The 71,865-nt window shown below is 47.4% G+C and overlaps 1 protein-coding gene and 4 non-coding genes across 5 annotated transcripts; all 5 read right to left on the reverse strand.

Moving 5' to 3' along the window:
* Positions 1–21,756: 21,756 nt before the first annotated feature.
* TRNAT-AGU lies at positions 21,757–21,830 on the reverse strand. Its single transcript has one exon. It is a non-coding gene; the product is annotated as a tRNA-Thr (tRNA).
* A 9,352-nt stretch (positions 21,831–31,182) lies between these two features.
* TRNAV-AAC lies at positions 31,183–31,255 on the reverse strand. The gene has a single exon. It is a non-coding gene; the product is annotated as a tRNA-Val (tRNA).
* Positions 31,256–35,442: 4,187 nt separating this feature from the next.
* Positions 35,443–35,515, reverse strand: TRNAE-UUC. Its single transcript has one exon. It is a non-coding gene; the product is annotated as a tRNA-Glu (tRNA).
* A 5,952-nt stretch (positions 35,516–41,467) lies between these two features.
* On the reverse strand, positions 41,468–41,539 carry TRNAE-UUC. The gene has a single exon. It is a non-coding gene; the product is annotated as a tRNA-Glu (tRNA).
* A 12,557-nt stretch (positions 41,540–54,096) lies between these two features.
* On the reverse strand, positions 54,097–54,892 carry LOC123362942 (zinc finger protein 3-like; the record flags this gene model as incomplete). The annotated part of the gene is made up of 1 exon (XM_045003525.1): positions 54,097–54,892. A coding segment is annotated over one exon (477 nt), but the record flags the coding sequence as incomplete, so codon positions are not given.
* Between the last annotated feature and the right edge of the window lie 16,973 nt (positions 54,893–71,865).

Consider the following 71,865-nt stretch of genomic DNA (forward strand, 5'->3'; position numbering starts at 1 on the left):
GAAGACAAGATTCAGGGCTAGATGGACTTATGGTTTAAATTACGCTCGCAGGCATTTGATAATAGAGTTACTGATAGTTTGGGTGTTAAGAGCTGATGGGTCAGTGGTTCACTCCCCTCAATGTGGTTTTACCATTTCCACTTGCTAAACTCCCTCCCAACCTCTATAAAATTACAGTGCAGACATATGGGCTTGAGCCCAACCTCTGAGGCCCCATGAGAGGCGAGGGTTTCTGAACCCAGGCTTCAGCGTGAACACAAATATCTGCACCACAGTTTTTAGCCCCTCAGCTTTACGTCTAGGAGCCCAAGTCAGATGACCCAGGCCAGCCATGCTGCCATCTTTATCCCAGGAGAGATGGACTCTAAGGGTACGTCTCCACTGCAATGTAAGCCCAGGTGTGGCACGCTGTGCTCAAAGCAGCACCTGGAAGCCCCATATTCACAACTCTCATATAATGATAACATGGTTTGTACAAAGTCTGCCTGGTGAGGTATGATTTCAAAAGTCTTGATCTGTTGAACATTAATATCTTGTTGGCTTGTGTGTGCTCGCATTGGTTGGGAAGTTATGAAGTTTTGCTCTGTGTGTGTTACTGAGATATGTTATGAGGTTGGGAAATGCCCCCCACCAGCCTTTCAGATGCGACAAGGGAGGAGCCAGACTTGCTGCTGGCCCATTGAAGGTATCCACACTCCCAAGGACTATCCCAGGAACCGTGTACAATGCAGGCTTCTCCGAGATAGCACAGAGACAATAGACTCTGCTTGACTCATATGGTAACAAAGGAGCTTCCTAGCAAGTTGGAAGAAACTATGAAAGAGAGGTAGAGACATCATGACTTGGCCTTTCTCCCCCACAACTCAGCAGTTGGAAACACACCTGGAAGACAAAGACTGAACTGAACTGACTCAGAAATCAGAAGAGAATAATAACAATAATACTTTCAAACCAAAGTCCCCAACCAGACTAGTATTGGTTTTTCAGCAGAAAATTTTCAGTTTGGGGAATTTTGTTTTCTCAGTCAGACCTTGCCAAGGGAAGCAGGGAGAAAATGTTTGAGTTGCTTCCTTCAGAGCAGCTTGGCCTAGACACTAGCTCTGGTTCACTGCTCTGGCCTTGCTCGGGTTGAGGGTATTTTAATAATTTGGGCAGGTCCCAGGGTGTTTGGGGGAGATGATGAGGATGTTCCCTTTTGAGATAAAAACTGAGAAATACAGCACTAGAGAATTTTTTTTTTTTTTTACAAATCTGGGATTTAGACATTTTATTTAAATCAAGGGCCGGTCTGAGTTTCTGAGAAGGTTTTTGTTTGCAAGAAGCAGCATTATTTGATCTGTCATTGTACCAAAGGGGGAGACAGTTGTTTATAAAGGAGGGGTGAAGACTACACTCATCTAATAATGATGGGCTTTGAACCTATGTATGTACAGCACAATGGATTAGCAGTCCATCACCTTAACCACTAAGCCACCTCATCTGAGCTGTCAAAAAAGAGACAGGAGGAGAAATCTAAGGCCAGCAGAGATAGGGACAATAAGGAGTTTTTAAATACTAAGCGGAAGCAGGGGCTGAATGAGCTCGCCCCTCACATCTAGTGAGGAGCTGGGGGAAAAACTTCAGGAACAGACAGTGTTTGCATAGACACACCTACTCTACCTAGATATGCAGCAGGATGGGGCCACTTTCCCAAAATGACCAGTTTTAGGCTGGTGGCGGGTTACAAATCACTTTAGAATTGAGTGGAATGAAATGTTATTATCCTTCCTGCATGAGTGAAGGGCAGCAGAACAAATCTAATCGGTCCTGATGGAGGGGTAGGTGGGTGAGGAATAGCTTCTATTGGACTTCATAGACGTGATTGAGAACGTCATCCTTAAACAGTGGTCCCCAAACATTTGACATTGTGCCCTCTTATCCAGTTGGGGGAGGGCAAAACCAGAGCTTGAGGGATTCAGCCTGGGTGGTGGGGCTCAGACTTTTGGCTTCAGCCCCAGGCCCCAACAAGTCTAATGCCAGCCCTGGTGACCCCATTAAAACAGGGTTATGACCCACTTTGGGGTCCTGACTCACAGTTTGAGAACCACTGCTCTATGGTAAAGGGAGAGAGTTTTCCTGTGGGTGCAGTTAATCCACTTTCCCACGAGTTGGCAGCTATGTCAGTGGGAGAAGCTATATCGGTGGGTGCGCAAGGTGTGATGTTTACCACATTTAAGAAGTTTAATCAAAACTCATTTTTAAAACCACCTGTGGTCTGGGAATGGCAAAGGACCTCGATGAAGCAGGGTCTGTCCTTCAAAGTCCTGGAGATCATGAGTCCATACTCCTGTGGTCACGGGGGTATAGCTTAGTGGTAGAGTGCTTGATGGTAGATCAAGTGGTCTTTGATTCAAGCCCCAGTGTTCTCTTATAACCTTCTTTCTTTTTTTAAAAAAAGGAAAACATTTTCATTTCCATTCTCCATTATGTTCAGGTTAACGGGCATTAACAACATAGTGGATGAAGCCAAACAATGAAGATGGAGATGGTTGGGGCATGTGTTGAGAATGGGTGCTGATAGACACCCTCATATTGCCCTATCATGGACACCACAAGGAAGAAGGAGGAGAGGTAGACCATTGGGGATGTGGCGAAGGACCATTGAAGAGGAAATGAAAGGAATGGGAATGAAGTGGGATGAAATTTGCTGCCTCGCTCAAGAACGAAATGAATGGAGGAGAATGGTTGATGCCTTATGCTCCACTGGGAGTGAATAAGAGGAAGATTATGTTCAGGAGCTCCACTGTACGGGGGTGCTTGCTATGAATGTAAACACTCAACATTTCACTGTCCAAATGCATAAAAACCTAGCAAAGCTGTCCATCAGCTGAAATCAGTTGCAATCTTCAAAGTGTCAATTTATGTTTTCATCAATTAAACAAAGGTTTCATACAAATGTACATTTGCAGATCCCTCTTCTCCAGGAGCTGTGCTGTGCAGAAGAACAAGAGCCACATCCAGCTGCAGTTCAGGAATCTGATGACCAAAGAGCCAATAAATGTTCTGAGGGCTGAAGAAAAATGCCTTGTAGTGAGCAATTGAACAAGCTCAACTTGTTTAGCTTATCAAAAGAAGATTGAAAGGTGACTTCATTGAAGTGTTGAAGGGCCTTAATGGAGAGAAAAGATTGGGTATGAAAGGGCTCTTGAATCTAGCAGAGAAAGGCATAACAAGACCCAGTGGCTGGAAGGTGAAAAAAGACAAATTCATATTACAAATAAGATGCAAATATTCAACAGCGAGGATGATTCACCACAGGAACAAGCTACCAAGGAAAGTGGAGGATTCTCCATCTCCTGATGTAATTTAATGAAGATGTCTTTCTGGAATGTGTTTGCCCCAAAAGTAGCTCTTGTGTCATACAGGAGGCCTGTGATATGCAGGGGGTCAGATTAGATGCTCTAATGGTCTCTTCTGGCCATAAAGGCGACTAATTTCTGAAAAACTGAGTGTAGCATTGGGAGAATGCTCAACCCCACTGAGAATGTTTTGGGATCACTCCTTGCCTGTATCAACCTAGGGGGTCTCAGAAAATCCTTTTGACTAGGTGCTCCAGTGGCGCAATTGGTTAGCGCACAGTACTTATAGAGCAGTGCTGAGAGGAGCAATGCTGGGGTTGTGAATTCAAGCCTCCCCTGGAGCACTGGGTTTCATTAACCAAGTGGGGTCACCCCCTCATTTGGCCCTGTGGAAGGAAGAATTCCAGCCCTGGGACACTGAGGAGGGGCAGAGTCAAAAATGCCCCCTTCACTTATTACCTCCTCTCCAGAGCACAGGTCAGAATCTACCATCCTTTCTCCCCCACCAGCCCCTGTGCCAGGATCCCTCAAGCAGACCCTGGAGTCCTGCCCCTGGCATCTGTACTATTGACAAAGACTAAGTGACAGGGACAAAACACTCAAATCCCGCCTGGTGCGGGGAGCCATGTTTGCTCTTCAAATTCTGTCATTCGTACATTTCCAGGCCTGGGAATGTCCCACAACAGCATTTAATGGGAAGCTGCCTGCAGAACAGTTACACTGCACAGAGCTCCTGTGGAGGAGGGGTGGGAACTGGTAACATTTTGAGGATCGTTTGGGAAATGAGCCTTTGCTGACAAGGTTTGTCTCTGTCCATATTTCACCTTCAGATGTTATGTTGAGGGATCTTTAGTATATTTTTGGGAGGTTAATAACTATCTCCTCAACTTTATTTACTCAACTTAAAAAATTGGTGTCACTTGATTTTTGCATCAATGTCTAGATGCCAGAGAAAAATAATACACTGATGATAATAAGAAGTATATAGAAAGATTTTGCAGTCACTATGGGCATAACTATGATGATTGTTTCATGTTTCACTCTTAATATCTGGCACCACCACTGCCTTTCCCTTTAGTCTTGTAGTTAACAAAGGGTAAAACTAAACATCACTTCAGATACAAGGGAGTGTTTGTGTTCATTCCTGTTAGCTACTGTTAGGCCTGAATAAAGATGTAGCACAAAACCAGTTATGCCAGCCTGACTGAAGTCAGACTAACAGAGGTTTCTGGGTAATCCCAGCATGGAAAAATACTGAGAAGCCGCATGTTTCACAAAGCCCTGGGAAAAAGTGAGATAAGAGAGGGAGGTGCATTCCTCACGCTACCAGCTGCGTTAACTCCTGTCTTCCAGTTTCTGGTGCTTGGCAACCATGCTGATAAGAAAGTTGCTGGGGCATCACAACTTGCTTACATTATAAAGAAAGACAGATGTGCTTTGTTATTAGGGTTTGTTACTAACCAAAGGGGGGTGGGATATGGGTTGTGTGAAATGAATAATTTGTGATGCGACGGAACTGTCTATATAACCTATACTTAGTTGTAAAAGAGGCGGCTGGTTCTCTTCGGATACGAGCTGTTCTTTACTGACGCGTGCACTTGTCAATAAAGAGCTTTTGATCGGACCTTGCTGGTGTTGCCTGTCTCTCTGCGGTCAGACAACAAACTTCTCTGTTGGGGTTAGAGTCCCTGACATCTTTGGCGACTCCGCCGGGACTTTGTCTGACTCTCCGGCGGGGGATCGGACTCTGAGGCAACGCAGCGCGCATCCTCTGGTTTAGAGGAGCTTTGCCTGGTAATCTGATCTCTGCGTCGGTGATAAGGCGAGTTCTGTGAACCAGCTGAAGCTAGTAGAAATCCAGCAACATCCACCTACCCGTTGAGTAGGGTCAAGGTTGCCTGGGTTTGAGTCCCAGTGCAGATTGTCGGGGTTCGAGTCCCTGACAACTTAGGTCTGGGTTAGAGTCCCAGTCCAGATCTGGGTTAGAGTCCCAGTCCAGGTTTGCACAGGATCCAAGTAGTCTGGGTTAGAGTCCCAGCCTGGGTTAGAGTCCCAGTCCAGGTTTGCATAGGATCCAAGTAGTCTGGGTTAGAGTCCCAGCCTGGGTTTGAGTCCCAGTCCAGATGTTTGAGTCCCCTGGAGAGGTAAGTGAGCGCTCGACGTGGGGTAGAGGGGTTAGAGTCCCCTTATCAAATGGGACAAGTTAGCAGTAAGTGCCCGGGGGACGCCCTGTTGTCTCTGATACTTACAGATTGGAAGGAGATTTCTGGAACCGCTGGTCTGGTTAAATCTAAAATGAGAAATTTATGTCAAATTCAATGGCCTTCTTTTACTGCTCATTTGTCCCCGACTAAAGATTGGCCAGAGTGTGGAACTTTTTCCACAGATAGGATGAATTCCTTAAGGGATATTTTGGTTGATCTTAGGCCAGGACAAATGGATTATTTATTTGTATGGTATAATTATAAACCCACGGAGGGACGAGTGGCTATTGCTGCTGTTTGTATGGAGAATTCCTGTAAAAGTTCCTCACCATATGCCCCAGAGTCACACCGGGAGGAGGATGACTTTGTTTCTGTTCTTCCCCCTGTCCGGCGGAGTTTAAGGATTCAAGAACAGCAGGCTAGGGAGAGTTCAGGGACAGAGGAGAATCAAGGGAGGGCTCAGGGTGATGTTGCCTCATCCTCAGAGGGATCAGGCAACCTCATCCCCTCTGTGCAGCCTCCAGCCAGCCTTTTGCAAACTTGGTCAGGGGCTACTTCTCACACACTCCCAATATTACAGCAGCCCTCATCCTCACCCTTGCGGACCCCCTCCAGGTCGCTTAACCCCGTGGGGGAGGATGTTTCTGAGACACCCCTGATATTACAAGCCCCATTGAGAACTTATCCGGTTCCACTGGTTGCTGGGGGACATGACATGGTTTTTATTCATACTCCGTTTGCTACTTCAGATTTGCTTAATTGGCAGCGCACTATGCCTCGTCTACGAGACAACCCTGAGGCAGTGGAAAGAATGTTCCATACAATCTTTTCCACTCATGTGCCCACTTGGGCAGATGTAAATCAGTTATTAGACACTCTCCTGACAGAGGATGAAAGACAAAAGGTGAAAGAAAAATCTGCAACCCATTTGAATGCACCTTGGCCAATTGCTGACCCTAAGTGGGATCCCAACAATCCAACTCACAAGACAAGTTTGGATAATTTTTTGAAAGCTGTTTTGAAAGTCATTAGGGACGCAGGGGAAGCTACTCCAAATTGGAGCAAGGTGACTGCTTGTGTTCAGCGTCCAGACGAACACCCTTCTGATTTTCGTGCTCGATTAATTTGTGAAATTAGAAAGCATGGGAACTTGAATCCTGAAACTGATCATGGAAAGGAGATGGTTAAAGTGGTTTTCATGTCACAAAGTGCAGAGGATATTGCTAGGAGATTTAGAGAGCATCCAGACGGTATGCAAGGAAAAAGTTTGCCTGAGGTGGTTAGCATTGCTACTAGAGTGTTTAATGGACGAGAAGAGCTAAAAGAAAAGGAAAGGAGGAAGGAAAAACAAAAGGATCTGAAGGATCAAGTATCACTGTTGGCAGTGGCTATGTCGAGAGGTAGAGGAAGGGGCCGAGGCTGGAATCGTGGCTTCAGGGGAGGACGAGGGGGTAAATTCTATAGGGGATGCAGACGGGGTGAAAGCATGAGTCCCAGTAATACTGGATGCCACTATTGTGGTGAGGAAGGACACTGGCGGAGAGAATGCCCCCTCAAACTGAAAGCTGACTGCAAATCTGAGGGAGTGGGCCAGTTCTCCGTGGATCATGAATGAAGGGAGGCGCCGCTCCCCTGGGGTCCTGAGGTTTATGAGGCTGGCATGGTACAGTTTAAGTGTGATGCACGATTTCCAGTGGTTCCCCTGAAGTTAGGACAAAAGACTTTTGAATTATTAGTGGATACGGGGGCCACTCATTCGGCTATACCTGAGGGAGCTGCACCAAAAAGCAGAACTGAGAAATGCGTAATAGGAGTTACTGGAAAGTCTGAACGACATTTCATGACAAATGACTGTATGGCTACTCTGGGTCCTATTTCAATTCAGCATTCCTTTCTGCTAATGAATGGTCCAGTGAATTTGCTGGGAAGGGATTTGTTGTGTAAACTGCATGCTCAAATTTTTTGTACTCCTGAAAGCATCTCCCTCCGATTCCCAGCAGAGAAAGCTTATCTGCTAACGCAGTTGACTGACAGCAGCTGTGAAATGCTTCCCCTCCGAGTTCAGAACAAAGTTAACCCTATAGTGTGGGGAGGAAAGTATGATGTGGGGTTGGTATAATCTGCCTCACCTCTAAACCCAGTGATAAAGGCTGACATGCCTCCCCCAGCACAAAGGCAATATCCCCTTAAAATTTAGGCTATACATGGACTTGAGCCCCTTGTGCAGAATTTTAAGAACAAAGGGATTTTAGTGCCATGTATCTCCCCATGTAATACTCCCATTCTGGCTGTAAAGAAGCCACAGCCTGACCCTGATGGAAAACCTGTATATAGAATGGTACAGGATTTAAGACTTATTAATCAGTATGTGATTCCAGAATACCCTGTGGTGCCAAACCCAAGTACTATTTTGGCAATGGTGCCACCTGAAGCAGAATGGTTTACGTGTACAGACTTGACAAACGCCTTTTTCTCTGTACCAGTGGCCCCAGAGAAACAGTATCTTTTTGCCTTTTCTTGGGGGGTTCCTGGCACAGCAGGAAGGAGGGATGCAAGGTCTGGCCCCCCGGGACAACTCACTTGGACTAGAATGCCCCAGGGTTATGTGGAAGCCCCGGGTGTGTTTGCCAGGGTTTTAGCAGAAGATTTAAAAGATATCCAGCTGCCAGCTGCCTCTACCTTGGTGACTTACGTTGATGATATTTTGGTAGCCTCCAGAACTCGAGAGGACAGTGAAATTGACTCTGTCTATTTACTTAATCAGTTATCAATGAAAGGACATAAGGTTAGCCCCACAAAGTTGCAATGGGCCCAACAAGAGGTAAAATACCTCGGGTACACTCTGGGTCCTGGAGTACGAAGCCTGGACTCTACTCGAATTGAAGCTATTGTTAATATTCCATTTCCTACCACTAAGCGAGGTATGCAGGGTTTTATTGGCATGATTGGATTTTGTCGCCCTTGGATTATTTCGGCTGGGGACTGGCTGAAGCCGTTACATGAATTAACTAAGGAAGAGGCTGAAGAGCCCCTACATTCGAGCCCTGAGCAAATAAGAGCCTTTAAAGCGTTAAAAGCGTTATTCGGGCTCCTGCTTTAGGGTTGCCCAACTATAGTAAGCATTTTGATTTATATGTACATGAAGTGAAGGGGGTAGCCTCGGGAGTACTAACACAGTCATTTGGAAATGCTCCGAGGCCAGCGGCATACCTTTCGGGGCAGTTGGATCCGTTGGCTAGGGGACACCCTGGCTGTGTTAGGAATGTGGCAGCAGCTGCATTATTAGTGGAAAAGGCTCAAGCGATTGTTCTGGGACATTCTTTAACGGTACACACTCCTCATGCAGTGGCAAGCTTGTTAAATTCACAGCAGCATAAACATCTAACTAATCAGAGGTTGTCGAAATATGAAGTGACTCTGCTGATGACTCATGGAGTTACCTTAAAGAGGTGTGCAACTTTAAACCCGGCTTCCTTGTTACCTCATGAAGATGGTCAGGAACCAGTACATGATTGTTTGCAGGTTTTGGATCAGGTATCTACTCCACGACCTGATCTGGTCGATGTTCCTTTAATCGACCCGGAGTTAGAGTTGTTTGTAGATGGCTCTGCCTTTGTGAGAAATGGTGTTCGACACTCTGGATATGCGGTTACAGATGGTCATACAGTTTTGATAGGTAAACCTTTGTCACCAGGGACACGTGCTCAGTCAGCTGAATTACAGGCTTTAACAGCTGCCTGTTTGTATGCTGGACAAAAAAGGGTTAACATTTACACTGACTCTAAATATGCCTTCGGGGTGTGTCATGCTACTGGAGCCATTTGGCAGGAGAGAGGATTTATTACTTCCTCAGGCTCTCAGATTGCTCATGGAAAAGAAATAGCTGAGTTACTGCAAGCTATCCAAGCCCCTAAAGAAATTGCAGTCATTCACTGCAGGGCTCATACCAAACAGACTGATCCTGTATCAGTGGGAAATCTTTTTGCAGATGAAGCTGCTAAGGCAGCTGCACTCCAGAATGCACAATTGACTGTGGTTTCTCCTCTTTTAACTTGGCAACAGCAAGCTCCGATTGGTGAAAAAATGATTTGGGAACAGTGGGGAGCTAAGCCGAACTCGACAGGACTTTGGGAATGTGACAGTCGCTATGTGTTGCCTAAAAGTTATCAGAGTGAGGTGGTGCAACAGATTCACAGTAATACACAAAATGGCCCAAATTATCCTGAGACAGTTTGTTTCTCCAGGACTTTATGAAGTAGCCAGGAGAACAGTAGAGAAATGTGCTCTGTGCCAGCAATGTAATCCTAAGGGAGTGAACAAACAAGCACCGCCTGGGGGGCGCAGATGGGCTCACAGACCTATGCAACATTTACAGATTGATTTCACTGATTTACCTCCCTCTGAAGGGAAGCGGCATTTATTGGTTATTGTCGACCAGCTCACGGGGTGGGTGGAAGCTTACCCCACAGCCCGGGCTACTGCAACTGCTGTATGCAAAATTTTGCTTAATGAAGTGATTCCAAGATTTGGCTCTCCTGAGGTAATTGATTCTGACCAAGGTTCTCATTTTACAGTGAGGATTTGTAAAGAACTTACTGCAGCCGTAGGAACTAAGTGGGCTTTTCATGCTCCCTGGCATCCTCAGAGTTCGGGCCAGGTGGAGCGTATGAATGGGACTTTAAAAAATCTTTTAACAAAGTTATGTCAAGAGCTTAAGCTGCAATGGACTAAGGTTCTGCCTCTTGCACTCTATACTATTCGAACAACTCCTAATGCTAGGACTCGGCTGACCCCCTATGAACTTTTGTTTGGGCATGTGCCTCCAATCTTTGCTCCTTTGATCTCAATTCCTGGTGATTCTGATATGACAAATGAAACAGAAAAATATGTACAACAGTTACAGCGCCATCTAGTGACATTACAGCAGTACTCTGCATATTCCCAATCCTTACCACTGTGGGAAGCTGTTCATTCTTTTTTACCAGGTGATTCTGTGTGGGTAAAAGCATACAAGAAGAATCCACTCCAACCGCAGTGGCTGGGACCCTTTGAGATTCTTTTGGTCAGCCCTACTGCCATCCGAGTGAAGGAACTATCTACTTGGATTCATCATACCAGAATCAAGAGGAGCACCGCTAGGGAGCCCGACCTGGTAAAGGGTTCCCCAGAAGCAGACGACGTCGGACTTCGAGGGAGCCACGCACGTTCACCCCACCGCGAACAGGGTGAACCAGAAGCAGACGACTGCCGTGCCCAGACCACATGGACTGCTACCCCTTTGGGCGACCTGCGGCTAAAACTCAAGAAGTATACTGGTGCCCATTCTCCAAGGAATGGCAGGAAGTACTCACATGGGGAATTGGTGGACTCATTTGTGTATTCTTTGTTGTTTTTTCTTTATGGGGGTTGGATTAACTAGGGGGTATGAACATAATGCTTTTATTCGTTTTGCTCATGAAATGAAAGCCCGTATGCCAGTACTGAATAATGTTTCATGTTGGGTATGCTCTTTGATGCCAGTAGATAGTCACCGAGGTCTTCCCATGATCCCCATCCCTCTTAGCCCTATGAATATGACATGGACTCCTTCATGGAAGGACTCCTCAGGCTTGCAGAACCTCACCTGGGCAGATTCAGGAATCCCAGTTAATACATACCTTACAGTGTAGAAGCGGCCTGGTGAGTGGTGCTTCCTGGGCTCAGGAAGAGTGCCTGTAGGTGTTAGCAATTGTAAAGCCTATTTTAATGGAACCCATTATGGTGCACGCCGTGGCCCTGATTGCACTCTTATACAAGGTTTACCCCGACCTGGAAAGTCCTGGTATGTTTTCCCTACTAACTTTTGCAGCTTGTTTAATCTGTTGGTAGTGAATGAATCTCATGTGTTTTTTACAATACGCTGCATTATAGCACCAGATTTGTCATATACTAATTGTACTGCATCTTTGAAGTATTCAAAGATCATTCACATACACTGTGTAAAAAAGCATTCTTTTAATTCTTCTGGTACTGAGTACTCTGTATGCCTCTGTATTGATGATACTCCTAATAGTTTTCATGGTCTCTCTGCCTGGACTGGATGGTATTATAAATCCCAACATACTACCTTTGCTACATCTAATCCCCTGTTTGGAGTTTATTGGGTTTGTGGAGAAAAGGCTTATTTGAGCTTGCCTGTTTCCTGGAAGGGGTCATGTTATTTGGCCTGGTTAGAACCCCCTGTCTTATATCGAGATCACCTTCCTTCTGGACATTTAAGGAATGTGCGGGATGCCAGGGAAGGCGTTGCCAGGTCTCGACCCCTTACCTGGAAAGCGCTTAATGATTGGACGGGAACCTCTGCAGCCCTTTTCTTTGCATGTGGAGGTGCTACTTACCGTATAGGGGAAGGTGTAATGAGATTACAGGGAGTGGTAGAAACAATGGCTAATACCACTGGTGAAGCGCTCATTGATCTGGCCACCGAGCAACAACAGATTAGGCATATGGTTCTTCAAAATAGAATGGCTTTGGATATTTTGTTAGCCTCCCAAGGAGGGACATGTGCCTTAATAGGACAAGAATGTTGTATCTATATTCCTGATGTTTATAACACTACATGGGAGAGAGCAAAACATCTTGAAGAAATTGCAAGGGATCATGGCGGAAAGCAACCCAGCTGGACCTCCTGGTGGAGTGATTTATTTAGCTGGTTGCCTGATGTAGGTGGATGGCTACATAATTTGCTTAGGAGTGCTGCTGTTATTATTTGTGGCTTTTTGTTGCTTTATGTACTCATAAGGTGCGGATGCTGTGTGAGTGCTCAACTATGTAAGAAAAACCCCGGGGTTAAGAGCCTCGGCCAGGTAGCGGCCCCCCGCTATATATAAGCGATTATTTGTTGTCCCAAGAGTCCCGTTGGTCCTCTAGGGACAAAGGGGGGATTGTTAGGCCTGACTAAAGATGTAGCACAAAACCAGTTATGCCAGCCTGACTGAAGTCAGGCTAACAGAGGTTTCTGGGTAATCCCAGCATGGAAAAATACTGAGAAGCAGCATGTTTCACAAAGCCCTGGGAAAAAGTGAGATAAGAGAGGGAGGTGCAGTCCTCACGTTACCAGCTGCGTTAACTCCTATCTTCCAGTTTCTGGTGCTTGGCAACCATGCTGATAAGAAAGTTGCTGGGGCATCACAACTTGCTTACATTATAAAGAAAGACAGATGTGCTTTGTTATTATGGTTTGTTACTAACCAAAGGGGGGTGGGATATGGGTTGTGTGAAATGAATAATTTGTGACGTGACGGAACTGTCTATATAACCTATACTTAGTTGTAAAAGAGGCGGCTGGTTCTCTTCGGATACGAGCTGTTCTTTACTGACGCGTCAATAAAGAGCTTTTGATCGGACCTTCCTGGTGTTGCCTGTCTCTCTGCGGTCAGACAACGAACTTCGCTGTTGGGGTTAGAGTCCCTGACACTACACAGGGGTTTGATGTAGCTGCTTTCAATCCTCCGGCTCTGCTGGGATAAGTAACATTTCAGGGTGTCACTGAACTGAAGGAGGGAGATCACTTTTTGACAGGTTACATCTCCTTTTAAGGGTGTTTGTCTGGCTGGCAGCCCTGGTTCCCAGGTCTCTCCTGAGGGAAGAAAGTTTCTGTTCAAAATACCAAAACTTTTGACAGAGAGGAGGGAAAGGCCATGGCCACATGATGGGGCCAGTATGTACGACAACATGGTTCTTCTATGGGGGATGATTCTGAACACTGACTGATCTCCACTCCCTTGTGTTTGAAGAGAAGTTTAGTTTTGCACTTGGGAACCTATAAGGCTGAAGAAGTTTTATGGATGGTGACACTAAGATTGAAGGGTTATTTAATGTTGTAGAAATTGTTAAAAACTCTTAGCTTAAACTGGAACTGCCTGTTGTTAAAGGCTGGTTTCCCCACGCCAGTTCCATAAGCTCTGCTAGAAATGCCCTGGCTTCTCTCCTGCCTCAGTAGGAACTGCAGGGAATCGTCCCCTGCTGCCCTTGGCCCCAGACTGGTTTTTCTGGGGAGGGGACGTGGAATTGATTTGTTTGCTGTTGAGAAGGGAGCCAGGCCAGTTCTCAGGGAACGAGAACTCCCAGCATCTTCCCAGCCCAGCCCAGGCTGCTGCTCTGTCCCAGCCTCTGTTCCCCTGGGGGCCCTGCGTGTTTGACTCTAGAGCAGGCCGGGAGCAGCAGCTGAGGCAGAGGACAGCCTGGGCCAGGCAGATAAGAAGGAGTTTGGCAAGCAAAAAAGGTAAAATGGCAGGGGAGTATTACCGTGGACTCATCGGCATTTCTCCATTGGTCTGTCTGCTTTGGGGCAGGGACAATAACACGTCCTGCTGCATTCGTTATTTCAAAGGGCAGTTTAGGATTTTCATTCTCACACACGGTGCACAAAGCAGGACTCAACCTTTGCGTAAACTAAAGGAGCTGCCCACAAATTCTGGCAGCCACAATGAGCATTTGGGTGAGAGCTCAGACCTGCCCCTGTCCCAGAGGGAGACAGGGGTCATCTGTGTGGGGACTGCACCACTGACCTACCCATTCCTAACTCCCAAACTTTCATTAATTCTATTAACAGTGCCTGTGAGTGTAATTTAAACCATAAGAAAAACCACACTAGGCTAGACCAAAGGCCCATCTAGCTCTGAACCTTGTCTTCTGACAGTAGTTACTAGCAGTTGCCCCAACAACCGGTGAACAAGGCACCACTGGGAGTTGAACCCAGGATCTCCTGTTTAAAAAAACAGACGCTTTAGCTAGCTAGGCCATGGTGCCTGTGGGTGACTAAAACACAGTGTCTGCCCACACCTGACTCCCTGCCATCACCACCAGGGCCTGAAAAGCTTTTCTTGTCTTTGGATTCTGCAAAGTAGAGGAGCAGGTGACGTTTTCCTTGCAAGCTGTGTGTAAGTGAATCTTTGGCCAGGTCTGCACTACAATGTTGTTTCAGCAGAATTATATTGCTCTGGTGTGTGAAAAACACACAACGCTCTTTCGGTCGGTAGCTTGTGGCTGGTGTACACACTGCAATGCCACGTCTGATGACAAAACTGCCCTGTTTTGCTGACAAAATAAAACGACTTCGATGAGAGGTCTAGAGCTTTTTGCAGCAAACTTAAAGTAACAGAGTAGATGCTGCTGTTCATTATATCACCATAACTGGCCTTCCCCAGTATCCCACAATGCCCGCGGTGAACTCACCTGCCCTGCATTCCTGCTACAGAGCCATGGGCCCCTCCCCTTTCATCGCTCTGGGAAGTTCTGACAGCTGAGCCTGCTGCTCTGCTCCGCCAGCCAGGAGCAAATCACTGCCATGGATGCTGCTCTCTCCCGCACTGCGAACACAGAGCAGGGTGCTGGGAAATTCCTTACATGGTGGGGGGGGACACACCGCCATCTGAATGTGACACCCCCATGACACTCCTTCCCTTGAGGAGGCTCTTACCTTCTAAATAGGGATGTCTGTTTTCTAGTAAAATCACTAAAAGGGGAGGAGAAAACTCAAAAGAGGTTTCTCCTGGCGCTCATTTACGTGAACCCGAATACTCTCTCAGTCCTCAAAGAGAGACCTCGAGAAGGAGACTTGCTGAAGCAAAGCCACAGGGGTCTCTGAGGTTTCCCTGACACCTCGCCCCTGTCCTGCCTGGCTGATGTCAGCATCTCTCTGTGAGGTCACCACCTCCCCACCACCTTTGACCAATAGTCTGAGGTCTTGCAAAAGGCCTTTGTGATGTCACTGCCACACCCATCCCTTGCTGTGCTAATGTCCTACCCCGGCCAGGCACTTTGGAGGTTTGAGCTACTCCCTGTGGATGACCCCATTCAAGGAGCGTTCGTTCTAGGAAGCAAGCTGGCTAGACAGGAAAACATCAGACGCTGCTCCCAATGCTACACTCAGTTTTTCAGAAATTAGTCGACTTTATGGCCAGTAGAGACCATTAGAGCATCTAATCTGACCCCCTGCATATCACAGGCCTCCTGTATGACACAATAGCTACTTTTGGGGCAAACACATTCCAGAAAGGCATCTAGTCTTCATTAAATGATATCAAGAGATGGAGAATCCACCACTTTCCTTGGTGGCTCTTTGCTGCCCCAGCTCCAATTTCACAACATCTTTTTCAAATGAGGACACCAAAACTGGAGGCAGTATTCCAGTATCAGTCTCACTGATGCTGTGTCACCTCCTGTGATGTTATTGACATAATCTGTAACTGCATAGATCACCATTGGGACCACTGTTCTAGATTTGCAGCTAATATGTTAGAAAGGTTGTCGTGTAAGGGGTCTATGGAGAGGTTCTGATTGGCTGATTATAATGATGCTATCTCTAGATGTGTATCATTTTTGTAGTTGACGCTATGAATATTGGCTCTATGCTGCCCGTATTTCAAACTTGTGCTATGCTTCCAGGGAACACCCCAGCCATACAAGTTGGTGTCAGTTCTGCCTAGCTTGCTTGATGGCCCATTAAGGACCATCAGCTATACAATCGACCCATTGAGAGAAGGCAGATACTCCTTGTGCCTCAGCAAGGTATGCAGGGACCTGCCTGTGGACAGAACTCTTAAGTTTTTCTATGCCACATGCTGCATAGAGTGTCCTTGAGACAAAGAAAGCAAAGACCACATGGCAAGAGACTGTACAAGGCTGATGCTTCATCTCCATCTTGTCTTCAATCCTGCTTCATACCTCTGGAGGGACTTTGCTACAAACTGAAGCTCTAGACAAAGGACTGAATGACCCATCCCAGCTGTGGATGGACTCCAGAGACTTGATTTGAACCTGCAGTTTATTCCATCACTGCTACAAGCCTGAACCAAGAACTTTGCCATTACTGAATGTGAAGGGTTAAAATCCATGTGCATTTTGTATAACAACCTGGTCTATGGATTGTGCCAGCTCTTTTCCAGACCCAAAGTCCAGAGTATGGTCAAGGGACCAGAGGCCTAGCAAATCGTGATCAGCTAAGAGAAAGCTGGGGTAAACAGAAAGCCTTGCTTGCTAAGATAGGCCTGGTCAGCAAATTGCCAGGTTTTGGAGCTAAGAACTAAAGAATTGTGTCTTGTTCAGAGCTGCAGATTGAACAAAGAATCCCTGTTCCTATTGTGTTAGTCTCCTCTATAGGGAGACGTTCTTCCCACAGATCCAGCCTTGAGTTTATGAGAAGTTGGCACATGTCAGTATAAGATACGGCATCCTTCCACCTCCCTTCCCAGGGACCATGTAGTAAGTTTTTTGGCAGAAGGGGGTTGTAGTGAAAGGAAGTTTGAGAAACTCTGGCATAGAGCATCTCCATTAATGAGCTGCAGTGACATAGACTCAATGTTTGAAATGTTGACTTGTCCTTAGCCTCTGAATACGTCTAGACTTGGTGCACTGTGAGTGATAATAATAATAATTGGTGCACTGTGTCTGTGTGTGATCTGACACTGAAAGTACAACCATGAAGATACCACACACCAGCCTTGCCTTGCTGGCAAGAATCAAGCCTCCACAGAAAGACACCCATGGTTTTCTAGCCCAGCTCCCTAAGCCCTCAGCCACAACCACTTAACACAGGGGCCTTTCTACACTCTGGTTCTGTTCTCACTGAAGGGTCATTTCCAATGGTTTGCTCAGACCAGCTTCCCCAGCACACTCACTACTGTGCAGCTCTGTACGTGTGGCCATGGCTGAACAGAAAGAATTCCTGCCCATTTTCCTACTGGCTGGAGCATGGTTAGAGTGTGTCTGTGGTTAATGATGCTGCTGTAGATTGTTCATTCCCTGCCTTGGCAATTCAGACAGTCCCTTTTCCCATCGTATCGCCAGCACCTCTGTGAGTCCAATAGCAGGGCAGGTTTTCTCTGGGCACTGAGATTTTTCAGGGAGTTGGTGGCTCCTTTCTTTCCTCACCCTGGAGTAAACTCAGCTTTTTATTCCATCCTTGATGACTCATGGAATAACAACAGCAGCATGAAGAGGAGAGGGAATATCTCACTGCCGGGGGGTGAAGGTGGACACGTCCCCTCTGTTTGACCATTGCCATTGCAGGAGAGAAGGTTTTAATGGAATCGAATGCTGGCTCAGACAAGAGACACAGGGAGGTTTTGCTGTTCTTGGATCTGTACAAAGGAAATTGTGTCTCTGTGTGAAAATGGGGAGGGAAATGAAACGTCCACATGGTGGTGCCTAAGGCAGAAGGGACCCCTATAGGATTAGAACAGGACACGTTCTCAAGCAGCATGTTTCTTACTTTGCCCATATGTCAATTTTGATTATTATCGATGGAAATATTTTACCATTTGGTCATGTGTTTACACAGAAATTGACATTTACCAACAAACACGTAATTCTTCCAGTCCTGCCGAGTCTGCCCTTGGTGAGTTTAGAGGGACACATTCCCTCTTCCCACTCCCGATGCCAGGCCTGGACTTTCCATGCTGCCCACTTCCCACACTGCTGGGATCCTTCCCTGACCTCCCCTCAGACCTCTGCCCCCAACCCAGTGGCATAGCCAGGTTTTCAGCATAGGGGGAGCAAAAAACATAAAAAAGGTGCCCCCCTTGGCTCCTCCTCTGGCCACGCCCCCTTGGCTCACCCTCAGACCAGACCCTCCACCCACTCACCTTCCCTCCTGCGCTGCCGCCTGTCCCCGGCTCCTGTCCCAGGGTTTGGGTGTGTCTGCACCGGCCTGCAGGCACAGCTTCCACACCAGCCTGCTGCCCTGCGACTCCTCCAGCCGTGTGGTGGGCAGCGCCAGCTGGCAGGCGCGGCTTCCACACCGGCCTGCCGCTGCCGCCCTACGGCTCCTCTGGCCATGCAGCTGGCAGACGCCGCTTCTGCTGAATCCCACTAGCTATGCTACTGCCCCCACCCCCACTTCTGGGATCCCCTCTGAACACTGTCCAACTCCCCTGCTGGCAGGATCCCTTCCCATTCCTTTCATTTCCTCCCTCCCTTCTGAGCAAAAGCTCTGGACTGTCCTCACACTGGGAATTGAACCCAGGCCGCCTGGGTGAAAAACCAGGAATCCTGACCACTAGACCATATGGGACTTGCACAAAGACTAATGCATTTACACATTCACTAACCCATTCACATATTCACATTCAGTAACATTTAAAAGTAGCCGTTCAAAAAACTTCAAAAACAGACTTCAAAGCGAATCTGCAGAGTTACAATTTATTTGCAAACTCAACATCATTAATTTGAGCTTGAATAGGGACTGGGAGTGGCTGGCTCACTACAAAAGCAATTTTCCCTCTCTTGGTATTGACACCTCCCCAGCAATTATTGGGAGTGAACCACATCCACCCTGAACTGAATTGGCCTATAACACTGGTTCTCCCCTTGTAAGGTAACTCCCTTCATGTCATGTTCCAATATATATTTATGTCTGTATCTGCAATTTTCACCCCAAGCATCTGGGGAAGTGGGTTTTTGACCCACGAACGCTTATGCCCAAATAAATCTGTTAGTCCTTAAGGTGTCACCGGACTCCTCGCTGTTTTCGTGAAATAAAAGCAAAACGCATTCTAAGCTGATCTTAACCCTTTCAATGCCCTTACAAACGTAGATGCTTCTCACTACAGGCTGGTTGGTTGCTTTTCAGCCAGGCTCTCCCCTTTGATCAGCTCTTCAGTCGCTTGGTGTGGTGGTGGCTGTAGGTGGAGGTGGAAGAGAGAGATAAAGCATAGCGAATGTCTCTCCTTTTATCATGTCCTTTCTTCCCCATTGGCTTTGTGGCCCTCTTCAGAGTCAGGTGAGCATCACTGCGTCTCTCCAAGCAAGGCTGAGCAATTCCCCGTGTGTGGCCTCATGCAGGTGATGGCTGATTCCCCCAACTTACAGCATAGTGACAACCACACTACACAATTCTCATAACTTCATATGCATGAATGGTATACATAGATCGGTAGAGAAATGACTTTCAGCAGATCATATCCTTTCCCCTGATATCTTACAAGTCATGCTCTATATGTAAGATCATGATTATATGAAAATGAGGAATATGGGGGTTACAGCCCGCTCCCCCAAAGGTATAGAATGTCACACTGAGATTCTATTTTCATTTATAAAAGCAGCAAAGAATCCTGTGGCACCTTATAGACTAACAGACGTTTTGGAGCATGAGCTTTCGTGGGTGAATACCCACTTCGTCGGATGCAAGACTTGCATCCGACGAAGTGGGCATTGTGATAGACCCAGGCCAGGTGGGTACAGCAGAATAGCAGAAGGCAGATATACTGGCCACTGGATTAACAGTTTTCTGTTCCCTGACTGACAAGAGCAGGGGTTGCTCCAGGCTAATGAGCACACCTGACTCTAATTAAGCTGTAAAGAGTCAGGTGAGGCCATTCAGTTAATGTGACCACCTGACTCTAATTAAGGCCCTGCTGATACTATAAAAAGGGCTCACTCCAGTCAGGCAGGGAAGAGCCAGGGAGCCAGACGAGAGGAAGTGCGGCTGAAGGGCTGGTTACTGAAGACACCCTCAAACCATCATTAAAGAAGCCCTAAGGTAAGGGTGAAGAAGGGAGAAGCAGGAGAGCTGTGGGGAAGTGGCCCAGGGAAATGCAGCAACTCTGGCAGTGAAAGGTTGGCTGCCAACAACTGCTACCATTAGGGTCCCTGGGCTGGAACCCGGAGTAGAGGGCGGGCCCGGGTTCCCCCCAACCCACCACTACAGGAACAGCTCCTGGGAGGGGAAGTCAGGTCCCTGTCAGGACAGGAGGCTGAACAGAGACTGTGGGAGTTCTCTCACCAACCTCCTTGCAGGCCTATGATGAAAAGGGCTCAGTAGACTGTAACCCTGGCCCTAGAGAGAGAAGGGCTACGTGGAGGGTCACAGTGAGCCACTGAGGCAGCATAAACCGCCTAGAAGTGCAGGACCCACGGGAGCAAGGTCAGAGCTCTGCCACAGTATTCACCCACGAAAGCTCATGCTCCAAAAGGTCTGTTAGTCTATAAGGTGCCACAGGACTCTTTGCTGCTTTTACAGATCCAGACTAACACGGCTACCCCTCTGATATTTTCATTTATGTAACCAACTTTGACCTCTCTGCCTAACACTTATAATCACTTACAATCTATCTTTCTGTAGTTAATAAACTTATTTTAATGTTTTATACTTACTTGTGAAATTGTCCAAAGTGCTTGGGAAAGCTGCTCAGATTAAAAAGGCTGGTGCATGTTCACTTTCTTTTTGAGGAAGGGGTGAATTAATTAATGAGCTTGCACTTTTCAAGAGGTTTTGAGCAGTGTAAGACAGTACATTTCTGAGGTGCAAGGCTGAGGAGATATGCTGGTGTCTCTCTATGTATAATTGAGGAGTGATTTATAGAGCTTTCATGCAACTTAGTTGGGTGCATTGCTGCATGTTGTTGGCTGAGTGATCACAGCACATGGAGGGGGTTTTGCTGCTTGTCACTAGTGCAGCATTGTAAGACACAGTCCAGGCTGGAGAGAGAAGAGGACAGAGCAGTTCCACAGTTTGGGCTTGTACCCCACAGATCCCACCACACAGAGATCCTGCTGTGACCAGTCGTGGTAATACTGTGCTTAGTGCTCTGCTTTGTAGCTTCAACAACTGCACATGCAAGATGAGTTTCAGTGACCTTGACTTTGTTTCCATGTTTTGACAGTTGTCAGCAAAAATACCCGTTTCTTTTGCAAGCATTTGTATAGCTAGCCAGAGTCAGGCTTCTCCGTTAACAAAAAAGATTGACCAAAAGGTGACAAAAGGAGGCACGTTCAGCAAGGCAGCACTGGATGCTGGATCCTGAATCTACTCTTTATCCAGCAGCTCTCTTGGCAAGCTCTGCCATGGTGCCATGCTCTGGGACTTCTCCCCTAACTGCTCCATTTTTCATCAACAATAACATGAAAGGTGAAAGGACAGTAATTCTCCATTTCCTGCAAGCCCTGCAGAGAACCCTCTAGAAGGGGCTCTGTGCACAGATATCCCCAGCGAATCGCATGGGTGCACGACACAGGCTCTCCTATCACTGTAAATTGCAGCCGGAGCAACCTCCTTTCCAATGCCAATAGCGTTTTCATCAACACCAGACTGAGGATTTGATTCTCTCCAATGCTCTGCTGGAAAGAAGCCTTTTCCCTTCACAAGCAATTACTTGGATTGTCAAGGGAGGTCTCTTCTGTTTCCTAGGAAGACACAGGAAAATGTGAGCAGAGGAGACAAAAGCTATAGAACAAAGCACCACTGGGAGTTGAACCCAGGATTTTCTGTTTACTAGACAGGTGCTTTAGCCAGCTAAGCCATGGTGCCTTCCCCAACAGAATATTTGCAACCACTCCACTTGATGGTCCAAGACTACACCTTCAAATTCCAAAGTAAAAATGTTCCTCATTTCCATCAAGACTTGCAGACCTTGAGCAGGCTGGCTCTGCGCACAGAAAGCCACAGCTGAGTTGACAGAGGGCTTCTAACATGCACTTCTCCCACAAGCTGCTGTGATCAGAGAATTATTAGTGCTCTGTGTTTCAGTCACGGCAGCTTCAGCTCAACTCTGAGTCATGGTAACCTTTCCATCAGCTCCAGACTTACCATTTAACGCTTTCCAAGACTTAGCTGCAAGGAAGGGTCTCTGTGTCTTGAACAAGCACTTAAAAGGATTGTGCAGCGAAGTCTTTTCTTTTTATGAGAAGAAATAAACGAAAGGAGCCTGACAGAAAAGCCAGGTTCAGCAAGGAAGAACTGGCAGGCCAAGCCAGGATCTCCTGGTGAGTAGGAAGGCTCTTCAGCCAGCTCTACCCAAAGACCACTATCTAGAGGCCACTTCCCACAGAGACTGATTATGGTTACAGACCCATCCTGAAATTGGAGCAGGATATTTTAAAGCTTATTCTCACAGTAAAGCAACACAATTCAACCATGTCGGCACAGAGGAGAAAGCACTCCGTCATTTCACAGTTATTGCTACTGATCTCACTGACAAACTTCCTTTTCTCGGGGCTGCTCCCAGCACTTTAGGGAGTTTTTCCTCTTCTCCCTTCCAGCTGTGGTTACAGGACTGCAGCAGCTCCCCAGGGCCGGCTTTGCTCTTTCACTTACAGCTTTCACTTCTTTGGATGAAGCTGTGTTTGCCACCAGTTTAATCCATAGCTGAGACCTCAGGTACCAGCAGCTAGTTACAAAGGCTCAATTCCCATCACCATCAGTGGGAGGTTATCCTGGGCTGCCAGGGCTGCAGGATTTGGCCCATGGACAGTCAAGTGGTTACAGCAGCTACATTCTTACGTGGTGAGTCCTGCAGCCTATTACCAAACTGCTCTGCCATAGTCTGCAGGGCGGCCTGACTTGCTGAGAATCTGGCAGAGGAGAGACCCTGGAGTAGAGAAGGAAAATGTCCTCAGCAGTCACAGCCGGCAGGAACAGCAAAGACTGAGTATCAGACACACTTTTTCACCAGGACAATAAATGTGCACAACCCCGTGATATATTCTCATTTCACTCCCCCTCCCAAGGAAGCCCTATTCTGCTCTGTTACACTCTCATGGGATGAGAGGGAAGGTCCTCTCATGGGTAAATAACTGGTTACAAGGTAGGAATAAATGGTGAGTTTTCAAAATGGGGAGAGGTCAATAGTGGTGTCCCCCAGGGGGTCTGGGACAAGTGCTATTCAAAATATTCATAAATGATCTGGAAAAAGGGGTAAACAGCGAGGTGGCAAAATTTGCAGATGATCCAAAACTACTCAGGAAAGTTAAGTCCAAAGCAGCCTGCGAAGAGTTACAAAAAGAGCTCACAAAACTGGGTGAAAGGGCAACAAAATGGCAGATTTGTTGATAAATGCAAAGTGATGCACATTGGAAAACATAATCCCAACTATACATATAAAATGACGAGGCCAAAAATAGCTGTTGCCACTCAAGTGAGGGATTTTGGAGTAACTGCGGATAGTTCTCTGAGAACATCCACTCCGTGTGCAACGATGGTCAAAAAAGCAAAGAGAATCTTGGGAATCATTAAGAAAGGGATAGAGAATAAGACAGAAAATATCATATTGCTTATGGCCGACCACATGCATTGGCCTCCCCTCAGGCAGGGCACTTATAGGCCCTTCTGCCAGTTGGCGTTGGCAGCAGCAAGGGCTGGGTTCAATGTCTAGGGGAGGAGAGCAGCAGACAGGGAGGAGTGGAGAGAGTCCTGAGAGGGAAGCAATGAGTGCAGAGTGCACAACCAGCTGAGGGTCTCACAGGAGTCCTGAAATATCAGTAGCTCCAGGTCCCATCAGGGCCACCCGGCGGGGGGCGGGGGGTGGGGGGCAAAATTTGCCTTGGGCCCCACAGGGGCCCCACAAGAGTTTTTTGGGGTTCCTGGAGTGGGGTCCTTCACTAACTCCGGGGGCCCCGGAAAACTCTCATGGGTCCCGGGCCGCCAGAGATTCTTCCGCTTTGGCGGCAATTCGGCGGCGGGGGGTCCTTCTGCTCCGGGACCCGCCGCCGAAGTGCCCCAAAGTTATTTTATTCAAATTTCGTGAATCGAGTTCATACATTCAACGTTATGTGTCCCCACTAAAGCGTGTGAATTCGGGGGAGTGCGTCCACAGTATCGAGGCTAGCATCGAGTGGCAGAGCGTTGCACTGTGGTAGCTATCCCACAGTTCCCGCTGTCTCTGCCACCCATTGGAATTGTGGGTTAAGCTCCTAGTGCATGATGGGGCAAAAATATTCTCACGGGTGTTTCTGGGTGTGTGCCGTCACTCGCTCCTCCCTCCGTGAAAGCTACGGCAGATGTCATGCTGCCAGCAGACTGTGCAACACGGTGCACCGCCTGTCTCCTGGTATGTTGAATCCACTTCAAGAGTCCTCTCCTCTTTCTATCTACTCTTTCAACTAACCATTTCATGCCATTTCTCGGTCATCGTGAACAGAGCCACACAGCTTCCAACACTTTCTCCAGATTATCTGTGCTGGGCTCCCGTGGAAGCTACAGAAGGCAACAATTCCCCGCCGTTTCTCGGCCATCGTGAACAGAGCCACACAGCTTTCAACACTTACTCCAGCTTGTCTGTGCTGGGCTCCCGTGGAAGCTACAGAAGGCAACAATTCCCCGCCATTTCTCGGCCATCGTGAACAGAGCCGCACAGCTTCCGCCGCAAACTCTGCAGGTTCAAACCAAGTCTCTGGAGTACATCCATAGCTGGGATGGGTCATTCAGTCCTTTGTATAGAGCTTCAGTTTGTAGCAAAGTCCCTCCAGCGGTATCTGCCTCCTTACAATCGACCCATTGAATAACTGATGGCCCTTAATGGGCCATCAAGCAGGCTAGGCAGAACTGACACCAACTTGTCTGGCTGGGGTGTTCCCCGGAAGCATAGCACAAGTTTGAAATACGGGCAGCATAGAGTCAATATTCATAACATCAACTACAAAAATGATACACATCTAGAGATAGCATCATTATAATCAGCCAATTAGAACCTCTCCATAGACCTCTTACACGACAACCTTTATACAATATTGTCTGCAAATATAGAACAGTGGTCGCAACGATGATCTATACAGTTACAGATTATGTCAATAACGTCACAGGAGGTGACACGGCATCAGTGAGACTGATACTGGAATACTGCCTCCAGTTTTGGTGTCCTCATTTGAAAAAGATGTTGTGAAATTGGAGCTGGGGCAGCAAAGAGCCACCAAATGTTCTGAGAGCTGGAGAAAAATGCCTTCTAGGGAGCTATTGAACGAGCTCAACCTGCTTAGCTTATCAAAAGAAGATTGAAAGGTGACTTCATTGAAGTGTTGAAGGGCCTTAATGGAGAGAAAAGATTGGGTATTAAAGGGCTCTTTAATCGAGCAGAGAAAGGCATAACAAGACCTAATGGCTGGAAGGTGAAAAGAGACAAATTCATATTACAACTAAGGCACAAATATTCAACAGCGAGAATGATTCACCACAGGAACAAGCTACCAAGGAAAGTGGTGGATTCTCCATCTCCTGATGTCATTTAATGAAGACTAGATGCCTTTCTGGAATGTGTTTGCCCCAAAAGTAGCTCTTGTGTCATACAGGAGGCCTGTGATATGCAGGGGGTCAGATTAGATGCTCTAATGGTCTCTTCTGGTCATAAAGTCGACTAATTTCTGAAAAACTGAGTGTAGCATTGGGAGCAGCGTCTGATGTTTTCCTGTCTAGCCAGCTTGCTTCCTAGAACGAACGCTCCTTGAATGGGGTCATCCACAGGGAGTAGCTCAAACCTCCAAAGTGCCTGGCCGGGGTAGGACATTAGCACAGCAAGGGATGGGTGTGGCAGTGACATCACAAAGGCCTTTTGCAAGACCTCAGACTATTGGTCAAAGGTGGTGGGGTGGTGGTGACCTCACAGAGAGCTGCTGACATCAGCCAGGCAGGACAGGGGCGAGGGGTCAGGGAAACCTCAGAGACCCCTGTGGCTTTGCTTCAGCAAGTCTCTTTCTCGAGGTCTCTCTTTGAGGACTGAGAGAGTATTCGGGTTTACGTACGTGAGCGCCAGGAGGAACCTCTTTCGAGTTTTCTCCTTCCCTTTTAGTGATTTTACTAGAGACCAGCCATCCCTGTTTAGAAGGTAAGAGCCTCCTCGAAGGAAGGGGTGTCCTGGGGGTGTCACAGTTCGGATGCCGCTGCCCCCCCCCCAATGTAAGGAAGTTCCCGCCACCCTGCTCTGTGTTCACAGTGCGGGAGAGAGCAGCATCCACGGCAGTGATTTGCTCCTGGCTGCCGGAGCAGAGCTGCAGGCTCAGCTGTCAGAACTTCGTGGAGCTATGAAAGGCGGGGGGCATGGCTCTGTAGCAGGAATGCAGGGCAGGCGAGTTCACAGAGGGCATTGTGGGATACTGGCAGAGGCCAGTTATGGTGATATAATGAACAGCAGCGTCTACACTGACACTCTGCCACTTTAAGTTTGCTGGAAAAAGCTCTAGGCTTCTCATCAAAGTGGTTTTATTTTGTCACCAAAACAGGGCAGTTTTATCACCAAACGTGGCATTGCAGTGTGTGCACCAGCCACAAGCTGCTGACTGAGGGAGTATAGTGTGTTTTTCACACACCTGAGCAATTCTGCTGAAATAACTTTGTAGTGCAGACCTGGCCAAAGATTTACACACACAGACAGCTTGCAAGGAAAATGTCACCTACTCCTCTGCTTTGCAGAATCCAAACACAAGCAAAGCTTGTCAGGCCCAGGGAGTCAGGTGTGAGCAGACACTGTACCTTAGTCATAGGAAAGCACCATTGTTTAGCTGGTTAATATACCTGTTTTGTAAACAGGAGATGCTGGGTTCAACTCCCAATGGTGCCTTGTTGAGATGCTTTTAGAGCACCTGGTATTGGCTACTGTCAGAAGACAAAATACAGAGCTAGATGGACCTTTGGTCTAGCCCAGTGTGGTTTTTCTTATGGTTTAAACTACACTCACTGGCACTGATAATAGAGTTACTGAAAGTTTGGGAGTTAAGAGCTGATAGGTCAGTGGTCCAAGCCCCTCACGGATGACCCCCTCCCTCTGGGATAGGGGCAGGTCTGGGCTCTTGCACCAAATGCTCATTGTGGCTGCCAGAATCTGTGGGCAGCTCATTTAGTTTACAGCCAGGGTTGAGTCCTTGATTCACACATCAAGGATAACAACCCTTTGTTTCTCCTGCCCCAATAACATGGAGACTGGGAATCCAACACCAGCCACAAGTGATCATTTTGGCAAGCAACCCAACCTATTTCTAACATACTGTAAATCCACATGCAGACTCATACACGAAACCGTGCAATAAAATCTTCCTGAGGGGGTCTGAAGCACCTGCTGCTGGAGGGAAGGAGGGAGCTGTGGGTTGGGATTGAGGAGCAGCGTGAGGAGGGGGGCCTGTGGGTTCGGATTGAGGGGTACCGGGAATAGGAGGGGGCTGTGGGTTGGGACAGAGGAGAAGGATGAAGAGGAGCAGGCTCTGGTTGGGAGTGAGGAGCAGTGAGCATAGGAGAGACTGAGGGTTGGGATTGAGGGGCACTGGGAAAAGACGGGACATGGGTTTAGGCTGAAGAGCATCTTCATTTGGGGATCCAGCAGGACGGGGAAGGCAGCAGGTGATTCTAATTCCTTAGGAATATTCTGTGTGTTTGTATGTGTGTGTGTGTGCAGGGAAGGAACATGATCTATGCCCAGAGGCCTTTATTCCTCCAAGTTGCAAGGACAGAGGGGCTGTCAGGAAGTTGCCCCTTCAAACCCACACACAAAAAGGCTCTTCTGAGGAAAGGGAAAATCCTGAAGAGAAAAAGTAACATCAAAGAGGACTCCAGAAAGACAGTATAAGATCTTGGTGAGTAGTTTATGACCTGACCCGGGACCCTCAGATTAAGAGTCTGACACTCTGCTAACAGAGCTAGCCATGCTCACAAAGAACAGCTGCAAGTTGGTGCAGAGGAGAAACTAGTCAAGAAAAGACAAGCCGGAAACAATATGGGAAACCTGCTGCTTTCTCTGGCCTGGTCAACACTATGAGTTTATATCAAATTTAGCAGCGTTAAATCGCATTAACCCTGCACCCGTCCACACAAAGTAGCCCTTTATATCGATATAAAGGGCTCTTAATACAGGTATCTGTACTCCTTCCCGACGAGGGGAGTAGCGCTGAAATCAGTATTGCCATGTCGGATTAGGGTTAGTGTGGCTGCAATTTGACAGTATTGGCATCCGGCCGCTATCCCACAGTGCACCCTTGTGACCGCTCTGCAAAGCGATCTGGAGTCGGATGCACTGGCCAGGTAGACAGGAAAAGCCCCACAAACTTTGAATTTAATTTCCTGTTTGCCCAGTGTGGAGCGCCGATCATCACAGGTGACCATGCAGTCCCAGAATCAAAAAAGAGCTCCAGCATGGACCTTACGGGCGATACTGAAGCTGATCTCTGTATGGGGAGATGAATCTGTTCTATCAGAACTCCGTTCCAAAAGATGAAATGCCAAAGCATTTGAAAAAAATCTCCAAGGCTATGATGGACTGTCATAGGTTTATTCCCCACTTTGAACTTTAGCGTCCAAAAGGTGGGGACCTGCATATACCCTTCTAAGCTTAAATCCTAGCTTAGATCTGATAGTGCTGCCACCAACCAAAAATATAGTGTTTTGGTACACTTTCTGTTCCCCCAAAACTTTCCCTGGGGAACACAGATCCAAACTCCTTGGATGTTAACACAAGGAGAAATTAACCATTCCCTCTCCTTTCCCCTCCCTGACTTTCCCCTCCCTGGGTTGCCTTGAGAGGGATTCACCTTCCCCCTCCTCTTTTCCCCCCACCTATTCCTGGTGAGTCAGACTAATCCCCTGAGGTCTCAAACAAGGGAAAAAAATCAATCAGGTTCTTAAAAAGAAAAGCTTTTAATTAAAGAAAGAAAAAGTAAAAACTATCTCTGTAAAATCAGGATGGAAATGCTTACAGGGTATACATCTTATAAAAACTAAAGGGACTCCCCCCCGCCCCTTCTAGCATAAGCACAAGTAACAGCAAACAAAAATAAAATATTTATCCAGCAAACACACATTTGAAAATACAGAAATCAATCAAAAGACTAATCCGCCTTTTCTAATACTCATTATATTGAATAGAAGAGAATATTTCAGGAAGCTTGGAGAGCCTGAATGTACGTCTGGCCTCTCTTAATCCCAAGAGAGAACACCCCCCAAAACAAAGAACACAAAACAAAGACTTCCCTCCACCGAGATTTGAAAGTATCTTGTCACCTTATTGGTCCTCTGGTCAGGTGTCAGCCAGGTCTACTGAGCTTGTTAACCGTTTTCAGGTAAAAGAGACATTAACCCTTAACTATCTGTTTATGACATGGAGAGAGGCCACAACAGGGACTCAACACAGTGCTGAAACTTAAGGAGCTGAGACAAGCGTACCAGAAAGCCAAAGAACGAAAAGGACGCTCACGGAGGGAGGTGCGACTGACGACTGTAGCTATCCCACAGTTCCCGCACTCTCCGAAAACCATTTGAATTCTTGGCTGAGTTCCCAAAGCCTGAAGGGTCAAAAACATTGTCGCGGGTGGTTCAGGGTATATATCGTTCCCCCCCCAACCCCCCCGTGAAAGCAAAAGGAAAAAAATCATTTCTCGCCTTTTTTCAATGTCACCGTATGTCTACTGGATGCTGCTGTCAGACGGTACAGTAGGACTGGTATCTGTCATCGTCGTCCCATGAGTGCTCCTGGCTGGCCTCGGTGAGGTTGCCCGGGGGTGCCTGGGCAAAAATGGGAATGACTCCCAGGTCATTCTCTTCTTTAAGCTTTGTCTAATGGAGATTCAGTCCTGCCTGGAATATCATAGCAGCTGGAGGCTGCCTGCCCCTCCCACTTTGAGCTCTACTTGCAGAGGCAATAAAGTCAGTGTTGTTTCAAATTCCTGCATTCTTTATTACTTCATCACACAAATGGGGGGATAACTGCCACGGTAGCCCAGGAGGGGTGGGGGAGGAGGGAAGCAACGGGTGGGGTTGTTTCAGGGGCACACCCTAGAATGGCATACAGCCCATCATTTCTGCGGGATGTCTGGGGCTCTGACCTGGAGCGGCCATTTGCCTCTCTGGTTCTTTAGTAGGCTTGCCCAATAGTCCAGACAGGACTGACTTTCCCTTTAGACAAAACTTAAGGAAGGGAATGACCTGGGGAGTCATTCCCATTTTTGTCCTTGCGCCCCCGGCCGACCTCACCGAGGCCAGCCAGGAGCACCCATGACAGCAGCAAACAGTACAGTATAACTGGTAATTGTCATTGTCAACTTGCAAAGCAGCAGACGGGACGGTATGGCTGGTAACCATCTTTGCTAACTTGCAAAAGGCAAGGTCCTCTAGCTTTCCCCTGCTGATGCTAAGGCTTTTTCCCAGCTCATTTCACCACCCTCTATCCTGCAGAGGTTGAGTTTATCACAGGTGTTACCCAAAATTACCTAGTAAGCGTAGGTAGGACTAATGACCCACCAGAGTTTGGCAGAAAGCAGCACGTTTGTTATAATGACAGCTAAGCTCAAAAGAAGAAGCGGGGAGGGGGGTGTCACACTCACACTCGCATACTCACGCTCCCAGGACAGGCACAGCACTGGAGATGTCAGGATTCTGCAAGGTAAGTGTCCCACAGCGCAGCTATGGACGGTGCAATGAAGGTAAGTCTTCCTGAGGCACAATGAAATACAACGCAGAGAACCACTGGCCAGGCGGTCTGGGCAAAGGGCATTCACTGGAGGTACAAACTTGTGAGTGCTCTCCTGAGCACATGGCCCCTCCCCCTTTTAAGGGCCTGCACCTAATGGCCTGCGACTAGAGGTGACTTGGCTGCATCTGGTTGGTCACACTCCACTTTGGGCAGTGTCCATGCTCTGGGTGTGTGATCGCTGCCTAATTAGAGTCCCAGACACCTTGTCTACCTGGAAGCTCTTCTAACTGTTCAACCAGCCCATTCATCCCACAAGCATTCCAGGAGGGGGAGGGGGAAAACCACTTTACAAGTATTCAGAGAGGGAGAGGAGACAAAAGCAGGAGGGAGGGAAGTATAACACACCTATTGAGCATACAGGTTATACATAGCATAGAAATCACTTTTGCTCCTACAACAGCAGGGACAGGCCAGTAGGAGCTGGGGAAAATTAAGCCAGCATGTTTCTGCCTGGTTTTGAACCAGAGACCTTTTGCATGTTAGGCAAACGTGATAACCACTACACTACAGAAACTCTGTTAGAGGACTTTGCCCCTCCCTTCATAAGAACGTAAGAATGGCCATACTGCGTCAGACCAAAGGTCCATCCAACCCTGCATCCTGTCTGCCAATAGTGGCCAATGCCAGGTGCCCCAGAGGGAGTGAACCTAACAGGGAATGATCAAGTGATCTCTCTCCTGCCATCCATCTCCACCCTCTGACAAACAGAGGCTAGGGATCCCATTCCTTACCCATCCTGACTAATAGCCATTCATGGACTTAACCTCCATTAGTTTATCTGCAAAAAGAACAAGGAGTACTTGTGGCACCTTAGAGACTAACAAATTTATTTGAGCATAAGCTTTCGTGGGCTTCATCGGATGCATGCAGTGGAAAATACAGCAGGAAGATATATACAGATATACACAGAGAACATGAAAAAATGGGTGTTGGAATACGCACTATAACAAGAGTGAGCAGTTAAGGTGAGCTATTATCAGCAGGAGAAAAAAACCTTTTGTAGTGATAATCGGGACGGCACATTTCCAACAGTTGACAGGAAGGTGTGAGTAACAGTAGGGGGACAAATAAACATGGGGAAATAGTTTGACTTTGTGTAATGACCCATCCACTCCCAGTCTTTATTCAAGCCTAATTTAATGGTGTCCACTTTGCAAATTAATTCCAATTCAGCAGTCTCTCATGGGAGTCTGTTGTTGAAGGTTTTTTGTTGTAATATTGCAACTTTTAGGTCTGTAATCGAGTGACCAGGAGATTGAAGTGTTCTCCGAATGGTTTTTGAATGTCATAATTCTTGACGTGATTTGTGTCCATTTATTATTTTACGTAGATACTGTCCAGTATGGCCAATGTACATGGCAGAGGGACATTGCTGGCACATGATAGCATATATCACATTGGTAGATATGCAGGTGAACAAGCCTCTGATAGTGTGGCTGATGTGATTAGGTCCTATGATGGTGTCCCCTGAATAGATATCTGGACAGAGTTGGCAACAGGCTTTGTTGCAAGGATAGGTTCCTGGGTAAGTGTTTTTGTTGTGTGGTTGCTGGTAAGTATTTGCTTCAGGTTGGGAGGCTGTCTGGAAGCAAGGACTGGCCTGTCTCCCAAGATCTGTGAGAGTGAGGGATCGTCCTTCAAGATAGGTTGTAGATCCTTGACGATGCGCTGGAGAGGTTTTAGTTGGGGGCTGAAGGTGATGACTAGTGGCGTTCTGTTCCTTTCTTTGTTGGGCCGGTCCTGTAGTAGGTGACTTCTGGGTACTCTTCTGGCTCTGTCAATCTGTTTCTTCACTTCAGCAGGTGGGTAGTGTACTTGTAAGTACGCTTGATAGAGAACTTGTAGGTGTTTGTCTCTGTCTGAGGGGTTGGAGCATATATGGTTGTATCTTAGGCTTTGGCTACACTTACACTTCAAAGCGCTGCCGCGGCAGCGCTGCCACGGCAGCGCTTTGAAGCGCTAAGTGTAGTCAAAGCGCCAGCGCTGGGAGAAAGCTCTCCCAGCGCTGTCCGTACTCCACCTCCCTGTGGGGAATAACGGACAGCGCTGGGAGCCGCGCTCCCAGCGCTGGGGCTTTGACTACACTGGCGCTTTGCAGCGCCGCAATTTGCAGCGCTGGAGAGGGTGTGTTTTCACATCCTGCTGCAGCGCTGCAAATTTGTAAGTGTAGCCAAGCCCTTAGAGCTTGGCTGTAGATAATGGATTGTGTGGTGTGGTCTGGGTGAAAGCTGGAGTCATGTAAGTAAGTATAGCGGTCAGTATGTTTCCAGTATAGAGTGGTGTTTATGTGACCATCGCTTATTAGCACTGTAGTGTCCAGAAAGTGGATCTCTTGTGTGGACTGGTCCAGGCTGAGGTTGATGGTGGGATGGAAATTGTTGAAATCATGGTGGAATTCCTCAAGGGTTTTCTTTTCCATGGGTCCAGATGATGAAGATGTCATCAGTGTAGGGCAAGTAGAGTAGGGGCATTAGGGGATGAGAGCTGAGGAAGCGTTGTTCTAAGTCAGCCATAAAAATGTTGGCATACTGTGGGGCCATGCGAGTACCCATAGCAGTGCCGCTGACTTGAAGGTATACATTGTCCCCAAATCTGAAATAGTTATGGGTGAGGACAAAGTCACAAAGTTCAGCCACCAGGTTTGCTGTGGCATTATTGGGGATACTGTTCCTGACGGCTTGTAGTCCATCTTTGTGTGGAATGTTGGGGTAGAGGGCTTCTCCCTCCATAGTGGCCAGGATGGTGTTTTCTGGAAGATCACCAATGGATTGTAGTTTCCTCAGGAAGTCAGTGGTGTCTCAAAGATAGCTAGGAGTGCTGGTAGCATAGGGCCTGAAGAGGGAGTCTACACAGCCAGACAATCCTGCTGTCAGGGTGCCATTGCCTGAAATGATGGGGCATCCAGGATTTCCAGGTTTATGGATCTTGGATAGCAGATAGAATACCCCTGCTGCTTTTTTGGCCTGCTGCTTCTCTGTCTGGGATGTTTTTGTCAGCCCTGGCACACAAAAAGGGCATCATTGCGAGCGCCCACGAAGGCGAGATGAATTTTTGCCTGCCTTGCTCAGCTTGACTTGCTTCCTCACCCCATTCCTGCCTTAGATCCTGGGTTACCTGGTGGCTGAAGATGGTCCATTGTCTCAAGCGGTGCCAGAGCCTGACACAGTGCCCAGGGCAACCTTTGCTCTGCACATGCCAGCTGTGCACATTTGCAAATACTTTATAGCTCCTGTCAGTAAGTTCTGGGAACAGTTGCTCACCTTCAGAGGAAGCTCCCTAAAATTGGCCTGTCTCACCCAGTGGTACATTCACCTCTGTTCAGACTGAGCTGAAGGGGGTGGGGGCTCGCTGCTGTGGCCGCCGCTGCTGTGAGTACGGCCACTGTTGCAGATGAAGCCATCCTGCAAGCACCTTCCACCTAGCCACCCACTGAAAATACTGTAGGATGTAAGGTGGGAGTAGAAGAACACTGGGGGGGCATCCCCTTCCCCCACCATCGGCCATCCCATACCCGGTGCTGCACCCAGTGGGGTAAAAAAATTATGGCCATATCGGAAGAGTCAGTTGCATTCTTTGCGGTTGCCTCACCATTCCCCTCAGGCCTGACCTGCCCTCCAGCTCGGCCACCCACTGAAAATTGAAAAACAAAACAGGTAGAGCCATAAAAGTCTTCGAAGCTCACCAGGCCCAACCCCTCTTCTAATATGACAGAAAAGCCACACTTCTCCTGACTAAGTAGGGACATCCTATTGCCCCACAAGAAGTGGAAGGCCATCGAGTTCGGTCTCAGTAGAACTTGTGGAGCAAGGGGAAATACATGGCTGAGGAAATTCCCCACAGATGGGTCTTGAGCATGACAATCTTGTAGGTAATGACAAGGTCCACTTACGCCACCGGCTGAGCCATTCCTCACAGGCCAGCAACCATTTCTCCCAGTTCGTGTTCCCCACCTAGTCCCAAACCGAACGTTAGAAGGCCCAGCCATCAACCTGCCCACTCTTGCAGCCCTCCTCTTCTGCCCTGACTGATGGGGGGAGTATTGAGCCTCCCTCCCTTAGGCCCTTCAGCATCCCTGGGGAACACCAACACCGCCCAAGTGACTTTGGGCCAGTAGGTCAACCAATAGGGCTGCCTCCTAGGCCAGGCTGCAGCCCAGCTTCAGGACTCAGAGGAAATGGAGCTCGCATCCCTACCTACAGGACTCCAGGCACAGCCAGGCTTCTGGATCAAACGTCCCCTCTTGTGCTCAAGTCACAACAGCTAGCGGGCAAAAGACAGGCTTTCATGGCCTTTGAGAAAGCAAGATAGAGCCTTGGAAGACCCAGCAAGGTTTCTGGCACAGGAATTGTCCTCAGATCCCACAGAGACTTCAGCTCAGATTGCAGGATTCAAAGTCCCGAGTGCTGGCCCTTACACTATGGGACCAATAGGGAACCCCAAGACCTCTGCTGAGTTCTGGTGTGGATGACCCTGTGGGGGCAGCCCTGCATTTGCTCACCAAGTTGTCATGCAGCAGTTTGCTGCAGCTCCCAGAGGCCTTTCTTAATCCAGACTGAGAGGCCAGTGGGCATGTGAGGAAGTTGTCCCTTCAGTCCCAGGAAGTACATGGCCCTTCCTAGGATAGGTGAATTCCTGGGAGGAAAAGGTTTAGTCAAATAACATCCTGCCTTTTTTCATTTTGACAGGAATGGGGTCCCTCTTCACCTGACCAGGGACTTGAACCCTGGACTCTCAGATTGAAAGTCTGATGCTCTACCAACTGAGCTAGCCAGGTTCATGTCTATGAAAGGGCACATTTCGTGCATCAGAGAAACTAGTCATGAAAATGGGGGCAGGAAACAATACAGAAAACCTGCTACTCTCGCTCTCTTAGCAGTCCTAGCCCCAGCCTGATCCTTCATCCGGTGCCCTGAGGCCTTATTCTTTTTTTAGTTAAATATCAAATCCAGGAGAAAACACAGTTATACAAAGCAAAATGAAATCACAAACAGAAATGTCATTGGAAATACAAAAATTAAAAAGGAAAATGCAATCCCCATCACTTTATCATGTCTGGGCCATTCCTGTATCGAGAGCACCCGCGAAGGTCCCTGTGTGCTTACGAGAAACCTGGAGGAACTCATACCACAGCCTGAACATGAAACTCAACTGCTCCCAGGTGCCGCAGTAAAACCCTTTCCCTGCTGTGACTTTGCACTCCATAGGATTTTATGAAAATATGCTAATGAGTGTGAATATAATAGGAGTACTTCTGGCATCCGAAAAAGTGAGCTGTAGCCCACGAAAGCTTATGCTGAAATTAATTTGTTAGTCTCTAAGGTGCCACAAGTACTCCTGTTCTTTTTACAGATACAGACTAACATGGCTGCTACTCTGAAACCTGTGAATATAATGTAACTGGAACATGCTTCATGCAAAAGGTCTCTTGTACAGTATCATTACAAAGCTTATTATCTATTGTGTGTGTTCATCCTATTTGTATGAACCGATCATTCTTGTATCTGAAACTAGAAATATGAACTATAACTCTGAGGTCCTGTTGTAATGATGCAAAGTGTGGGCCATTAATAGTGGTTTGGACCCTTGATGGCTTCCATTAACCAGGACAATTGACTGGAGATGGCTCTGTCCTGCACCATCTGTGAGTCAGGCCAGGAAGAATGAAGGCTTGGGGTCTCACAGGACATGTCACCATGTCACCATGTCACCTGGTACAGGAATCCATCTTAAACCTGGGGCTTTTCCCCAGGAGAAAGACAAAAGATTCCTGCCTTGTACCAAAGTTATATAAGGGGGTGGAACAGAAGAAAGGTGGCTGCAGTCATGAGAAATCCCCTAGCTACCACCTGAGCTGGAACAAGGACTATACCAGGCAAAAAGATTGGGCCCAGACAAGAAATAAGTCTAGTCTGCAAAAGAAGCTTATTGGAAGATCTCTGAGGGTGAGATTTTATCTGTATTGAGTTTCGTACTGTATTAGGCTTAGACTTGCATGTTTTTGTTTTATTTTGCTCTATGAAGAATACAAACTGCACAGAGAAGGAAAAGTTAATGTCTTGGAAAAGCCTCTGTGTGTTAGATGAGTGGGAGGGTGTCTAAAAAACACTTTTCTCTACATTCCTTTAGAAAATCCAAAGCAGGAAACAGAACCATTCCCTTCTCAGAGGCTTGAGCTCCAAGACCTTCAAATTATGAGACTGACATACTGCCAACTGTGCTAAGAAGGCCCAGTGAAATGTTTAGGCTCAGTACATATAGGATCTTCCTACAGCAGTGACTGGGGCAGGGAAGGAGCCAGAGATGTGCTGGAAAAAGCAGGGAATCTGGTGCCCACAGACCTGTCCTGGCGGCTTTCACAGGAGCAAATAAATCAATTCTCCCTGCCAGTGAATAATGTACTGGAGCTAATGGCAGCACAGGGTGGATGTTTCCAAGCTGTGCACCCACTGCCACATGTTAGAACTCAATCTCCTTTCCCTAGCAGGGCACTTTCCCTGTGCATTGGGCAAAGCAAGTTGGGGAAGCTACATGGGTAACAAAATCCAGTGCTTCAGACACGGCTTGAACTCATAACCCCAGCAGTATCCTGCTTTATACCAACCAGTTGCACCACTGCAGGTGCTTTGGGGGGAAAGCTGGGAAGCAGGCAGTTATCAGTCTCTGGGGTTCACACCTTTGCCTGGTAATTGAAAGGCTGATGCATCAAACCTAACTCAAGATGCGGCTTTTCAGTGATGAGACTCCAGGACATTTTAACAGGAAGAAAATCTCCTTGATTCTGGTTTAGTCCCATTTGACTCCTGCCCATCTTCTCCCCCCCGCCTCCCCGCCCTGCCCCACCCCGTCTCTTTCCTTCCCCACTGGGGCCGTGCAGAGAGAAGCCCCAGCCAGTCTCTGTCACAGAGTCTGTATCCCATAAAGGGAGGGAGGGAGGGGTCGCTGTAAAACACTGATAATGGGGAGGGGAGGGGTGTCTGTGGTTAGGGGGAGAAAGAATGGAGAACTAACAGTGGGACCCAGAGAGATTCCCCCCAGATTGGGGAGATCCCCTGCTGCCCTCCATCAGCCAGCTGTGGGAAGAACAACTCGATATTGTTTGGGGAAGCCACCTTTAAAAACACAAGTGTAACATGCTAGTTACATTTGGGTCACAATCACTGGAATGATTTTGTCCTGATATTTTAAAACAGCCGCAGACACAAAGCGAGTCAAATTACAGTTTCGGTTCGGAGTCAGTGCACACACAAGAATCCGGAGGCTTTTAATTCCTTAGGTTCTGCCGCCATTTCATTTCATTCCTGTTCCAAGATTTATTGTTGTACAAAGCAACGTTAGGCCCTTGGGAGTGTCCCCCTGGTCCTGCCTGCTGCCCCGGCCAAGTTAAAAGAGCCCGAGGACCCCTGCCACCACCAGCACAAGGGGGCTAAGGCGGTTTCCTGTCCACCCTCGCTCCATGTGGCACGCCACTCCCGGGAGCAGCTGGCACGTCCCTGTGGCCCCTGGGGTGGGGGGGTCTCCACGTGCTGCCCCCGCCCCGAGAGCCAACTCTGACAACTGTGGCAATGGGAGCTGCAGGGGTGGAGTCTGCGGGCAGCCGTGCTCAAAGGCGCCCCCTGCCCTCCCGCTTAGGGGCTGCTGCCAGAGGGGGGTGCGGGTTGCTTTCGGGAGATGCCCGAGGTAAATGCTGCACCCCTCACCCTCTCCTGCACCCCCAACCCAGACCCCACACCTGCACCCAAACTCTCTCCAAGACCCTGCCCCCCACACACCCTGCTGCAGCACAACCCCCTGACTGAGCTCAGACCCTGCACCCAAACTCTCTCCTAGAGCCCAATCCCTCTCCCTCCCACACCCAAACTCCCCCTGAGAGCTTTACACAGCTGTGGGGTGGGGCAGGACTTGGTCCCATTCTGGGAATGACCAAAAATTATACAAACCTGCCGCCCCTGTCCAGCCCAACCTTCTGCTGACGCACCTCAGCCCACACCTGTGCAGGTTTTGAAGCTTCCATTGCTTAAATTCCAGGACACTGAGGGATTTCGGCTCCCCTTTGCCCGCAGGGAGCTTTCATCCCACTGCCAACCAGGTTCTTGTCGATGGGATCACTGTAGGGGGGCTGGGTCCCTCGGTGTCTTTTCTCTCTCTACGACAGGCCAGGGTGCAATAACTGGGGCATCTGAGCACCCAGGACCTTCTGTGGGGCTGCCATTCCCCTTCCCCTTCTGTGGTCTCATCTGTCATTGACTCCAGCCTTTTTTCTATCCATCGTCAGCACCATCCCAAGCAAGCTGCACTCGCCTCAAAAAGACAAAGAGTCCTGTGGCACCTTACAGACTAACAGACATATTGGAGCATAAGCTTTCGTGGGTGAATCCCCACTTCATCAGATGAATGTCGTGGAAATTTCCAGGGGCAGGTATAAATATGCAGGCAAGAATCAGTCTAGAGATAAGGAGGTTAGTTCAATCAGGGAGGATGAGGCCCTCTTCTAGCAGTCCTGGTGTGAGCATCAAGGGAGGAGAAATTGCTTTTGTAGATGGCTAGCCAGGCACAGAATTCTCACTCCATTCATCTGACAAAGTGGGGATTCACCCACAAAAGCTTATGCTCCTGTACGTCTGCTAGTCTATAAGGTGCCACAGGACTCTGTCTCTTTTTACAGATCCAGACTAACACAGCTACCCCTGTGATACTCAAAAAGACAGTGTCCCCTGGTGGGTGTAAATCACTGACCTCTCTCCTCTCTGAGCACTGACTGCCCCTCTGTTTCCTTGCCTCTCAGTCTGAGCAGATGGGACCTTTCCCTCCAGTGCTGGAGGATTCGCCCTTCTCATCTACCCTTGTCCCAAGCAGCACAGCGGGTGGGAATCTTACATGTACAGAGGTGACTTAGGAACAGAAACCACCCCCGACCTTCCATGCAATTGGCACTTGCCCCTCACTGAGCAGGATTGAAACTGGTGCAGGGAGATTACAGGGCCACATCCCCTCTGGGCATGAGCAAAGCAGCAGCGTGAAAAAGTGAACCTGGAAATTGAACCCAGGGCCTCATACATGCAAAGCATAGGCTACATCCCCAGACAGGCTGCAGGTTACACTCAGAGCTGTCCTATTCCCAGAGGATCCAGTAGCCTAAGAGCAGCATGGGAGACACATTCCCTGCTCTGAGGGCCAAACCTGCTGTCCTGGAGGCTGCTGGTTCTTAGGGTCACTTTGCAGCAGGGCCAGATTCGATGTGTGGGGCAGAGAGAGTTTGTGCCCTGGACTCAGGGTGCAGAGATACACTCAGCCCTCTACCCTGCATTGGGTGGGGGGTGCTGCCACCTCCTGCTGGAAGGTAATGGGAGGGGAGGGGCACTGTGAGTCGCTCAGCACCTGACCCTGGTGGCAGAAGTGCAGTGGGAAGCTCCAGGTGTTTCTAGGATCTGCTATTGCCACCTGCCTGTGAAGTCCAGCTTTCCCCAGCACATTCACTGCAGTGCAATTGGGTCACTGTTTCCATGGCTGAACAGCAAAGAATTGCTCCCAGTTTCCCTTCTGTCTGCAGCAGGATTAGCCTGTGTCAGTGAATAATGAGGTGGCTCTAGTTGTAGATTGTTATTCATTCCCCACCTTGACAATACACACAGTCCCTTTCCTACTCAAATCCCCAGCACCTCAGTGATCCTGGTAGCAGGGGTTGGGTCCTGAGATTTTCAGGGTCCTTTTTCCCCTCCACCTGGAGTGAACTCAGCTTTTCCCCCATCCCAGACAATCCATGAAATAACAACAGGGGCATAAAGAAAGAGGGGAGGGAACATCTCACAGCCAAGGCTGGATGTGCCCAGGGCCCCCTGCTTGTCCTTTGTTTCCATGGAATTTGGCCCTCTGCTTTGCACAAGGGACAGAGAAAGATCTTGCTGTTCCTGTGTCTGTGCAAGGAAAATTGTGCTTCTATATCATAGAATCATAGAATCATAGAATCTCAGGGTTGGAAGGGACCTCAGGAGGTCATCTAGTCCAACCCCCTGCTCAAAGCAGGACCAAACCCAACTAAATCATCCCAGCCAGGGCTTTGTCAAGCCTGACCTTAAAAACCTCTAAGGAAGGAGATTCCACTACCTCCCTAGGTAACCCATTCCAGTTCTTCACCACCCTACTAGTGAAAAAGTTTTTCCTAATATCCAACCTAAACCTCCCCCTCTGCAACTTGAGACCATTATTCCTTGTTCTGTCATCTTCTACCACTGAGAACAGTCTAGATCCATCCTCTTTGGAACCCCCTTTCAGGTAGTTGAAAGCAGCTATCAAATCCCCCCTCATTCTTCTCTTCTGAAAGAGAGGAGGGAAATGGCCCCATGATGGGACAATATCCTCAGGATTAAGACCTAAGGACTCAGGCTGAGAACTGATAGAACTGCACTCATCTGGGATTTAACAAATTGTCTTCCATGGAGCAGGGCCACTTCCAGTGTTTTTGCCACCCCAAGTGGAAAAAAAATAAAAAAGCCGCAGTCAACTGCAGCTCTACCTCAGCTGCTGTTGGCCTCAAGTCCTTCCCTCTGAGAGGGACAAATTGCTGCTGAAGCCTCCCCTTTCCATGGGCCACCCCAGGTACCTGCTTGCTGTGCCTGGAGCCGGCCCTGCCATGGAGACACTGGGAAGATGGGGGAATCAGGAAAATACCAGGGATTTGTTTACATCGCAAGTGAAGAAAGACTAAAGCATTTTTGGTTTAAAGTCACTTTTCCCTGACTGGGAATTGAACCCAGGCCTTGGCAGTGAAAGTGCCAAATCCTAACCACTAGACCACCAGGGAGGTGATGATACTATTTTTCTTCTCACTTATGCTACACTTTCTTAGGCTACTTTCTATCCAATTTCTGAAGCTGCTCCATTGTCCATTCCTGAGGGGCTAAGAGCAGAAAGCGCAGGAATCCCTGTACTCAGGGTCACAACCTGAGCCCAACCCAAGCCACTGAAACAAACACAAATGATGTTTCCTCCAGCAGGATCACAGAGCAACACAATGGAAAACTCATCAGGAACAATCCTCCTCTGCCTTCATTTACCCCATCGCAACCCTCTCAGCAGCCAACTCTTGTGGGAAGGACACTGAGCTGATAGCAGCTCTGGCATAGAGACCAAGGGAGGGGTGTTGCACCCCCTCAGTGTGAGCTGATCACATTCTGACTCTGGAAGAGTAGGGAAAGGCGATGACCACATGATGGGGCCAGTATGTACCACAACATGGTTCTTTTATGTGGGATAACACTGAACACTGACTGATCTCCACTCCCTTGGATTTGAAGAGATGTTTAATTGTGCACTTAGGAACCTATAAGGCTGAAGCAATTTTATGGATGGTGACACTACGATTAAAGGATTATTTAATGTTGTAGACGTAGGGGACGTGGAATTGATTTGTTTGCTGTTGAGAAGGGAGCCAGGCCAGTTCTCAGGGAACAAGAACTCCCAGCACCTTCCCAGTCCAACCCAGGCTGCTGCCCTGTCCCAGCCTCTGTTCCCCTGGGGGCCCTGCGTGTTTGACTCTAGAGCAGGCCGGGAGCAGCAGCTGAGGCAGAGGACAGCCTGGGCCGGGCAGATAAGAAGGAGTTTAGCAAGCAAAAAAGGTAAAATGGCAGGGGAGTATTACCTTGGACTCGACGGCATTTCTCCATTGGTCTGTCTGCTTTGGGGCAGAGACTATAAACACGTCCTGCTGCATTCGTTATTTCAAAGGGCGGTTTAGGATTTTCATTCTCACACATGATGCACAAAGCAGGACTCAACCTTTGGCGTAAACTAAACAAGCTGCTCACAGATTCTGGCAGCCACAATGAGCATTTGGGTGAGAGCTCAGACCTGCTCCTGTCCCATAGGGAGGGGGTCATCTGTGTGGGGACTGGACCACTGACCTACCCGCTCCTAACTCCCAAACTTTCAGTAACTCTATTATCAGTGCCTGTGAGTGTTATTTAAACCATACGAAAAACCACACTGGGCTAGACCATAGGTCCATCTAGCTCTGAATCTTGTCTTCTGACAGTAGCCAATAGCAGGTGCCCCAACAACCAGTCAACAAGGCACCACTGGGAGTTGAACCCAGGATTTCCTATTTACAAAACAGATACTCTAGCCAGCTAAGCCATGGTGCCTGTGGGTGGCTAAAACACAGGGTCTGCCCACACCTGACTCCCTGCCATCGCCACCAGGGTCTGACAAGCTTTGGTTGTGTTTGGATTCTGCAAAGCAGAGGAGCAGGTTATGTTTTCCTCACAAGTTGTGTGTGAGTGAATCTTTGGCCAGGTCTGCACTATAAAGTTGTTTCAGCAGAATTATATTGCTCAGGTGTGTGAAAAACACACTATGCTCCCTCGGTCGGCAGCTTGTAGCTGGTGCACACACTGCAATGCCACGTCTGGCGACAAAACTGCCCTGTTTTGGTGACAAAATAAAACGACTTCGATGAGAAGCCTAGAGCTTTTTGCATCAAACTTAAAGTGACAGAGTAGATGCTGCTGTTCATTATATCACCATAACTGGCCTCCTCCATATCCCACAATGCCCTCTGTGAACTCGCCTGCCCTGCATTCCTGCTACAGAGCCATGGGCCCCTCCCCTTTCATCGCTCTGGGAAGTTCTGACAGCTGAGCCTGCTGCTCTGCTCCGGCAGCCAGGAGCAAATCACTGCCGTGGATGCTGCTCTCTCCCGCCCTGCGAACACAGAGCAGGGTGCCGGGAGCTTCCTTACATTGTGGGGGGGCACCGGCATCCAAACTCTGATGCCCCCAGGACACCCCTTCCCTCAAGGAGGCTCTTACCTTCTAAACAGGGACAGCTGGTCTCTAGTAAAATCAGGCAAAGGGAAGGAGAAAACTCGAAAGAGGTTCCTCCTGGCGCTCACGTCCGTGAACCCTACTCTCTCAGTCCTCAAAGAGAGACCGGAGAAGGAGACTTGCTGAAGATCAACATTTTAATTTAATTTTAAATGAAGCTTCTTAAACATTTTGAAAACCTTGTTTATTTTACAATACACTAGTTTAGTTATATAATATATAGACTTGTAGAGAGAGACCTTCTAAAAAACATTAAAATGCATTAGCGGCACCCGAAACCTTAAATTAGAGTGAATAAATGAAGACTTGGCACACCGCTTCTGAAAGGTTGCCAACCCCTGGGCTGGAGGAACCTAGAGAGTACATTTCTAATCTACATTTCTATTTGTTTGGTTTTTGTAGGTTAAATTAATGCAGCCTCTGGTCCACTCTCTCCCAAGGGTGTAATGTTGCTGTGCACAATGAGAAATCTTGGGGAAAGATTGAAATGAAATGGAAGCAGCATATGGTGGCAGAACCTAAGGAATTAAAAGCCCATTGATTCTTATGTGTGTGCACTGCCTCTGAACCAGAAGTGTAATTTTTCTCACTTTGTGGCTGCAGCCAGTAAAATATTTAAATATCTATCAGGGATGGTCTAGACAGTATTTGGTCCTGCCATGAGGGCAGGGGACTGGACTCGATGACCTCTCAAGGTCCCTTCCCATCCTAGAGTCTATGAATCTATGAAACTCTGGCTTTTCCTGAATGCTGTAGACTGTGAGTTCCTGGGAAAGGGCAGGGGAAGAGGGAGCAAGAGGAGAAAGGCAGAGACACTGGAGAAGAATAATGGGAGGAGAAGAAAGAGATAGAGAACACAGAGAGACAATCAATGACTGAAGATGTCCCAACTCCATCTTGCTCCTCACAGGTGTTCAGAAAGCTGGGTAGTTGTAGGTTTCAAATATCCAAGGGATCTCCACATACCTGATCTCTCTCTCCTGGCTCCCATTTTAGTATTTTTATTTTGAAATGTTTGGCTTACCCCTGATCTTCTCTTTCCCTAACTGTACTGCAAGTTGGATGGTTTTTTTTGTTTTTTTGCTTCCCTTTTGTTCATATCAATATAATTGTAACAGCAAAGGAATCTGTAGGAGCAAAAACTGACTCAAAACTTTATTTCCCCATCATGCAGGAACAGGGTACAAATAGCTCACGCAGCTGGAATCATTACACGGAAGCCAGGGGATGGGAGATGCAGGTTTCCAAGTATTCTGTCTTCTCAGATGACACATTCCAGCCCCTTGTAGTCCTCCCTCCTGTGTGACCTGCTGGGCTTTGACACATTTATTGTCTCATTCTATTGATAATGTGATTGTAACACAACGTGACTGAAATTAAACCACTTCCAGACAAGGAACCAACAAAAGAGAAAAGCCATTATTGCACTGGCTGGGAATTGAAGCCAGGTCAACTGTTTAGAAGGCAGCTATGCGCCCACCTATACCACCAACACAGCTGGCAGGAGCAGCTTTCCTGCAGGCTACGTGTGCTGGCAAAGGGGGTTACACGTGACCATGGAGCTAGTAAGCAGGGTGGATGGGCTGGAAGCCGCCTGACAGCTGGGAGCAGAGTTAGGGGGCAAAGGTGAAAACAGATCTCATTGGGAGCTGGCCCCACACCCAACCTGCCCCTAGGAGAGGGGAACTGAAGCTCAACTTCTATCATAGAAAACTCTTCCCTAAGATGGAAGGGGACGGCTTGTTTTAAAGACAAGGTTTGTGGGTTTTGCCCACTACATACAGAGGGGCTGGATAGCGCTGAGTCCAGACAAGACTCTGGTAGGATAAGGAAGAAATTCAGGCTGCCAGTGAGCTGAAGGAGGGAGATGATATTTTGACAGTGATGGACACCTCATCTTAAAGGCCTTTGTCTGCCTCCTTCTAGTGACTGTTTGGCACAGGAATGCAGCCCCCACTCCTGCGTGTCTCCTGTGGAAATAATGTTTCTGTGCAAAACACAAAAGCTTTTCACAGAAAGAAGGGAAAGGAAATGGCCATGCAGTAGGACAGGAATGTAAGGAATGAAACAGCTGATACTTCTCCCAGCTGCATTGACTTTGAACCTTGTTGTTTGCCGTGTTGTTATATCCCTGTTGTTCCCTAGACATGAGAGGTGGGGGCTCACATATCATCTTTCAAAGGACCAAGGAAGGGAGTGTTATTTACTCCTTCTCATAACACAAGAACTAGGAGGAGTCACCAAATGAAATGAATAGGCTACAGGTTTGAAACGAAGTATTTCTTCACAACGCACAGTTAACCTGGGAAACCCTTTACCAGAAGATGTTGTGAAAGCCAAGACTAGAACAGAGTTCAAAAAAGAAGTAGAGAAGTGCACAGAGGATAGGTTCATCAATGTCAATTAGCCAGGATGGGCAGGGATGGTGTCCCCAGCCATTGTTTTCCAGAAGCTGGGAATGAGCAACAGGAGAACCACAGAGCAATGACAAAGCCAGGCTGTCATGGGCCAGCAGCTAGGGGATGCACTAAAAATCCAGTGGAGTCATCCCCCTCCTCTCCACCCCCAAGTGGCTTTGAATCTTGATGACACTGATGCTGAAATTCCACTGCCTCAGCATCCTCAACCCCCACTGGAGGCCAGTGTAGAGGTCTTTAGATCCCTGTTCATATTTCATACTCCAGCTGATGCACCATTCCTGCCCAGCAACTCACCGTCTGCCCCAGGAGAACCAGCTGGTGGACTGCACCCACAGGCAGACAACTCATACCGCTCCCCTCAGAGCAGCAGCCGCAGCTGTTGGCAGCTAATCCCCATCTAAGGCTTTGGGGAAGGAGATGGGGATCACGTGTTATTTCTTCCATACATCGAGTCTCACTGTGTTTGAACATATTTTTCTCTAATGCTGATTTAAATTTAGAGCCCCTCCCCCAATGTCTGCTTTGTAAGAGCCTCATTTCTGTGCATAAAACATAAGAACAACCGTACTGAGTCAGACCAATGGTCCATCCTGTCAAGTGTCCTAGCTCCCAAGAGTGGTCAAAGCCAGATGCTTTAGAGGGAATTAACAGAACACATAATCATGAAGTGATCCATCCCGTCGCCCATTCCTAGCATCTTTACAGATGTGAACACAAAGAGACACTTGCAGCTACTTAGAATTATAGAATATCAAGCCTGGTCTACACTACGCGTTTAAACCGGTTTTAGGAGTGTAAAACCGATTTAATGCCACAACCGTCCACACTAGGAGGCACCTTATATCGATTTTAATGGCTCTTTAAACCGGTTTCTGTACTCCTCCCTAACGAGAGGAGTAGCGCTAGTATCGGTATTACCATATCGGATTAGGGTTAGTGTGGCCGCTGATCGACGGTATTGGCCTCCGGGCGGTATCCCACAGTGCACCACTGACCGCTCTGGACAGCAATCTGAACTCGGATGCAGTGGCCAGGTAGACAGGAAAAGCCCCGCGAACTTTTGAATATTTCCTGTTTGCCCAGCGTGGAGCTCCGATCACCATGGGTGGTGATGCAGTTAAAAATCAAAATAAAAAAAGAGCTCCAGCATGGATGATGCGGACGTGATCGCTGTAAGGGCAGGCAAAACTGTTCTATCAGCGCTCCGTTACAGAAGACGAAATTCAAAATCATTTTTTAAATATCTCCAGACAGATGCCATAGCAGGGACTCAGCGCACTGCTGCGTGGCAAGCGTAACGGAAAGCCAAAGAATCAAATGGATGCTCATGGACTGGAGGACTCAAGCTATCCCACAGTTCCTGCAGTCTCTGAAAAGCATTTGCATTCTTGGCTGAGCTCCAAATGCTTCTAGGGTCAAAAACAGTGTCCGCGGTGGGTCAGGGCATAGCTAGGCAATTTACGCACCCCCCCCCACCCACCCCCAGAAGTGAAAGGGAAAACAATCCTGTCTTGACTCTTTTACATGTCACCCTATCTTTACTGAATGCTGCAGATAGACGGGATGGTGCAGCACTCAACAACAACATCCTTCCTCCCACCCCGCCATGGGTGGCTGATGGTACAATAGGACTGCTACCCGTCCTCATCATCAGCCTATTGGCACATGGGGCAGTACAAAAGGACTGGTAACCATACCAACTTGCTTGGGACAGGTCGATCAAGGTCGCCTGGTCCTAATTTTTCCTGGTAGATGGTGCAGTATGGCTGATATCCATCATCGTCATAGCAACAGGGGGCTGAGCTCCATCAGCCCCCACCCTTCATGTGTAAAGAAAAGATTCAAGTACCCCTGAACTAGCAGAGGGATGCACTCCTTACTGTCCTGTCTGGACTATCATAGCAGCTGGAGGCTCCCTTCACTAACAAGTCACTGTGTCTTATTCCTGCATTCTTTATTACTTCATCACACAAGTGGGGGGACAATGCTACGGTAGCCCATGAAGGCTGGGGGAAGAATGAAATGAACAGGAGGGGTTGTTGCAGGAGCACCCCCTGTGAATAGCATACAGCTCATAATTTCTGCAGGATCTGACACAGAGCAGCTGTGCTCTCTGGTTCTCTGATACAGTGGTTCTCTAGTACACTTGCCCATATTCTAGGCAGGACTGATTCTATTTTTAGATACCAAAAAGGAGGGATTGACTCAGGGAGTCATTCCCAATTTTGGCTTTTGGCTTTTGCGCCCCTGGCTAAGAGGGCTAAGAGTCATTTACCCAGAACCACCCGCGACAATGATTTTTGCCCCATCAGGCACTGGGATCTCAACCCGGAAATGCCAAGGGGCGAGGGAGGCTGCGGGAACTATGGGATAGCTACGGGATAGCTACCCACAGTGCAACGCTTCAGAAATCGACGCTAGCCTCGGACCATGGACGCACACCACCGATTTAATGTGTTTAGTGTGGCCGCGCACACTCGATTTTATAAAATCTGTTTTACAAAACCGGTTTATGCAAATTCGGAATAGTCCCGTAGTGTAGACGTACCCTCAGGGTTGAAAGAAATCTCAGGAGGTCATCTAGTCCAACCCCCTACTCAAAGCAGGACCAATCCCCAACTAAATCATCCCAGTCAGGGCTCTGTCAACCCAGGTCTTACAAACCTCTAAGGATGGAGATTCCACCACTTCCCTAGGGAACCCATTCCAGTACACCACCCTCCTAGTGAAAAAGTTTTTCCTAATATCCAACCTAGACCTCCCCCACTGCAACTTGAGACCATTGCTCCTTGTTCTGTCATCTGCCACCACTGAGAACAGCCGAGCTCCATCCTCTTTGGAACCCCCTTTCAGGTAGTTGAAGGCTGCCATCAAATCCCCCCCTCACTCTTCTCTTCTGCAGACTAAATAACTCCAGTTCCCTCGGCCTCTCTTCATAAATCATATGCCCAGGACTCCTAATAATTTTTGTTGCCCTCCGCTGAACACTCTCCAATTTGTCCACATCCTTTCTGTAGCGGGGGGTGGGGGGGGGAACTGGATGCAGTACTCCAGATGTGGCCACATCAGTGCCAAATAGAAGAGACTAATCACTTCCTTTGATCTGCTAGCAACATTCCCACTAATGCTGCCCAATATGCTGTTAACCTTCCTGGCAACAAGGGCACATTATTGACTCATATCCAGCTCCTTTTCTGCAGAACTGCCACTTAGCCAGTCTGTCCCCAGCCTGTAGCGGTGCATAGGACTCTTCCATCCTAGAGAGTAGGAATCTGCATGTGTCCTTGTTGAACCTCATCAGATTTCTTTTGGCCCAATCCTCCAATTTGTCTAGGTCACGCTGGACCCAAACTCTACCCTCCAGCACTTGGATTCTTTATGTGCTTTCACAGAGCGAAGAGCACATGTTCCATGATTTCATAGGGCAGAGTTTTATGCTATAGGGAGCTTTCCCTGTGTGGATTAACATAGATGCACATTGTGACCCTTCTCAGGGTGCTGAGGGCCGTGAATCTCCTGGTGGCCACCTGCCACGAGGAAGAGGGACTTCTGCATTTGGCAGCTGGATGATAATGACCAAACTCACCAGCCTGTCAGGCAGTCAAGCACCCTCCTCTGAGCTACAGCAACCTTGACAGTTGACAATAAAGGCACCTTAATCCCTGAGTTCCTTCAATGTGTCCCCCTCAGGGGTCCAGCTCCAATCATCAGATACTCAGGGTATGTCTATACTATCTGCTGAATTGGCGGGCAGTGATCGATCCAGCGGGGGGATCGATCTATCGGGTCTAGTGTAGATGCAATAAATCGATCCTCGAGTACTCTTCTGTTGACCACTGTACTCCAGTTGGTGAGAGGCGCAGGCAGAGTCTACTGGGGAGCTGCAGCAGTCGACTAACCGCGATGAAGACACCATGGTAAGCCGACCTAAGTACATCGACTTCAGCTACGATATTCATGTAGCTGAAGTTGCGTAACTTAGATTGATTCCCTCCCCTAGAGTAGACCAGGGCTCAGAAAAATCCCAGATCCTCTCTGCCCGAAGCAATGGTACATCCCAGGTTACCAGTTTTACTGTAGCCCACTGCTACTGGATCACACACAGCACTTAAGCACAGTTATTGAACAAAGGGAAATTTCTTTAACAAGGGACAGAGATTTAAACAAACAAATGTGAATGATGGAAACCAACTGTTACCAACAAAACAAAATCACAAAATGCAACCTACACTTTTTAATAGTTACCTTTCCTACCTAAGTAGATTGAAGTCTGAGGTGACAGTCTATTGCAGTGACTGCTAGTCCCTAGGAGCCAGGGCCCTGCCTTTCTTGAAGCACCATTGGTCATTAGTGATCTCCTTGGTGAATGGAACCAGAGTGTTTCTCTTCACCGTGTTATAAAATGAATCAGTTTTTTGTGTATATTCACAGAAAGGACCATTTCCTCATTGTCAGATTGTTGTTTACACTTCCACAGGGTTTTGATGTCTATAATTTGTCTTTGATAGTTTTCCATTGGCTTTTCTGGGCTGGTGCAAAGGTTGACAATGCAGCAACACACCACATAACTGGCTAGCAAGGGACGGGTGACAATTCCCTCCCACTTGAATGGGCCATTCCCAACAAGACCTTTGATTGGGGTGACTCACTTTCATGACAATACCATATGGGCATAATTTTCCATATACTTACATGACTCCTTCAATAGGACTCATACACACCTCTTGCAGTGATCAGGAGTAACAATAATTTACAAGCTTTCAGTAGAGATCTCACTGCTATGCTTCCTGGATAAATATCATAAAAATCAGTGCATTAGGTGTGATGAGTCTGTCAGGTCTGAGGCAGGAGTTTCTTGTGAATTACTTTGACCTCTCTGCCAATTGGAACCAAAGAGCATTTATCACACATGCACTGAGCTACACAGTCACACTCCGATAGAACAGAAAGGCCAACACAAAAAATAGAGAAAGGAACAATCAGATACTAAAATGATAATGGTTGGAACTCAACATTTCTCTCAGTCTTTGGACTGATGGGTACTAAGAGCTTTTCCCTCAGTTGAACCAGGTGATCGGACAGCTGGCTCAGCCCTCCATACTAGCAGATTTCTCACATATAGGGAGATGGGTCAAAATTGGAATTGATGTCATGACTCGCTTCCCAGAGGGGATCAATCTGTCTAAGGCTGTGTTTACCCTTCAAACACTGGAAATATTCTTCTTACAACATAACACTGTCTACACTGGGGCCTTGGTCACATTAACTACTTCTCTCAGTGGAGTGGATCTTTCACATGCCTGAGAGATGTGGCCATGTCAACATAGCTTTTCAGTGTAGACCAGCCTCTAGATGGCTTTTAGATATGAAAGGCAGTGGACTTCAGCCTTTTCCTTGGTACTGATGGTTGACAACTGCAGCTTTCCTACCTGCTGGACACATCCTATGACAGATGTCAGGCCTTTCCTTTGCAAATTAGAGTAGTGGGGAAGTCAGTGACGCTTACAGTGTAAGTGGGTAAAAACTTACACAACTTGTCTCCTTGAGAAGTTTTCCTTTTAATAGAAATTGACTTTGAAGCTAAGCAAAGTATGCTCTATCTGAAATACAAAAAAATAAAACCTATACAGACCCAATATTCTCTTATACACTCTTTCTAACACCTATTCTCCCATCCCAACCTTTGGAGTGAGGTTTTCTACCAGGTTTACACTACAGGGGGTAAATTAAATCAAATTAACTTTTGAAGATTAACCATCATTTCCTGTACAACTAAAAAAAGAAAAAAACCACAAGACAACTTTCAGTTTTCCAAAATAATTCAGATTATCAAATAACTAGTCTCTTACTCTAACCAATAACATCACCTATGATTTCATTTTCACTAGTAACACTAATATATTCAAAGATCACAAATTCTGGTCACATATGTTAGTTTTCTTTTAATCCCCATTGCCAACAACTGAACCTTGGCTCAAGTTGTGGTTTGTCCCAACACTTCTGTGAGTTCATATATCTCTGGTTCTTCTGCCAGGCGTGTTGGTGGAAGGGGTCTCCTATGTGGGAATGTTAGCATCATGAGGAAAAATACCTCTCTTTTCACACTTTAAATCTTTCAAAGTAGTAGGAAGTAGGGGAGAAGTGATACAAATGCAGAAAACACAGGAGAAAACTGTCTGGGCTACACTAAAGACATTTATCGGTATAATTATTGCTCAGGGGTGTGAAAAATCGATATAGCTGAGCAACATAGTTACACAGCTCTAATCTCCTATGTAAATAGCGCTACATCAGCAGGAGAGCTTCTCCTGCCAACATAGCCATCTGAGACAATATTGATTTAAACAATTGAACTACACTTTGATCATATGCACTTCCTTCAGTTAGTTGGGGGTCTGCTGTTGTTCACAATTTCCAAGTGGAGATTTTAGATCACTGCTGTGTCTGTGTTAGCATGGCCAGTAAATTGGAGAGTTCTCTTCTATTGACAGAACTGAACTTGAACTTTCTCCATATCATCATGGAAGGATGGGGAAAAAGCAAAGCTGAAGTGAGAAATGATGACTTTAGCAAATGGTCATTTGTCTTAAACTCACCAATAAATCTGAGCTGAACTAATATCTAATTGTGTGACCACACAGCCATCAAGAAAGATAGAAACCCAGATCACAGAGAGATAAAATACATGACAATGAATGTGTAAACTGAAATTCCAGAGCAGATGACATCTAATTATTTAGAATCAGGACAAGAGATTCTCCCATCACATTCTCCTCTGAACCATTCAAACATATTTCAGTGAGTAACTGTCTCAATAGTCAGTTATGTTATTTACAACATGTTTAGTATCCTAGCATTGCCATAATGGGGGAAAAAACAGCCACCTTGTCAGAATTGGCTTTACCAATAGATGGAACCTGGGATTTAAACTCGAAATGATCACACTGCGATTAAGATCCATTTGAATTCCCCTTCCCGGTCTTTGATACTTTTCTCACCAGTCATAGCAACTCTGGCATAGGATTAAATAAGTCAAAGCATCATCTCCAAGCACAGACAACTGAGAACTCTTCATCACATGACACTTTGAGAAGTGGAGGGGTAGAATGTGATGATGATAAACTCTGCCTGGCTCAGACAAAAGATAACAGTTCAGCCATGATGGGGAAGGAGGGAATCTCTGAGTCACCCCATCTCCTTCCAAGTATCAGAGGAGTAGCTCTGTTAGGGTACATCTATACTTACCAGCCGGGTCGATGGGTAGTGTTCGACTTCTCGGAGTTCGAACTATCGCGTCTAATCTAGATGCGATAGTTCGAACTCCGAACGCGCTCCCGTCGACTCCGGAACTCCACCACCGCGAACGGCGGTGGCGGAGTCGATGGGGGAGCCGCAGACTTCGATCCCGCGGCGTCTGGACAGGTAAGAAGTTCGAACTAAGGTAGTTCGACCCCCGCCCCCCACAAGTGTAGACCAGGCCTTAGTCTGGATCTGCAAAATGTGACAAAGAGTCCTGTGGCACCTTGTAGACTAACAGACATATGGGTGCATGAGCTTTCGTGGGTGAATCCCCACTTCGTCAGATGCATATAGTGGAAATTTCCAGAGGCGGGTGTAAATATGCAGGCAAGAATCAGTCTAGAGATAACAAGGTTAATTAAATCAGGGAGGATGGGCCCCTCTTCTAGCAGTTGAGGTGTGAACACCAAGGGAGGAGAAACTGCTTTTGTAGTTGGCTAGCCAGGGACAGTCTTTGTTTAGTCCTGAGCTGATGGTGTCAAATTTGCAGATGAACTGAAGCTCAGCAGTTTTTCTTTGAAGTCTGGCCCTGAAGTATTTTTGCTGCAGGATGGCACTTTTAAGTCTGCTATTGTGTGTCCAGGGAGTTTGAAGTGTTCTCCTACAGGTTTTTGTATATTACTTATGCTCCAGTACGTATTTTAGTCTATAAGGTGCCACAGGACTCTGTCGCGTTTTACATCTCCTTCCAGTATCACAGAGGCTGAAATGACACTTTTTTCCTGCCCCTGCTCTTCATTTAAATGTAATATGAAAAGTTCCCATGATAACTGCTCTTCAGCACAACATGAGAACAACTGGCAATGATACAATCTGTAACACTGGTGACTCTAACAATAACTTTGCAATAGGAGGAATGGTATAAATGTGATGCTCCCTGGTTCCTGATAGGAAGGGCACACTTGAATTACTTATGGGAGAATGGAGTTGATAGAAAGGATAAATGAGTCCACCTCAAAGAGGTCAAACTGCAAAATGCAAAAATAGGCCACTCACTCATCTGGACAAGCTGAGGGATATCGGTGCTTCAAACAGCTTTTAAAAGTGGGAATCAGGAAAAGTATTAAAGTATTGATAGCCCTAGAGGTTTTTATGGTGTTGATCCCTCTTGCAGATTCTTTGATGGCTCACATGGGCTCAGTGGCAAGACAAGGTTTTCCCACACTCACTGCTTCCATTGGGTCGCATACCTATGTGGATTCTGAGATGGGTAAGAAGGTGTGAGCTGTGATTGAAGGTTTTCCCACACTCACTGCATTTATAAGGTCTCTCACCGGTGTGGATTTTGTGATGTTTAGAAAGGCTTGAGCTGCTAGAGAAGCTTTTCCCACACTCATGACATTCATAGGGCCTCTTCCCTGTGTGGATTATCTGATGTTTAGAAAGGTCTGAGCTGGTAATAAAGCTTTTCCCACACTCATGACATTCATAGGGCCTCTCCCCTGTGTGGATTCTCTGATGAACAGAAAAGGCTGAGCTGCAAGTGAAGCTTTTCTCACACTCACGGCATTCATACGGCCTCTCCCCTGTGTGGATTCTCTGATGAACAGAAATGGCTGAGCTGCAAGTGAAGGTTTTCCCACACTCACTGCAATCAAAGAGCCTCTCCCCTGTGTGGATTCTCTGATGTTTAGAAAGGCCTGAGCTGCTAGTGAAGCTTTTCCCACACTCACGGCATTCATAGGGCCTCTCCCCTGTGTGGATTCTCTGATGAATAGAAAGGGCTGAGCTGCAAGTGAAGGTTTTTCCACACTCACTGCAATAAAAGGGCCTCTCCCCTGTGTGGATTCTCTGATGTTTAGAAAGGCCTGAACTGCTAATGAAGCTTTTCCCACACTCACGGCATTCATAGGGCCTCTCCCCTGTGTGGATTCTCTGATGCTGAGAAAGGGCTGATCTGTAAGTGAAGGTTTTCCCACACTCACTGCATTCATAGGGCCTCTCCCCTGTGTGGATGAACAGAAAGGGCTGAGCTGCAAGTGAAGGTTTTTCCACACTCAGTGCATGTATTTTTCCTCTTTCCCATGAGGACTTCCTGCTGTGTTGTGGTTTCCTTGACGCTTTTCTGAGTTCCCCGACAGGAAATAAATTTACCCATTTTCTCCTCTGGCTGGTTTCCTTGCTCTCTTTCTGGTCTGTGCTGAATCTCACAGGATTTTCCCTGCTCATGACTCCAGGACACATTCCTTTTCGATCTTTGCGATAATTCTCTGTGTTTAGCCACTTTCTCAACATTTTCCTGCTGAGAATTCTGCTCCTCTTTCTCACATACCATTGCGTCACCTGCTGTGATACAGATAGAAACCTCAGACAGGGATGGAAAGGGGAAGGCCAAACCAAAACAAGTGCTGGAGAGACGTCAAATAAAAACCAGGAACTGAACTCCCCCAAACTCTTCCCTAAACAGGAGAGAGGAGGGGATCAATTCGGCCCTCACATCCCATCCAAACTCACAGGGGAAAGGGAGGAAGCTACTGCCTGGTGTCTGCTAGGGTCTACAGGAAGCCATGAGCTATATTTACCCTAAGGATACGACCCCTGCTAGGGACAATAATGAACTGAGAAACCTTCCAAGGGCTTTGTAGGGCATCCCAGATGTTTCCTTCAGACACTTATAGATTCTGAGTTGGTTTAATCTTTCCTCACCTGTGCAGGGAACTCTCAGGATCTCTCTTTCCTCTGAACCCTGGAGGTCTGGGACCCATGGCTCATCCCCTTGTTCCAGCTGGGAGATTATATGAGGTTTGGAAACTGGAAACCCTGCTCAGATGAAAGAAAACAAAGGAGTTCAGCTGATTTCATATGACTGTGTCATAAAAAACACTATTAATTTAACTTCAGTGCTTACTGTGACCCAGTGTGCCTGGGGCAGTCCACACTGAAAATGCCAAGATCAGGGCAGGCTGAAAAAGGGAGAGCAGATGCTCCCAAAACTGGTGGTTAACACGGAAGTTAAATTCACCGATCAGTCACCAACTGTGCTTCTGATCCCCTGTGGGAATAGAATGTGAAATGCTGAGATTGTTTAGGCTTTTGGGATGAGCCGATTACGCTGGGAACTGTGTATAAAGGGCTGGCCTTGGGCCCGTTCTCATCGGCCAGCTAACTGTAAATAGGATGATAAGTCAAACAGGTGTCTAGAATGATAATTACCCTATGGGGTTACAGCTGCGGCTGTGTAAATTTAATTAACCAATTAGCAACTGTTTGATTGCTTGCCATAATTGTATATAAGAGCATGCTAAAAATAAATAAAGAACTCTCTGCTTATAATCACATGGGTTGTCAGACTCTGTCCATGCTCTCCTGCGATGCAACAATCCCCCACACTGGTTATCGAGAAACTGAAAAAAGACATCACACGGCCCCCTTTACTGCATTCCAGTTCTCTGACTGCCAATCAGCACCTAGGTCCGGCACAGTGACAGGTTATTTAAAAACTCTGCTCACATAAACAACGTGTTCTTCTGACCCCAAAGTCAGCCACATTACCAGGTCTGTATAGGTTTGGATCTTACCCAGAATACTATGATGCCAGCCAATCCTTAGCATCTAAACTAAAGGTTTATAAGCAAGAAAGCATCTCAACTAAAGGTTTATTATAAAAGAAGGAAAGAAAAAGGAAGTTGTTAAAATGGGAACACAGTCAGATACATTCAGAAATCTATATATCTGGTTCTTAGCAGTATTGGTGAGTTTCTGGCTTGAAAGGCTCTCTGGTAATGATTTTTTGCCCCAGATCCCTAAGTGGCCCCCTCAAGGATTGAACTCACAATACTGGGTTTAGCAGGTCAATGCTCAAACCACTGAGCTATCCCTCCCCCCACATCATTCAGTCCTTTGTTCCAGGGTTCAGTTTGTAGAGAAGTTGCTCCAGAGGTAGGAAAAGGGACTAAAGACAAAATGGAGATGATGCAGCTGCCCTTTATATTCCTTTTGCCAAGTGGCTTCTACTTCCTGTGTCCCAAACACAAGCTTCACAGCACATGGCATGGAAAAGCCTTGGAGGTCTCAGTACACAGGCATATCCCTGCATGTCTTGCTGACTCAATAGGTGTCTCCCCTTCAGGGGCGGCTCTAGCTTTTTGGCCGCCCCAAGCAGTCATGCGCGGGAGGCGCCCCGGAGCCGCGGGAGCAGCGGACCTCCCGCGGACATGACTGCAGAGGGTCCGCTGGTCCCGCGTGGCTCGGCTGGACCTCCCGCGGCTGCGGACGGCTCGCGGGTCCGGCGGCTCCGCTTGAGCTGCCGCAGTCATGCCTGCGGGAGGTCCAGCCGAGCCGCGGGACGAGCGCCCCCTCCGCAGGCATGCCTGCGGCAGGTCCGCTCGTCCCGGGGCTCCGGTGGACCTCCCGCAGGCATGACTGCGGCAGGTCCGCCGGCCCAGCCTGCCGCCCACCCCCCCGACAGCAGGGGACGCCCCCTAGATTTGGCCGCCCTAGGCACCAGCTTGTTTTGCTGGTGCCTAGAGCCGCCCCTGCTCCCCTTGATCCTTTCAATGGGTTCATTGTACAGCTCATGACCCCGGATGGGCCATCGAACAGGCTGGGCAGCACTGATGCCAATATGTCTGGGGGTGTCACTCAAACACTACACAAGTCTGGAATACAGATATACCCTACATATCTATAACTCACAATACAAAGATAGACACAAGATTATCAAACTTGGAAAATCACAACATTTTCATTGACACCTTACATGGCATATCTAGCACGATTCATTGCAATTTCATCATATTGGTATTTATAATAAAATAATAATAATATAAAATGTCTCTCAATTCCATAGAGTGTCACTTAATAAACCAGTGAATTCCCAGGACTGGTTCCCCAGGTGTTTGAAGATGCTGAACACCTTGCTTGTGAAGGATTGAAATACCCACATATATGTTGGGAACACACAGACGGACACTGTGCAAGTCTGTGCCCCTATGTTCACTCTTCTAGAAAATTATGATCAATTTTGTTCATAGTATGCGTCACGGCTGAATCTCCACTCTGTCACTCCGAGTGCAGAAAGTGGGGGCCCGCCAGGATTCTAAAAATTAATTTGTGCAAGTCTAATAAGAACATAAGAAAGGCCGTACTGGGTCAGACCAAAGGTCCATCTAGCCCAGTATCTGTCTACCGACAGTGGCCAATGCCAGGTGCCCCAGAGGGAGTGAACCTAACAGGCTTTACAAGTAATCTCTCTCCTGCCATCCATCTCCATCCTCTGACGAACAGAGGCTAGGGACACCATTCTTACCCATCCTAGCTAATAGCCATTTATGGACTTAGCCACCATGAATTTATCCAGTCCCCTTTTAAACATTGTTATAGTCCTAGCCTTCACAACCTCCTCAGGTAAGGAGTTCCACAAGTTGACTGTGCGCTGCATGAAGAAGAACTTCCTTTTATTTGTTTTAAACCTGCTGCCTATTAATTTCATTTGGTGACCCCTAGTTCTTGTATTATGGGAATAAGTAAATAACTTTTCCTTATCCACTTTCTCAACATCACTCATGATTTAATATACCTCTATCATATGCCCCCTTAGTCTTCTCTTTTCCAAGCTGAAGAGTCCTAGCCTCTTTAATCTTTCCTCATATGGGACCCTCTCTAACCCCCTAATCATTTTAGTTGCCCTCTTCTGAACCTTTTCTAGTGCTAGAATATCTTTTTTGAGGTGAGGAGACCACATCTGTACACAGTATTCAAGATGTGGGCGTACCATGGATTTATATAAGGGCAATAATATATTCTCAGTCTTATTCTCTATCCCCTTTTTAATTATTCCTAACATCCTGTTTGCTTTTTTGACCGCCTATGCACACTGCGTGGACATCTTGAGAGAACTATCCACGATTACTCCAAGATCTTTTTCCTGACTTGTTGTAGCCCCCATCATGTTGTATGTATAGTTGGGGTTTGTCGCAATCCGATTCATAGTTATGGCTATGTATGGCCACTTGTCGGTCCATGGCCATCTTGTCCTGTTAAAAGGACAAGGCAGCCTCCATTTTGGACCAGGTTCCTGTTGTATAAGAGAGGGCAGAGACTCAATCCTGCCCAGCAACACTAGCTGTGTATGCTCTCCTGTGTTTTTGTTTTTTTTCTCTCCTGCTGGGCCATCTAAAGGTCAGGCTAGTTCTGTGTGTGGAGGCCTGATTCTGCCCAGCAACCTGTTTTTTTTGGGTCGGTCGTCTGGAGGTCAGGTTAATTCTGCCCAGAGACTCATTTTCCTGCTCTTTTTTGGACCCAGTCATCTAAGGGTCAGGTTTGTTTACTCGTCAACTCCAGTGTGCCGTGTGCAAAGCCTTCCGACGTGGGGTGGCAACAGCTCGAAACCTGAAGGGAGGAGGGACCAGGGAGCCAATCAGATGCTGACACGAGGGAGTGAGACCCTTCTATAAAACTAGGTTTCCCCCCAAAATTTGTGTGGAGCATCCGCGTGTTAGCTGAAGGACCTGATCACTCGTTCGGCCAGGGTCTCCTCCCGGTAAAGTGCACTCGTGTCGTATCGTTTGGATTCGTTGTCGTTTGGACCCGATCCCTGTCAGCTCGTCATGCTTCTAGTGTCTGTGCTGCTGGTCAGCTGCGCCTGGAGTGCGGTATTTGCTTTTTGATATCTGACAGTTAGCTTATCTAGCCTCTTATTTGTTCCCCTCCCTAACTTGGTACCAAATATCTACTCAGGATATCAGGATTGTATTAGTGAGCTCAGAATTGCACAATTGCTTAGCTAGCTTGTATAATAGTTCTAGCTGTTATTGAATTGTTAATTGCCAACTGCTTTATCTGTTTGAATCACTGCTCTGTCTGTGTCCAGTGTGTGTGTGTGTTTAACTTGGGAGCTGCCTCTACTTAGAGGGTAGCTGACCAAGGGGGTCCAGTCCCCGCGGTCTGAGTGAGTGGAATCTGCCCAGCTGCAGCCGCACCACACTCTGGGTTTACCCTCTGTGTGAAAGCAAGGGTGGCCGAGGCAGTGACCCGTGGGTCTCTTTTCTGTGTTTGCACCGGGCATCGCCCTGACGAACCCGATTCCTATCTGTGTGATTGGTGTGTCTGCCTATTTGGTGTGGTGTGGTGAGCAGTATAAAGTGTATTATTGCTGTGTTTTGGGGTGTGTTTGTACTTTTGATACCATCCCAGCCAAAGTTGCCTACTCCCCCAGCCCAAGTTGTAATTATCCCCTAAATAAACGCAGCCACTTGGCTTTTCAGTGTTACCCTGGTCCTGCCTGTCTTTTCCTCACTCAATACCAAGCTTGAACGAACCCCCAGCTAATTCAGACATGGCGTCACGAACAGGATTGAGTGAGGAGAATCCTTCCCGGTTGTCTGTACAGTTTGCTTGTCCGTGGCGAACCAGGGTCACCGACAAAACCCCAGAGGACGAACTTAATCATTTTCAACACCATGTTTTACTTGATCGGGGGGAGGCAGAGGCCATTGGCTGGAATTGTATTATTGGGGAGGGCCACCTGAGCTGAACCTATGCTGCCAGCTTGACTGTTGGTGCTGCAGGCTGTCTCCTGACATGCCACATGGGTCTGCTGTTAACCCCCACGGAGGCCAGTGACCGGCCAACGTGCATTAAGGCAGGGGAAGCCGGCGCTGGGACTGATCCAGTCCAGCTGTGGAAAGGTGCCCGAAAGATTTTAAAAGCAGCCGGGGGCACTTGTCCATCAACTGTTACTCCCCCGAGACTCCCAAGTGGGGGCCCTGCACATGAATTGGTAGTCCAGCTAGTGCAGGAGTTAGAGGAAGGGAAAAAGTCCAGAAAGCTCCTCCCTGACCAGTACAAATCTAAGACCGTTGCCAGTACCTATCACAAGATTTTAGGTCTGGCTCTGGACAAATTGACCGTTGTTATGGGGGCTCTGGCGTCCACTGCTCGGGAGATGGCTGATACCCCTGAGGATCCCGGTACAACCCAATCCCTACCTGCAACCCCATCTCCTCCCTCTCTGCCAACTCCTAAAACCCCCGAACCCTTCCCTCCACCATATCCAACAGCGCCTAGTTTGTACCCGACCCTGCCATCATTGACCCCCGAAAAGGTAGCTCTTAATCCTGCCGAAGCTATGCCAGTACAAATCACTCGGACTAAGGTGGACCCCACAGGGGCACAGAATGTCGTTTTTGAGTGGCGTACACGCAGCAAGGCTGAGATGAAGGAGTTTATCAAGGACACAGGGCGGGGACCAAACGAACCTGTATTCACCTGGTTAGGACGGCTTATTTTAGAATATAGTCAGGAACTTATTGATCAGGAGGAGGCAACCCTTATTTCCCGGAGTGCTGCCTGGTCAAGGGGAATGGGCCGAGGGGTACTGTTAGCTGCTCCTGTCTGGCCAATCTCCGTGCCAGCAGCTGCTTTCCTTCAGATTCAAAATAGTGCTGTAGCTTTTCAGCTACCTCCCAGCGGGATCACTACCCCACGCGATCTCATTTTTACCATCGCAGGGGCATCTCTTATTTGGTGGGAGCCTGCACAAAACCCCCTAGGCTTAACACTGGCACAGCAACAGCTTCGGTCATTTGAAGCTTATTGCTATGTTACTGATCCAGCTGCCATTCCCATCCAAAAGCAGGGGATAGTCGTGGCCCTTGATAGCAGCCCTCTGGGGGACACTAGCACGCTGCTGTGGATGCGGGGGTTCCAGGGGCGGCCGGTAACGGCGTTGTTTCAGGCTATGGATCGCCTGATGTGGCCTGGGCCCCAACCGCCTGCGGTGGCTGCGGGCACTGCACCCCACGGGGGCAAGCCCCGGGCTCCTAAGACCAATAGCGGGGAGCCTAGCAAAAACACTGTTTGCAGGGTAAGCTCTATATCGCAAAAGCTTATGGCTGTAGCGTTGGGGTGGCATAAATATATTGCTCCAGAGCCGCCTCCACTTTGAGAGCCAGTTGTTCCTTTTCCCCCTTTTGTTTTTCCAGGATGCGGGTATGGGCATCTGCCCTAATAACATCTAGGCCAGGCGACCCGTCTTGCGTCCCAACCCCTTGTATGCCACGAAGCCCCACGACCCTGACTCTTCAAACCTGGGCATCGCTGGCCAGTCAGAAAGTCGGCCGGCCCACATCATAACAGGACCTGCCCTAGGGCTCGTCCTATTCTCCCCCTTTTTCATTCCAGGTTTGTTCACAGCGGCGCCATCCCCATCCAAACCCTCTACTTAATCAAACTGTGGCTTACGCTCATCAGACACTTTTGGCCACCAAGTCAAGTGATGTACCCTCCATGTCTCCAGACCGTCCTGGCTGGAACAATGTCTCTGCCATTACCCAGCAGCTGTCGTCCCTGGCGGTCCGCATCCGTGAGGAGCGTCAATCCTGGGACTGGTGGCAAACAACCTTGTCAGGCTGGGGACTTGGACAATGGGCACAATCCTTAAAATATTGGTTAATTGCAGCAGCAGTAGTTATTGTTATTTTCTGCTTAAGCCTTGCATGTACCAAAGCACTAATTAACAGAGCTGTGTCAGCACTTCCTATCCAGACTGTGCACTACACTGCCTTCACGTCAGCTGACGACCTGTCAGGTTCTGAGCTTTCCGCTTGAATTCGGTTTTCCCTTATGTTCCCTAGGTTCGTTCCCTCCTAGGTGTAAGCTGACCCTCCCGTGATGGACCGCCAATCGGCCACGGGGGCATGTCGCAATCCGATTCATAGTTATGGCTATGTATGGCCACTTGTCGGTCCATGGCCATCTTGTCCTGTTAAAAGGACAAGGCAGCCTCCATTTTGGACCAGGTTCCTGTTGTATAAGAGAGGGCAGAGACTCAATCCTGCCCAGCAACACTAGCTGTGTATGCTCTCCTGTGTTTTTGTTTTTTTTCTCTCCTGCTGGGCCATCTAAAGGTCAGGCTAGTTCTGTGTGTGGAGGCCTGATTCTGCCCAGCAACCTGTTTTTTTTGGGTCGGTCGTCTGGAGGTCAGGTTAATTCTGCCCAGAGACTCATTTTCCTGCTCTTTTTTGGACCCAGTCATCTAAGGGTCAGGTTTGTTTACTCGTCAACTCCAGTGTGCCGTGTGCAAAGCCTTCCGACGTGGGGTGGCAACAGCTCGAAACCTGAAGGGAGGAGGGACCAGGGAGCCAATCAGATGCTGACACGAGGGAGTGAGACCCTTCTATAAAACTAGGTTTCCCCCCAAAATTTGTGTGGAGCATCCGCGTGTTAGCTGAAGGACCTGATCACTCGTTCGGCCAGGGTCTCCTCCCGGTAAAGTGCACTCGTGTCGTATCGTTTGGATTCGTTGTCGTTTGGACCCGATCCCTGTCAGCTCGTCATGCTTCTGGTGTCTGTGCTGCTGGTCAGCTGCGCCTGGAGTGCGGTATTTGCTTTTTGATATCTGACAGTTAGCTTATCTAGCCTCTTATTTGTTCCCCTCCCTAACTTGGTACCAAATATCTACTCAGGATATCAGGATTGTATTAGTGAGCTCAGGATTGCACAATTGCTTAGCTAGCTTGTATAATAGTTCTAGCTGTTATTGAATTGTTAATTGCCAACTGCTTTATCTGTTTGAATCACTGCTCTGTCTGTGTCCAGTGTGTGTGTGTTTAACTTGGGAGCTGCCTCTACTTAGAGGGTAGCTGACCAAGGGGGTCCAGTCCCCGCGGTCTGAGTGAGTGGAATCTGCCCAGCTGCAGCCGCACCACACTCTGGGTTTACCCTCTGTGTGAAAGCAAGGGTGGCCGAGGCAGTGACCCGTGGGTCTCTTTTCTGTGTTTGCACCGGGCATCGCCCTGACGAACCCGATTCCTATCTGTGTGATTGGTGTGTCTGCCTATTTGGTGTGGTGTGGTGAGCAGTATAAAGTGTATTATTGCTGTGTTTTGGGGTGTGTTTGTACTTTTGATACCATCCCAGCCAAAGTTGCCTACTCCCCCAGCCCAAGTTGTAATTATCACCTAAATAAACGCAGCCACTTGGCTTTTCAGTGTTACCCTGGTCCTGCCTGTCTTTTCCTCACTCAATACCAAGCTTGAACGAACCCCCAGCTAATTCAGACAGGGTTATTTTTCCCAATGTGCATTACTTTACATTTATCCACATTAAATTTCATTTGCCATTTTGTTGCCCGATCACTTAGTTTTGTGAGATCTTTTTGAAGTTCTTCACAATCTGCTTTGGTCTTAACTATCTTGAGCAGTTTAGTATCATCTGCAAACTTTGCCACCTCACTGTTTACCCCTTTCTCCAGATCATTTATGAATAAATTAAATAGGATTGGTCCTAGGACTGACCCTTGGGGAACACCACTAGTTACCCCTCTCCATTCTGAGAATTTACCATTAATTCCTACCCTTTGTTCCCTGTCCTTTAACCAGGCTTGTATTAAACCCCCAAAGTTACAGCTTTTCTCTGACCTTGGCTTGGTAAACGCTGCCACCACCCAAATGCAAAAAAACCCCAACCCTTGGACCCAGGAAGGAGCACTTGAGAATTCTTGCCTCTGGGGTAGCCTCAAGGCCTTTCACCTCCCCTCCGGGAAAGAGCTGAGAAAGAAAACAGAGGACATTAGCTGTGGCTACCAGCTAATCAAACAACATGCACAAACCTCTTAGGACACCAAAAATCCAACCCTGTTCTTAAAAGAGGTAAATTTTATTAAAATTGAAAAGGAAAACAATAAATCTGGAACTTAGGCTTTTGCTAGATCTTAAAAGAAACAATTGTTGTAAGCACCCAAAATAGCTTTCTTGGGGGTTCAGCTTAAAGCTTAGGCCTGGTCTACACTAAAAAGGGGGTTCGAATTAGGGTACGCAAATTCAGCTACGGGAATAGCGTAGCTGAATTCGAAGTACCCTAATTCGAACTACTCACCCGTCCAGACGCGACGGGGTCGAACTCCGCGGCTCCCCCGTCGACTCCACCACCGCCGTTTGCAGTGGTGGAGTACTGGAGTCGACCGCAGCACTTCCGGAGTTCGAACTATCGCATCTAGATCAGACGCGATAGTTCGAACTCCGAGAAGTCGAACTCACTGCGTCGACCGGGAAGGTAAGTGTAAACGTACCCTTAGAAGCAAACAAAAGCATCTGGGATAGCACAGAGGAGCTCCAAAAGCCAAAATAAAAAATATAAACCTGATTGTGTTTGTCTAAACTTCCCTGTCCAAAACATTTCTTCTAGGGATGGAAGATGAATTTTCAAACCTGCTTCAAGCCACACACAGCATTGCTATTCTGTGTCGCCTTCTCCAGAGAACAACAGACAAAGGGAAAGTTACTGTCCCATTTAAAAAAGTTCTAGTCTTTCCATTGGCTCTTTTGGTCAGGTGCCCACTCCTTTTCTTTTACCTATGGCCTTGTTAACCCTTTACAGGTAAAGCAAGCAGAGAAGTTACACCACCAAGGATTTTACAGCAATCTGGCTGGCTGGGTGTTTATAAAAGGGAGATCCCTCCTCTTCATTTATCACTGTATGGCTTGTGAGGTATCATTTGAAGACATAATCTACTGAATATCCTCCTTAAAATGTGTAGCAACATTGTATGTAAAGTTATGAGATTTTACAGTATGATATTACTGAAAAAGTTGCAACCCTAACCCTAAGTTCCTTAGAGACAGCAAGGCAAAAGCTGGTCAAATAGCCATTCTCCAGGAGGGGGAAGGTGTGAAGAAGACATTTACATTCCATCACAGGGACCACTTGAAGCTCATATCTATGACAGCCTGTCACCATGATTCAGCTGAGAACTAGATTTGTTTCTAGTACAAAGGACTGAATTATAAAGAGATGTGAGGAAAATGCATGAGACTCTCTCTCTCTCTCCCCCTCCCCTTCCCTCTGCTCATGACAACTCCTGAAGAACTGAATGTGGGCAGCAGGGGCAGGTTAGAGGGATTCCCAGCTGAAAGGAAAGCCAGCCTGTCTCAGCAGATGGTGAGAGAAACATTTGTTTTAAATCCGTTTTAGCTGGTTAACTTAGATGTTAGTTTGTGTTTTATCTTGCATTTCTTTTGTAAACAATTCTGACTTTTATGCCTCATTACTTGTAGCCACTGGAAATCTTTTTTTTTTTTTCCAGTAGTTAACAATCTTGGTTTATTGTTTTATCTAACCAGTGTGGTTGGATTAAAGTGTGTTGGAAACTCCATTTGGAATAACAAGGCTGGTGCATGTCATTTTCCATTGATGAAATAACAGATTTCATATGAGCTCCCACTGTTCAGTAGTGTGCTGGACAGGACAAGATGCACATTTCTGGGGGATGTCTGGGAGCAGAGAATTTTCTGGGGTTCTCCTGTGGGGTACTGTAACTCGGGAGTTGCTGACTAGCAGCACTCAAAACTGTGTAGCTGGGAGCGAGTTACATGCTGGAGACTGCGTGTTACCTGCCCAGGAGTGGCTGCTCTCACAGTAGAGCAGTGTAAAAGGCACCCCAGCCTGGGGAACTGAGGGAACAGCTGTTCAACACTCCAGATTGTACTGTGCTTAATGTCACAGACACTCAATTTCAAAGTCTCCTAAAACACATAGAAAGTAAATCCATGTCCCAGAAATCAAAGTCTCCAGAGAGAGGGCAAGTCTCCCTGGCTCTGCTTCTTGCTGACAGACAGGTCCAGAGACAAAGAGAGAGTCCTGGGGAAGCTGGAAACATAAGCGTGGGGCTCAGTGGAGAAAGGGGAGAGGAAGGGCAGGGATATTACTGAATGCAGGATCTCAGCACTACTAGATGTCAGGATAACACATAGTGCAGCCCACTGGAAAACATAATCCCAAATATACATATAAAATGATGGGCTCTAAATTAGTTATTTCCATTGATTTATATAAGGGCAATAAGATATTCTCTGTATTATTGTCTACCCCTTTTTAAATAATTCCTAACATCCTGTTTGCTTTTTTGACTTCTGCTGCACACTGCTGGATGTCTTCAGAGAACTATCCACAATGACAAAAAGATCTTTTTCCTGATCAGCTGTAGCTAAATTTGCCCCCATCATATTGTATGTATAGTTGGGGTCATTTTTTCCAATGTGCATTACTTTACATTTATCCACATTAAATTTAATTTGCCATTTTGTTGCCCAATCACTTAGTTTTGTGAGATCTTTTTGAAGTTCTTCACAGTCTGCTTTGGTCTTAACTATCTTGAGCAGTTTAGTAACATCTGCAAACTTTGCCACCTCACTGTTTACCCCTTTCTCCAGATCATTTATGAATAAGTTGAATAGGATTGGTCCTAGGACTGACCCTTGGGGAACATCACTAGTTACTCCTCTTCATTCTGAAAATTTACCATTTATTCCTACCCTTTGTTCCCTGTCTTTTAACTAGTTCTCAATCCATGAAAAGATCTTCCCTCTTATCCCATGATAACTTAATTTATGTAAGAGCCTTTGGTGAGAGACCTTGTCAAAGGCTTTCTGGAAATCTAAGTACACTATGTCCACTGGATCCCCCTTGTCCACATGTTTGTTGACACCTTCAAAGAACTCTAATAGACTAGTAAGACATGATTTCCCTTTACAGAAACTATGTTGACTTTTGCTCAACAATTTTTGTTCTTCTATGTGCCTGACAATTTTATTCTTTACTATTGTTTCAACTAATTTGCCTGGCACAGACATTAGACTTACCGGTCTGTAATTGCCAGGATCGCCTCTAGAGCCCTTTTTAAATATTGGCGTTACATTAGCAATCTTCCAGTCATTGGGTACAGAAGCTGATTTAAAGGACAGATTACAAACCATAGCTCATAGTTCCCCAATTTCACATTTGAGTTCCTTCAGAACTCTTGGGTAAATACCATCTGGTTCCGGTGACTTGTTACAGTTAAACTTATCAATTAGTTCCAAAACCTCCTCTAGTGACACTTCAATCTGTGGCAATTCCTCAGATTTGTCACTCACAAAAGGTTTGGGAATCTCCCTAACATCCTCAGCCATGAAGACTGAAGCAAAGAATGCATTTAGTTTCTCCGCAATGACTTTATCGTCTTTAAGGGCTCCTTTTGTATCTCAATCGTCCAGGGGCCCCACTGGTTGTTTAGCAGCTTCCTGCTTTTGATGTAATTAAAAAACATTTTGTTATTACCTTCTGAGTTTTTGGCTAGCTGTTCCTCAAACTCCTTTTTTACTTTTCTTATTACATTTTTACACTTAATTTGGCAGTGCTTATGCTCCCTTCTATATACACCTCACTAGGATTTGACTTCCACTTTTTAAAAGATGCCTTTTTATCTCTCACTGCTTCTTTTACATTGTTAAGCCAAGCCACAATGGCTCTTCTTAGTTCTTTTGCTGTGTTTTTTAATTTGGGGTATACATTTAAGTTGGGCCTCTAATATTGTGTCTTTGAAAAGTGTCCATGCAGCTTGAAGGGATTTCACTCTAGTCACTGTACCTTTTAGTTTCTGTTTAACCCCCACATTTTTGCATAGTTCTCCTTTCTGAAATTAAATGCCACAGTGTTGAGCTGTTCTTCCCACCACAGGAATGTTAAATGTTGTTATATTATGATCACTATTTCCAAGCGGTCCTGTTATAGTTACCTCTTGGACAAGATCCTGCACTCCACTCAGGACTAAATGGAGAGTTGCTTCTCCCCTTGCGGGTTCTTGTACCAGCTGCTCTAAGAAACAGTCATTTAAAGTATCGAGAAATTTTGTCTCTGCATTTTGTCCTGAAGTGACATGTACCCAGTCAACATGGGGATAATTGAAATCTCCCACTATTATGGAGTTCTTTATTTTGATAGCCTCTCTAATCTCCCTTCGCATTTCATCCTCACTATCACTGTCTTTGACAGATGGTCGATAATAGATCTCTATTGTTATATTCTTATTAGAGCATGGAATTACTATCCATAGAGATTCTATGGAACATGCGGTTTCATTTAAGATTTTTACTTCATTTGAGTCTACATTTTCTTTAACATACAGTGCCACTCCCCTCCCCACTCCCCCGAGTATGACTTGCTCTGTCCTTCCGATATATTTTGTACCCTGGAATGATTGTGTCCCATTGGTTGCTCTCACTCCACCAGGTTTCTGTGATGCCTATTATGTCAAAATCCTCTTTTAACACGAGGCACTCTAATTCACCCATCTTATTATTTACACTTCTAGCATTTGTGTACACGCACTTTAAAAACTTGTCACTGTTTATTTGTCTGCCCTTTTCTGATGTGTTAGATTCTTGTGTGTGTGAATGCTTCTCGTCTGATCTGGCCCCTACTTTATCCTCTTCCAGCCTCTCTTCCTGACTAAAACTAGAAAAATCTCTATCACTACACTCTCCTCTAAGAGAAGTCTCTGTCCGATCCACGTGCTCCTCTGCAGCCATTGGCTTTCCCCCCCATCTCTTAGTTTAAAACTGTTCTGCAACCTTTTTAATGTTAAGTGCCAGCAGTCTGGATCCACTTTGGCTTAGGTGGAACCCATCCTTCCTGTATAAGCTCCCCCATCCCCAAAGTTTCCCTAGTTCCTAATAAATCTAAACCCCATCTCTCTACACCATCATCTCATCCACACATTGAGACTCCGAAGCTCTGCCTGCCTACCTGGCCCTGTGCGTGGAACTGGGAGCATTTCTGAGAATGACACCATAGAGATCCTGGATTTCAGTCTCTTTCCTAGCAGATTAAATTTGGCCTCCAGGTCGTCTCACCTACCCTTCCCTATGTCATTGGTATCTACATGTCCCATGACCACTGGCTCCTCCCCAGCACTACACATAAATCTACCTAGATGCCTTGAGAAATCCGCAACCTACGCACCAGGCAGGCAAGTCACCATACGGTTCTCCCGGTCATCACAAACCCAGATATCCTTGTTTCTAATGATCGAATCTCCCATTACTAACAGCTGCCTTTTCTTAATGAGTGGAGTTCCCTCCCCCGGTGAGGTAACCTCAGTGCAAGAGGTTACCCCAACACTATCTGGAAGGAGGGTGCCAACTATGAGAAGCTTTCCCTCTGCTCCCATTGACTGCTCTCATTCCCTGGGCCTTCCATCCTCCTCAACAGTGCGGGGGGCTGTCTGACCGGAGTTGGGACAATTCTATAGCGTCCCGGAAAGCCTCATCAACATACTTCTCTGCCTCCCTTAGCTCCTCCAGTTCCAATACCCTGGCCTCCAAAGCCTCCACATGGTCTCTGAGGGCCAGGAGCTCCTTGCACTAAATGCCCACATACATACGTAACATAAGAATGGCCGTACCGGGTCAGACCAAAGGTCCATCTAGCCCAGTATCTTGTCTACCGACAGTGGCCAATGCCAGGTGCCCAGAGGGAGTGAACCTAACAGGCAATGATCAAGTGATCTCTCTCCTGCCATCCATCTCCATCCTCTGACAGACAGAGGCTAGGGATCCCATTCCTTACCCATCCTGGCTACTGACGGACTTAACCACCATGAATTTATCCAGTTCTCTTTTAAACGCTGTTATAGTCCTAGCCTTCACAACCTCCTCAGGTAAGGAGTTCCACAAGTTGACTGTGCGCTGCGTGAAGAAGAACTTCCTTTCATTTTCTTTAAACCTGCTGCCTATTAATTTCATCCGGTGACCCCTAGGAAGCTTCTGTTGATTATGCTGCACTTAACCCTCAGTTTTACTTGAGCAAACAGGAGATATCTGACACTGTGCGATACGGCTCCTGTGCTCTGTTCCCAAAGTGTTCTGCAGCAGGGGAGGGTTTCTGGTAGTGTGTGTGTCACTAGCATATTGGGGCGATGCTGAAACTGGGCAGAGTAGAGGTGGCATTGTGGGGCTGGCGTAAACCTTATCTCTCCATTTCCCCTTCCAACAACCGAGGGGACAGTAACCCTTACCCAGTGAGGTCACATTCTCATAGTTCTCCTGCATGACATCCCAGTAGAGGGCTCTCTGAGCGGGGTCCAGCAAAGCCCACTCTTCACTGGTGAAATACACAGCCACCTCCCGAAGGTCACCGGCCCCTGAAAGAGCAAGAGTCCAACACTCAATACCTGCTGCCCCATTCACAGCCCCACTATTTGTGGGGAGAGGAGCCCATCAAAGGGAAGCCCTGGGTGGATTGCAGTCAACAAAGTCCCACCCCTACCCTGCTCAGAGCATCCAGGAAACATCAGAGTGAGGGGACAAAGAGAGCCCCTTATCTCTCCCAGCAGATCCATCACATACCTACTAGCCACAGACTGATAGAGGAGAGGGAGCCCCTAGCAGGGACCAGGGAGAGCTCCCTGGTAGGAAGCCCAACACCCTCCTCATTGTGAGGAGCTGGATATGAAGGGAAGGGAATCTCCCCTAACCCTCACTGGTGGGTGCCCCCTTCATATCTCACAGCAGCCACTGGTTAGTCGGGTCAGGCTCCAGCACTATGAGTCTGGTCAGTTTTCCCAGCCCCATTCAAGTGGGTTATTTTCTGCTCCACAAACTAGAGCATTTCCACCTCCGAACCTCCTGGGTCTGTTCCTAGAATCTAGGCCACTTATTAAACAACTCCCAGGAGGTTTGTCACACCCTGTCCTCCCTTTCTCCACCCTGTGCATTTCCTGCCCCGCGCCAACCTCCAAACCAGACTGTGCAAATCTTCCCACCTCCGGTGTATTTGCTGTCCCTCTCTCTCCTGTAGGAACCCAGCAACCCCAGCTCAAAAAAAAATAA

This window comes from Mauremys mutica, chromosome 2 (assembly GCF_020497125.1).
Source record: "Mauremys mutica isolate MM-2020 ecotype Southern chromosome 2, ASM2049712v1, whole genome shotgun sequence".
NCBI lineage: Eukaryota > Metazoa > Chordata > Testudines > Geoemydidae > Mauremys > Mauremys mutica.